The sequence below is a fragment of the Manis pentadactyla genome, chromosome 8 (genome assembly GCF_030020395.1).
Source record: "Manis pentadactyla isolate mManPen7 chromosome 8, mManPen7.hap1, whole genome shotgun sequence".
Taxonomy (NCBI): domain Eukaryota; kingdom Metazoa; phylum Chordata; class Mammalia; order Pholidota; family Manidae; genus Manis; species Manis pentadactyla.
This window is the reverse complement of record NC_080026.1, coordinates 42,048,110-42,120,198: the sequence shown is the minus strand read 5'-3', so window position 1 is coordinate 42,120,198 and position 72,089 is coordinate 42,048,110. Positions and strand designations below refer to the sequence as shown.

General features: G+C 37.6%; 1 protein-coding gene across 12 annotated transcripts; it reads right to left on the bottom strand.

The window, feature by feature from the left end:
* Window positions 1-30,494: 30,494 nt before the first annotated feature.
* Window positions 30,495-60,110, bottom strand: INSIG2 (insulin induced gene 2). 12 transcript variants are annotated; one of them, XM_057505680.1, is made up of 8 exons: window positions 59,897-60,022; window positions 57,588-57,875; window positions 56,279-56,361; window positions 53,330-53,724; window positions 47,135-47,259; window positions 45,112-45,278; window positions 44,835-44,934; window positions 31,133-37,855 (listed from the first exon to the last, which is right to left on the bottom strand). In XM_057505680.1, exons 4-8 carry the CDS (start codon window positions 53,571-53,573, stop codon window positions 37,751-37,753), a joined length of 741 nt encoding a protein of 246 aa, XP_057361663.1. In that variant the 5' UTR covers window positions 53,574-53,724; window positions 56,279-56,361; window positions 57,588-57,875; window positions 59,897-60,022; the 3' UTR covers window positions 31,133-37,750. The 12 variants fall into 12 exon arrangements, with proteins under 12 accessions (XP_057361669.1, XP_036742485.1, XP_057361666.1 ...); XM_057505679.1 differs by lacking the exon at window positions 59,897-60,022 and adding an exon at window positions 54,335-54,455 and having other exon boundaries at window positions 57,588-58,143; XM_057505686.1 differs by lacking the exons at window positions 31,133-37,855; window positions 59,897-60,022 and adding an exon at window positions 30,495-31,092 and having other exon boundaries at window positions 57,588-58,131.
* Window positions 60,111-72,089: the final 11,979 nt, after the last annotated feature.

Below are 72,089 nucleotides of genomic sequence, written 5' to 3'. Positions count from 1 at the left end.
TTAAGAAGAATTCACTGTTGACACTATCTGGGCTTGAAGTTTTCTTTGTGGAAAGATTTTTATTTGCCAGGAGAAAAAACAAGAGAAAGAAATAGACAACAGAAGGAAACTTTTGGTAATCCAGATATTAAAGTTATCTGAAATAGCTTTAACTGTAATTAATAATATATATGCATTAAAACATACAGGAGTATTTGGAATTTTTGGTGTTTTCTTTTTGGCAAATTGTGTTTTTCAAGAAATTTATCCATTCAAATTTTCAAATTTGTTATCATAATTTCTTTGTTTTATCAGTGCTTTTCAGTGTCTCTAGGATCCAAAGTGATTTATTCTTCCTTTCTTCATGTTAATACCATCTACATATTGGTGCTGTGTGGCTTTTTTCTTTATCATTTTTACCAGGATTTTATCAATTCTTTTAGTAAGTTCAAATAAGCAGTTTCCAGCATTACTGATTCTTTTCTATAATAAGCATGTGTCATTTCATTAATCTCACATCTTATTTTTATCATTGCCTTCTTTCTACTAATTTGGGCTGAATTTGCCGTCCCTTTTTAAACTTCTTACAATGGATACTAAGATAATGGATTTTAATCCTTTCTTACTTTTTAATACATACATTTTAAGGACCAATTGATCTCTAAGCATAGTTCTAGCTATATACCACAAGTTTTGATGCAATTTATCTTTTTCATTCACTTCAAAATTTTTTCTGATTTTTATTTTGATTTCTTCTTTGATTCATGGAGTTAATTTACTTATCATTAAATTTCACTGTGGTCAGAGACTCTATTCCATATATATCAATCCTTGGAAATTTGTTGAAATTTGCTTTATTGCTTAGTTTATAGTCTACTCTGGTAATTATTTTATAAGCACTTGAGAAGAAAATGTATTCTGCAGTGATAGGTTGCAGAGTTCTCTAGGTGCCATTTAGGAGGTTTGTTGATTGTGTTGTTCAAATTTTCTGTAATTCTCACATTTTATCTATTTACTTAAGCAGTTACTGAGAGAGCTGTATTAAAATCTCATACTTGTTAGTAGAATTTTCTATTTTTTTCCCTAAATTCTGTTTCTTTTTGCTATTTAAAATTTGTAATTGCTATATCTTCCTCATAGGTTGACCCTTCTAGCATTTTGAAATGTCCTGGTTTACTGCTAGAATTCCTTCTTCTTCTAAAATTTGATTTGTTTTGCATTAGAAAAGCTACACAAGTTATTTTGGTTAATGTTTCCTTGTATATCTTTTTTCAACATTCTATTTTCAGTATCTGTATCCTTATATTTAAGAATTGTCTTTTATAAGTAAAATTTACTTGAATTTTAACTTTTTAGCCATTTGGACAATCGTCATTTTTAACTGGAATATTTCACGTATTTATATTTAAAATAATTACTGATCTATTTGCTTTAAAAATCCTCCACCTAATTTATTATTGGTTTTCTAGTTGTCCCATTTCTTCACTCAGCCTTTTTTTCCCCTTCCTTGCTTTTGGACTAACAAAGTATTTCTGTTATTCTATTCTCCACTTATAATAGCATTAACTTGTTAGTTATAAATTATTTTATTATTCTTTCAGTATTTATTCTAAAGCAGTGGTTCTCAAACTTAGCATGCATCAGAAACACCTGGGAGACTTTCGAAAATGCAGGTTTCTGGGTTTTACCTCAGATTTTCTGTTTCAGCAGATCAAGCAGGAAACCCAAGAGATTTCATTTCTAGCAAATTGACAGGTGATGCCACTACTTGCCCAGGAGCCCTAATTCCAGAGCCAGTGCCTTGATGGCTACACTGCATATTTTTTATTTATTCAAGACTACTGTGGATTGATATTATCTCCCAATAATGCAACAATCTTAGAATTCTTTAATCCATTTACTCTTATTTTTTATTTTATGCAATAATTTTCATGCATTTTAATTCTATGTACTTTTAAACCTCAAAGACATGATCTTGTGGTTGTTGATACATACAATAAATATTCATTTAATTTATACATGCATTTACCTTTTGTTCTATTCTTCATCTCTTCTTGCATTTTTTCTCTTCCATCTGAGAAAATTTTTCATTTGTCTAAAAAACTCCTCTTAGTATTCATCTTAATATGTCAGATGGTAGCAAATTCTGTCAATTTTGACTACCTAAAAAAGCCTTTGTTCTGTCTTTATTTTCAAAGGATACTTGTGCTGGGTATAACATACAAAAATGGAAGATATTTTCTTTCAGCATTATAAATATGTTATTCCATTGTCATTTTTGCTTCCAGCATTTCTGTTGATGAGTCAATTTTAAGTCTTTTTGCTGCTCCTTTGAAGTTAAAGTATCTTTTTTAAATGGCCTGTTTTAAGATTTTCCTCTCTGTCTTTGATTTTAAGCAATTTGTGGGGTCCCCAGGTATGGTTTTCCTTGTATTTACTCTATTTCATGTTCATGTTTATTGAATCTGTCACTAGATAATTTTCCTCTATTATGGAAAATTCTCAAAGAGTATCTTTGAGATACTTTTATCCCATTTTTTTGAGAGCTTTTATCCCATTCTCTCTCTCTTCCTTTTCTGAATTGGTTGTTAGAACTTTTCACTATGTTCCACATTCTCTTATGTCATTTTTAATGCATTTTCCAACCTTTGTTTTCTTTGTAGTTCATTCTGATACTTACAACTAATCTACACTTAAGTTTTCTAATTATTTCTCTTGATATATCTATTGTTCTGTTGTTTATCTATTGTGTTGCTTATTTCAGGTATTGTATTTTTCAAATCAAGAAATCCCTTTTAATTATTATTTACAGATTCCAGCTCTCTGTTTAAATTTTTCTCTTTTCATTTTTTTTTGCACATATGATTGCAAAAAAACATATGACATGTTAAAGACAGTGTCAAATAAATTTAATATCTGGATTTCCTGTGGTTCTGCTTCTATTATTTGTTTCTCTTTCTTGTTTTCCTCCTGGTATGCTGAGTGATTTTTAATTGAATGCTGGATATTATGTATGATAAATTATAGAGGATATTTGGATGGCTTTAATTTTTCTGGCTGGCAGTTAAAGTAGAAAAGATCACCTTGTCTGAGTAATAATTGAGATAATTCAAAGCTTGATTTTTGTTTTCATAAGCACTGATATACCTAAGTTTGCTTTAAGTCTAATGGTATATCCTTTATAGGTCTTAATTTAAAACATCAACATATGTATGGCCCCCTTCTTTGTTGTGTTCTGAACTCCAATAATTGTCCCCTGCCCCAAGCACTGTGAGACTGCAGAAAGTTCTGCATTGCTTTATAGTTTTTTTATATTGGCCCATGCAACTTAGAAATTCGCAAATGCCTCAAGGTGAAAACAAGACAGAAAATGGGGCTCACTTCTCTGAGGTTCTCTTTTTTGTTGGATCTTGGTCTTCCAAGTCCCATCTGTCTTAGTAGTCCTAAGCTTCAATTTTTGTCTTGATAGCCTCATGAGACTACCCAAAGCCCTGATTCACTGCTTTCTGTACTGTCTTAGAGACGCTTTATGCTTATAAATCAGCAAACACTTTAAGAATAAAAGCCTTAGAAAATACTGAACTTGATTTTTCACCAGAATCTTGGCTCCATAGGCTTGGGTACTTTGGTTATTCTCCAATACCTTCAAGGAGGTATTTGCTTTTTCCTTTTATAGAACATTTGTGATTATCTTGACTAGAAAATATATTTTCATGCAAGGAATTCAATAATAGCTAGAAGTGAAAGTTGATTAGTTGTTTCTAAAGTCCCCCAGCTGGCTGTACTATGTGGTCATAGTTAAGAACCACTGCACTAACTTACCATACTCTCTCATGCACATGTAATTTTCTCTGCCAGGAACACCATTTCACATTTCTCTGCCTGGCTAACCTCTAGAAGAAACCTTACCTGAGGACAGAGTTAGTGGCCATTCTACATAAGCTTGTAAAACATTATATCTACTCTGTTTTATCACTTATTCCACTATGTTCTAATCTGTGTGCTTTTGAATTTATCTCCTCCATCAAACCGTGAATTCCTAGCAGGTCAGGGCCATCTTATATTTTGCTGCATCTGGTAAGTATTGGAATAAATGATTTTGAATTTCACAGTGCTCTTCAGTCTTCATTGTTCTCAAACAACAGTCTTCTTCCTCCATCTCCCTCCAATCCCCTGAATAGTTTTGTGATCCCTCCCAACATATCTGGCCTTTTGATCCTCTGAGGCCAATTTAACTCCTCATCTTCCTTGGTTTAATCATTGTGAAGTGTTTCTAAGCCTCCTACCAACCTTGAATAACCTTCATGCAAAGCATTATTTTCCTGCTAAATATATATGTGTATATCAAGTTTGAGTGCATTATTGCAATCAGTCAATAACAATGTATTGAGCTACTAATAATGCACTGGATGGGATGGAATGTGTGGCAGATTTCATTATTCAAAGCTCAGCTCAAAGGTCACTATCTTTGATAAATCTCTTTCTTTCTAGGTATGTATGTTATTTGGGGGAATGGCAGTGCTTCTCTATCCAGAGTTCACAGCCTAGTTGGAAAAGGGACATGCTGCCACCCTCTACTTGGAAAGGGATAGCTAATTCTTCCTCTATTACACTAACTATTTAGCTAACTACTGAAATAGTGATATCACATTGGAAGTTTTCTAGATATATGCTGAGAGAATGGAGGGGGGGAATCAAAACTTGCTGACAGCCCAAAGAAAAATACTTCCCCACCAGTACAGCTGTTGCTAAGTTTAGTTAATGTGTGTCCTGTCAGTGAGCAAATAGGAGCCTTCCTTAAAATGTCTTTTTTTTGCTTGATTGCTTGCCTATTCCAGCACTGATTAGCTTGTTTTACAAATGCAGAGTTTGCAAGGTATGTGTGTGCTGAGGTGGGTGGAGGAAGGAAAAATGTCTTTCTCATAGTTGTGACTCCAGCTAGGTTCTTTTAGCATCCTTAGTACATTGTCTCAAAAGGTGTTAGAATAGTGCTGTGGACTGTAATGAAATGAGTTACAGGGAGCACATAGCCTCTTGCTCTTCCTATCTTTTGAGTAGCAGGTGTCTTTTTGTATGTGATCCCCTAGGCAAGAAAATGTGGATCCTGAGACCATTCTATGATAGTCTTTCAAAGGTTAAATTTAGATTCAGTAAAGAAATCTTGGTAGAAAGAGATATATGACTTCAAAATGAAGGATCCAAGTAAGAAGCTGTATTTCTGTTTCCAGAAAACAGGAAACACAATTTATTTTCCTTTGTATTTCCCATGGTACCCATTGCAGTGATTTCCACTAAAAACCATTTGGAAAAAAAATCCAAATAAAGATAGAATAAGACAGATTGTCATTTATCTAAAGTGGATGAAGTTTGACCCTGGCCAAAAGTAAGGGAAAGTATAATATAAATTCTCTGGATTCCTTTCAGTTCTAAGTGTGAATAAACCAAATTCTCTTTCAGAACTCACCTATCTTTTCCCGACTAATTCTCTCTATTTCCAGTTTTTTATAGATTGACTCCAAAAAACATATTCCAGACTAATGGTTACCAATGATTGCAAGTATAAGACACCTTTTTAATATAACATTTTTAAAATCCCCCTTACACTTCATGTGAGAAGCTATACTTTTAGAATCTGCCAGTTGAGAAAATATATGACAAAATCAACTATTAAGTTCAGTATCTTTTTAGAAAGATATTTAAATCAGTATAACATCTGTGCATATTTCAAAATCAACATAAATGTTTATATGACATTATACATTAAGCATAAAGATAATATTTAATATACTTATGGGTTTACAGACCCTTTGAAATAACTTCCATCCTTTGTTCCCTAACTTCCTCCATCCCCTCTACTAACACTGCCTTCATCCTATGGCCCTCTTCCTCAAGGGTCTCACCTCCCTGTCTTTTCTCTTGACACCCCTCCCTCCTTTTTCTGGCTTGCCTTGACTGCTCCTTTCCAATAGCCCTTGCTTAGCTATTGCTTCCTTTGAAGTCAAATGATTTCCTGTACTGTTTGGTGACCTCACAAACTTCATTGGCCTCATGAAACTTGGCCCTACTCCTGGCCATCAGAATCTTCTACTCACCTTGAAGCCACCAACCATAATGAAAGATCTCCCTCAACTGTCTTCCTTGTTTGATTATTTGCCTGTTCTGGCCTCACTGGGTTTTGTTTAATATGTATCATTTTTTTGAAAATTCATCAGTAGCTATGTCCGTCCTTTGTGAAAAACTCAGGTGTGGGCCCTTTAGCTTGGAGGAGTCCATGAATATTTGTTAGGAAGGATGACATTATGAAGTAGGTGCCATTTTTATTCCCAGGTGTTCCAATTTACAGAATTAAACTAATTTATGCAAATTAGATGAGAACATTTTGCGAACTTTGAGGGAAGACTACCTGATTATCTAGACCAACACCAGGATAAGCCAAAAGGAAGAGCGATACAACAAAGGGCTGAACTTTGCCATGGTGCAGTCTTCATTCCTACAGTTTTATTCTGCCTCATGGATCCCACAGAACATGTCTGCTCCCCTTTCAGAAGTCAGCCCCCCATAAATTGAATGGCAAGTTTTCTGTTTCCTCTTTGTCTTCAAAGCCTTGTAATTGAACAATCCCAGTTCCTCTTGCTGTTCCCCTTACTGGTCTGACTGTTGACCTGGTCACTTCCCTCTAACATACCTTCATTCATTCTCATCCTTCTTAAAGTGTAGTGCCCAAAATGGAGCATCTTGTTCAAGATGCAAAGAGGCAAAGAAGAGTATGAGGAACTACTGGGTTCACTGTTCTAATTACAGGTCATTAGACTATGACCTGTATCCACACTTCAGCTTAGATACGCAATGTTGATACAAAGTGCCATGAGACCTGTCATTTATAATCACCTATTAGTTGTATACCTTTGAAGAGAAAGTGTAGCTTCTCTGAGCTACAGGGTTCCAATCAAAAGATGTGTCCAACTTCATTTATCAACTGGAAAATGAAAATTTATATCCACAGTGCAGTATACTAGGCTCAATGGAAAGGTTAAAATGGCACAGACAATACCAAGTAATGTGGAAGATGTGGAGAAACCAGAATTTTCATGTATTAGTGGAGAGAGTAAACTGGTACAACCACTTTAGAAAACTGACAGTACCTATTATAGCTTACCCAGTAATTCCATCATTAGGGGTATACTCAAGAGAAATGAGTGCACAGGTCCACAAAAGACATGTCCAAGAATATTCATAGAAATGTTATTTGTCTTGTACCTAAATTGGAAGCATCCCAAATACTCGCCAACAATAGAACATTTACAGGAGAGTGCTCGAGTTGTGAAATTTATTGAGTTGTCTGCTTATGCTTACACTTTTCTATAAGTATGCCATACCTTAACAAAAGTTAAATAAGATACAGCATAATAACAACAACAGTAACAAAACCAGGGCAGCTAAAACTCCAAAACTACTCGTAATTGTTGGGGGGAAACAGCTAGTGCAAGTCCACTCAGTTTTTTGCTGTAAGAGTGTGGGCCTTCTCAGGGCTAGTTCCAAATGGACCATCTCTTCTTCACATGTTCCACTACCAGTCTGGTCCACTTTTGCGCCTGCTCTGCGGGTTCAGGTGCTCTCAGACTCATGTCTTCTCTGCCTTTGACGGGGCACATTAGAAACTAGAAAGCATAATCACTACACCATACTAAACATTTACTGTGTATCAGACAAGAGACTTAAAGTATTACATTTTATTTTTTCATATCTACCCAATGACTCTGCAAAAAATATGCTTAATCTCTACTTTACAGATGGGGAAGTGATATACTGAAAGACTAAGCCATTTTTCCAAAGGATTCATACCTGAATTAGAGATAAGACTGACCCACATGCTCTGAATCACTAGACTTTCTGTCTCTGAATCAGGTCACAATAGTGTTCAGACTGATGTTATGTGACCCTCACATCCTTCCAGGACTTCTGAACTTTGGCTTGCTTTTTGCCTACATGTCTGCCTGACCCTACATATGTGTGCTGCCTACCTGGTCATTGATATCCTGTCTGTTCCTGACCTCTAGCAACAGCAAAACTCCAGACTACTGGCCAGACCCCCAGGATGGCTGTGTGTTTCTAGACTATATGTCAGGGTATTTTGATCCTGACATTCATTTGGTTACTTCTGTTCATGGATTAGGCATTGACAAGATCCAAGATGCCAAGGAAGAAACCAGGGAAAAAGAGAAGGTGGTACCCTAAAAAAAGGTCTATGGTTCCTACAGGAAGCTCCAAGTTTAAATCTGCAAATCTCTGTAGGGTTTTCATCCTTCATGGCCGAGTCCAGAGAAGAAAGTTGACTGAGAGTTGGAGACCACCCCTTGACAAAATTTTTTGTTTAAAAAAGCAAGTTCTCAAGTGTTCCTGTTTTTGGCTTTCAGAGATTTCTTGTTCTTAAAATCTGTTAGCAATCCCCAAACCTACAAACAGGCTTTAGAATATGGGGGTGGGAGAGATTGGAAAGATTGTTTCAGGAGCAATCCCTCTGTGAGGAAAAGCTGAAACTTAAATTGGATACAGCTGAAAATATCTCAATCCTGCAAGATTAGTCTTGACACAAGCCCTGCAGCAGAAGCATTCTCTGTGTTAAAGGAATTACTCCTAAGGTTTTTCTTTTCTTATTGCCCACTTATTTTTCTGAAAAGCTGTCTTCTGAAACCTTGTGTTTTACACAAATGCAAAGCCTTTTGGGTTATCATCCTAAATGGACTCCAACAGGAGTCATTTTGCTGGGGGCCTGTTTAGGCTCCCTGGAATTTAGGCTGACCTGAGCCAGAGAGAAACAGGAAGACCCAGCCCCACGCTAAGGAGGTCTGAGTGACTGCAGCAAAACAAAAACAATCACCAATGTTACAATTGAACAGAACCAATCAAATCATTGTTTTGTCCTCCAGGGAAAAGTCCTGAGTTCCTGTTTCATTTCTTTGGGCTTATAATGATCTGATACCCAACCACTTCCTCTTTGAGGTTTTTCCATGTTTCAGGGTTTTGCAGACAGGGATGATGTTTGCTGGCTCTGGATCCAAGTCAATGGAAAAATCCATCCATTCTCACTCTCAAGAATCTCCATTCTCATCTTTGTTTGGATGCCAGTTTTTCAGATTTATAAAATGACAGAAAGCTAAAATGGGTTTGAATGCAAAATGAGCAAATTGGCACTTCAGTTGACCAGGATATTTGCTCTTATTTCAAAGAACTTCTGAGTTATACTGGATGCCGTCAAACCAAGTGGACCACAACACATCAGCAAATGATGGGACAGTGTCTGGGGACCCAGTCAAACTCAGTCCCTTTCCCAGGGCTTAGTCTTCCAAAATGCTGGCTTACGTCTTCCATACACACACACACACACACACACACACACACACACACACACACACACACACACACACACACAAATGTGCAAAGCCAGCCAGGTCTAATATAAACTCTCCTATTTATTCCAGCTATCTACAGTTATGGCACTCTGCTAAGGGGACTCTTCCTCAGGCACACACTTCAGGAGAGTCATAATCTATTGGCATAATGTTCCTTTCTCAAGAGAAGTTATTTCATTTTAATAAAAATGTGTACCACCATATTTAATCAATCAGGCTGATTGACAACAGCAATAGTTGGGTCTTGCAGCAGATGCTGCCACTACCTCATTCTTATTCCAGTTTCATTTCTCAATCAAATCCATGTGTAAAAAACATAATGTGCTGCCAACGCAATGTAATAAAACCTCAACTGAAATCCACACCAGCACGACAGAAACTGATAACTCAGAGTATGGGAAAAGTTAACTTCAGAAAAATCACTTCTGACACCAGAATATTCAAGTTTTATGGACAAGAGATGCCTCGTCTCACTATAGCTAACATGAATAGGCCAAATTCATGGATTTGTCCTGAAACAGAAAATAATAATCTCTATCTAAAGTAACATTTTCCCAAAGCTGGCAGAAGAATCCTTTTTAAGCCGCCCAGAAATCATCCTTAAAATTGGCTGAGTTTGTGTGAGATGCACCATTTGTGTCATGGAGCAATAAATTAGTACTTTAGCAGCATTTTTTTTTATGGTGATGCAGACTGGATAAAGATAATCTATCACTGGTTGCTACAGACTGGACCAGCAGTTTTCAAAATTAACGATTTATAAAGGAATAAAGGTAACCTAATTATAGCAGTACCAGGCACAGAACCCAGTCACTATACTCAAATTCTGAACTCCAATTGTATGTACTTTTGCAGGATGTTATTCTTGCAAAATCCCCAAGTTAGGGAGCACAGATAGGAGGAGTGCCTGGAAAAGGACTATGGATCCATAGTCCAAGGATCTGTAAATGTACTGGGTTAACTAGCATCCCCCCGCAAGTTCATGTCCGTCTAGAACCTCAACATGTGACCTTATTTGGAAATAGCATCTTTGCAGATGTAATTCATTAAAATGAGGTCAGATTGGATTAAGGTAGGCCCTACATCCAATGACTGGTGCCCTTATAAGAAGACCATGTGAAGACAGGAATACAGACACATACAAAGAGAAGACAGACATGTGAAGACAGGCAGAAATTAGAGTGATTCAGCTCCAAGCCAAGGAATTCCAAGAATTTCCAGCAACCACTAGAAGCTAGGAAGAGGCTAAGAACATATTACACAATGCAATAATGCCAACATTTGAACAATAATGTGGAAATAATTTCAACCAAGGCATTCATTTATGACTGGGCACAAAATGCTAAGTCCAAATAGTCCAATCACAAAAGGATTTGGCACCAAAGAATGGCTGTAGCCACAGGTCACATTAAGCAATGAAATACAGAAGTCCCCAGAAAACAAAAAGAAAAATTTTTTTTCCAGTAATGGTGGAAGATTGTTGGTGGTGCTCAACACAAAAGTTGTTCCTGTCAAAAGTTAAGGAAGTTTATACAATCTTCCTGCAGCAGGCCCTGCACAGCTCAACTCTACACAGCTGCAGCAGGCAACTGCAATTACAGAAGTTGCTCCCTCCGCCCAGACTAATTGGAGCAATCACAGCTACAGTTCTGGATCACAGCTGGCCATGGTACAGTCTCAGTACTGATCTCAACCAGGGTGAGAACCCTGTGCAGTTCGTATGTTCATTTCTATAGAAGGATGTTACCAGCCCATTGTGAACTGACCTGGATCCATGTGGGATGTAGGAGAAAATTCCATAAAGGCACACTAAGCATTCTGCAGGATCTAGTGAGGCACACAGGCACTTACCCTGCCCCTTCTGCAGTTACATGTGCCTCTGGTTACTGCACACATACTCATCTCAGACTCATTGTTAGCGAACTATCCAAGTTTCCTCTTGGATAGTTTAGTTCATTTGGATAGTTTGGATATGGGTTTGGTTCATTTCAGCCCAATAATTCTCTTGTGTTTATAAAGTACCCAGAGAAAAGGGCCTTTTGGATGTAGTGAGAGAGAAACATCTGGCCACAGTCCAAATGATAACCACACTCAAGATACCCACAGCTCAAGTAAGCAGACCTTTTATGGAAGAACACAGCCTAAATGAGATCTTCTGCTGAGTTAGGGAGCAGGAATGTTATTCCCTGGGGAAAAAAAAATAGATTCATAGCCCAGTAGGGAAATCTACAAAGCTATAACTTATCCATAGTCCCTTTAGGTACTTTCTGACCACAGGAAACCATAGATATATTTTAATATTTATATAGATTTACATTCCCCCACCTCCAAAAGAGATATGTATTCAACTTTTACTGAATGCTTAGTTGGGCACTGAATAGGTAGTTTGAACTTTCTTGGACATTTGACAGGGCTAATTGGCTTAACCCCTTTCTGGGCCATCACTATCCTCAGTGTCCAGAATAAGTATGTAGTCATACAAAGATTGCCTCAACTCTCTTCTGGAACCAATGGGAAGCAAACAGGTCAGTTTATGAAGAGCTTGAGTTCACAAGCAGGGTTTTGAAGTACATGTTCCAATGCCCAAGGGCTGAGGTGCCAGAAAATTCTGCAGTAATGTCAGGTGGTAGCCATGCCCTCCAGCTTCCAGTTTCCTGGGTCTCACAGGGCACTGGATGTAGGAAAGACTGACTGAACACAACCAGGAGTCTGGTTAGCATTTATTTGCTGGTCTCAGTCCTCAAGTTCTCTAATTTACAGCCATCAGCATACCCACTCCATCCACACCCCAACCCATACACTGTGTTCAGAAATGTCTGGGACCATTTTGCTGACCTCTTATTCCGCTCCTTGATCAAATTTGTCCTTAGGTATAATCATGTGCCTTACCTTTCAGAAGCTAGACTGGTTTAACCAAACTTTGATGGTCAATGCATAGCTGATGGGAGAAGATTCTGCTTCCATATCCCACTTGTCTAAAGTTTTAACAACACCAAAGGGATGCCCAAATCCCCAGAAAGAGGAAAAGCCCAAGAGAATTTGTCCCAGCTGGGCCTCAGTTGGAAGGCAGGTCTAATTCAGAAGACAAAGAAATTAAAACTAGAGTCAGGGCTTAATAAATAGCTGTTTAGAACAGGATTGTAACCACAGAGAGAGGCCAGACTACTAGACAGCTAGCCACCTTCTGAACAAACACAGCCCTGGCACTCCCTACCTCTCACCTTCCTGCAAAAGGCTGGCATGTATGGCAATACGGTGTAGGATGTAGGCACACTGAAGACTCACTCTGAACCCCCATTCAGGAGCATGCATGGGAGCTGTGCCTTGCCACACAGACATTGGCTGGGGAGACCACCTTTGGCCTTAGAAGTATTTTGCCAAACAAAGGTAAGGAGGAGAGAGCTATGGAGAGACTGCTGGGAAGGATCCAGGACCTGAATCTCCTGCTCCATCACCCTGGCCAACTGGCTTAATTTCCTTATACATGCAAGAAAGAAATACTTGTCCAGCTAGGATGGTGTGCTGAAAAAACTCAGCACTGAGGTTGACTGACCTGAAATTGCACTTTAGTTTCTGCTATTTCCCAGCCGAATATCTTGGACATTTTATTTAATTTCAGAGTTGTAATTTCCTCATCTGTAAGAATAGGCAATACATTGAATCACATGTATGAAGTTCTGGCTTTACATAGCAGGCACCTGTGTAATAACATTAATAACATATTAATAACAGCTACCATCATAAACAGCAAAGAAGACAATGATTATGAGGCAGTGAGTCCATTTTGTACATTGACATGTCATCTCCTTTATAGTTGACACCTTGGGAAAAGGCACACTTCTTCAGAATCTCCTTCTACTATTGCTCACAAAATAAACAAACATAAAAGGGCCTCTTCCTTTGGGGTTTTGTTTATAATCAGCTCACAATACCATTTGAGATATGCCTTATCACATGGTTTTGAACACAAAAATAATGTATCATTCATTCTCACCTAAATATATTAAGGTTAGTATATCGCTGTTTTAAAAAATAAAATAAGCACTCAAAGACTAAAGTCTCATCCCTACTGAAGAAACAAATAAAGAAAAAAGTGCCTAAGTTCAAAGGGAAGTTTCAGAGCTTTCAAAAACGTTCATCAGTACCCTCAGAAAAAGTGTATAACTAGCAAGAAAACTTTTAAAAGTCAACATTATTGAAATGTGTACATTCACTTCCATTCATTAAAAAAGTCAACCTATTCGCATTACTATCTACACCTCTAAGAGAAATGTATCAAAAATAGAACATACAAATGTATGAAACCATTCCATTTATTCTTTGAGCATGTATATGATCCACTTTCTTATACTTCTTTTTTAACTAGTGGGTTATTAGTCATCATTTGTTTATTCATTCACTCATGTATTTGTTCAACAGATGTTTATTGAAGACCTACTGTGTCACCTGCAATACAACCCTGCAAAGCAAAAGCTCAGATAAACAACTGGTTGTTTCGTCTGCAGATAACAAAACTTCCATCTGGGAAGATGTCTTCAACATTTTTTCTTTTCATAAAATACTGAGGTTTTTTTTTTTAATAAAGTGATTCTAAGGGAAGTTTTAAAGACACCACAGTCCAAGCCTTAAGGTAACACTCTCAGAGGGCAGACCGTGGATTGCCCAATTGATACTTCAGAGGCTTCTATTTCAAAATGGTGAACCAAGTCCGAGAATTTGCTTTTCCTCTATTCCAAGAACCTTTTGAAAGGATTTTTACTAATGATAAAACCAATAATAGCTAAGAGAATAGGAGCAGAGCCATTTCTGAAGAAGAAAATTTGACAGATTTCAAGAAGACAAGACATATGGCAGAATGCCAGTGCATCAGCAGATAAACCTGAGGGGAGGTACCCATAGCCTGAAGTATGTGAGGTGGGTGACTGTCAGGACAATGTAGGAAGGGTGTCTTCTAGGCAGGACTCCAGGCTTAACCCCAGCCCCCAAGAAAGCACATTTTCCCTCTGAAGAAATTATTTTGCTTGGGGAGGACCAGGACAGTTGATGTGGGTATTGACACCCCAAAATAAGGCCTTCTTGTTCAAGAATACCCTAGAGTTTCCAAGTTGATATGACCTGCTTCCATACAGAGGGACCAACAGCATTTCTATTCCTCATTCTTAAAACTGAGTTGACCCATAAATATGAAAAAATATTTGAAGGGAAGGATAGACAAGCATGCTATTAAACAGCGCATCTATTTATTCATCCTTAAAAATGAATGGGCAACTAAGGATGAACAGATATTCAGGAAAAAAGAAAACACACCACAAAAAAGAGAGAATTCAAGGAAACAGAGACTTGAGAAGATATTGATCCAGAAGGTAAAATCTGGACTTTTTTTTCAATGACAATGGGAGCAGTGTAAATATTTCTGGGAAGTCATCAAATTTTTAAAAAATAATAACTAAAAAAATTAATAGAAAGATTAGAAAATATAAGTGAGGAAATTTTCTAACAGTGAGCAAAACAACAAACGAAGGATAATAAGAGCAAAAAGGAGGCATGGAGGATAAACCCAGGAGTTTTAATAGCCAACTTAGACAAGTCCAGACAGCAATAGGAGAGACATTAAGAATGAAAATTATCAAAGAAACAATAAAATATAATGCCAAAGAATTATTAAACAGAAACATACAAATATTGATCAGAATTAATTAAAATAATACCAAGCCCTTGTTGACATACATAGTGAAACATCTAGTCACCCAGGATAGCATACCTGAGATTGCACGGGGAAAAAAATATAAGGGGGTTTAAAACAAAATGGGTCAGACTTCTCATCAGCGATGAAGAATACTAGAGGACATGAGAATACTGTAAAGTATCAAGGGTACAATTATTGTGGACTTAAAGTTCTATGTCTAGCTTAAGAATGAGAAAAAGAGAATATCATTTTCAGACATTCAAGCGCTCAGAATATTTTGCCTCCCTCATACATTCTCTAAAGGTTTTACCTTCAAAAAAGAGAGTGGAGAGCGGGGAGCGGGCAAAACTAAGTGTAGGGAAAACGGCAGAATGTCCCCAATCTCCCGCCTGGCCTGAGTCTACATCCTCATGGTTGTTTCAGAGCCTCGGGTCCATCCGGGGAAAGGGGTGGGGATAAAATGGCCATTGTCGCCTCCCCTCTGTTCCTCCTACATAACTGGTGTGGCGTCTACCAGTCACCAAGGACCCGCCCGTGAAGTTCCTCCCAGAAGGGGCGGGAGTGCGCTGTGGCTGCGGAGGAACGGAGCTTGGAGCTGGTTTTGCTGGCAGGACCGGGGAGAAAGGACTTGGGGAGCACGCCCACCACGGCCGGACGGAACGGATGGCGAGTTTGAGCAAGATGTGAGCAAAAAACAGTTTCTCCCAACCTGCCGTTTTCCTTTACTTATTTTGGTTTCAGCGGATTCATATTAGAATTTGTTCCGGGAGGAGAACTCCCTTACTCTCAGAGCTACACCAAGAAAAGCAGAACTACAGAATATAGAAAATTGTAGAGCTAACCAAGATTCTAATGAAAATAAGACCCTGGGTAGTAAGTCAGCTACAAATTTGACAGCAATTCGAAGAAGTCTTTGCATTCCATGAAGGTTGTCTTAAAGAATAATGAAAAGGAGTCTAAGAAATTAATAAAATGACTACAGAAATGGATGATATTTGGAATATAGTAAGAATATGTGTGCTTTTTCTCCCTATAGGGAAAAATAATCAAAACTTGAGGAAATAAAATTTTTACAAAATAGTCATGGCCTAAATAGAAAACAATGCAAATGTAGTATGAAAATAAAGGAAGATTCACTGAAAATGGAGTTGGGAAGTCCTGAAGGGAATGCTGTCAGGCAGTACCACTGTCAGACTGCTTCAGGGGCAGGAAGAAGGAAGATAATTAAAATGAAGCCTCCATAAAACCCAACAGGATGGGTGAACTAGTGGAGGTGTGGAAAGAGTGGCACCCTTGGAGAGAGTATGGGAACTCTGGACCCTTCCCCATACTTTGCCCTTCCATATGCTGCTCCTGAGCTATGACCTTTTGTAATAAACTGATCATCTAGTAAGTAAAATGTTTCTCTGAGTTCTATGAGCCACTCTACCAAATTATCAAGCAAAGGAAGCGGTTGTTGGAACCTCTGATCTATAGCCAGTGTGTCAGAAGCAGAAGTGACAAGTTGCATTTTCAGTTAGCATCTGAAGTGGGGGTGTGGGGGCAGTCTCCTAAGACTTAACTTGTAGGATCTGATACTGTCTCCAGTTAGTCAGAATTCAGTTGAATTGTAGAATGATTCAGCTGGCTGTTGGGAGAACAACTTGGTGTGGAGAAAAACTCCGCACATTGGAGTTGGTGTCAGAATCTAGGACTACCTGATAAGAGCGGGGGCCTTTGGTGGAAAATACAGCCAATACATGATGACCACACAAGGACAGGGCCAAGGAAATCAGTAACTCTATATTCTTCCTGCTGGTGCTGCCACTGGTCAAACCCAGTCAGGAGCTAGAGCTGTACTGCCTAGCACAAGAGACACTAGGCATATGTAGCTATTTAAATTAATAAAAATGGAAAAGTCAGGACCTTAGTCATACTAGTCACACTTTGAGTGCTCATTAGCCACACGTGCCTAGTGGCTCCCATACTGGATGGCACAGAGAGACAATATGTCTGCTATCCCAAAGTTCTACTTGGACAAAGTTGATAAAGGGCAAGGAGGCCATGGTCCATGCAGGTCAGCCTCTTGGGCACAGAGCAATGTGGAGAAAGATGGGGAGTGGATTTGGAGGAACACACAGGAGATACACAGTATATTCAGCATTTCTAAAAGCATATTTCATAAGATAACTCTGTAAAAAACATAATAAAATGTGGGGGTGGAGGAGCAGTAGATGGCCAAAACATCTGACAAACTCTACATACTGTTTCATTCCCTTGAAGACTCAAGATATATATCAGCCTAGTAATAGCTGTGAAAAATCCTGGAAATTAGTTTAACTTTGTTCCAGAACAGGTGTTTTCCAAACTCTTTTGGCTAAGAAATTTTTTTTATATATTGGGAAGAGTTAAAACTCTTTACACCAAGTTCTTTTTTTTTTAGTAGATATGTATCATTTGGGGACTTCCAAGATCCAATCACCCTCCTTATTTGGGGAGGGGATCCCAGAGTAGATAAGAAGTTTGGATCCTTCTGCCCAACACAGAAAGCTGAACGGTGGCTGAGAGACCTACCAGATCCCCCAACCAATGAGGTGGATGTAAAAAGCCCCATGCTCTTTGGGGAGCAGAGTTGACTGGCAGCTCCAGCTGCTCTCATTCTGACCTACCCTTGTGTTCATACCACACTTCCCCTGGACTGTTCCCCACCAAAGACTGACTGTGGCAGTAGTTATAAATGCAGGCCCATTCCTGCAGACGTAAGACTCCTTTAAAATCGTTTTTGATATGAAGATTCTTCATTGGCCTGAGAATTTCTTAGAACTTCTCTATAGCCTGACATTTTGCTACCCACTCTCCCTGCCTTATTTCAAAGGTGTGAGACTTGGACCTCAGTTTGAAGACTCTGCCTGCCTCTTCGATTCCTGCCCCTTTTCCTTTACAGGCATTTCCCCCAATAAATCTCTTTTGTGCATGTCTAATACTATCTTGAGATTTGAATCTTGAGTAGTGTCTCAAAGATGTGGGAACATGTAGAAATAATTCAAGACAGAGTCCAACAATGTGGAGAACTCTCGGACACATTTTGTCTGACACACCCAGTGTTTTGTTTGAACTCAATTTGAGTGCCTTTAAATGTGGTGTGGGTTCTATCCCAACCCCTCCATTGCCTGTTATCTTATACCCATATCTTAGTTGTTCTATGACCTACCTGGCAAATGCAGAAGTATGACCTTGGAATCTCTAACTTACTGCATGTATTTGCTTAGGCAGCAAGATATCTTGCAGATCACTGACAGCTTTTCTGAATCCTAGTCCAAAGGGCTGGTGGACTCCTACCTTTTGCCTCACTTATTCTATCTTAATTTACAGGCCATTATGACCTAAGCAACTTACTAGCACATTTCCCTCTGCTTTCTTTACTAGACCTAGCTTTCAACTCTTTTGCCATATTAGAGATTCTTTTTTGAGATGCCTCTAAGTGCCTCCTGCCCTTATCAAGTTATGTTCCTCAGGACCTAATTCCCCAGTGGAGACTTTCCAATCTCCAAGCTCTAGACATGTCATTCCTGAGCATCTCTCCTCTCCTTTTCCCATCACATCCCATCCATGTTGCCTGCCTTAAGTTGGCTCCGTGGTCCACCCCTTCAGGAAGCACTTGCCAATTAACCTTATCTCACCATAGGCATCATGGAAAATATTAAAGAACATTGAATCATATAGTGAGAAAACAATTCCTTTTTCAGTTCTGATTAAGCCAAAGATAAAGTCTTAGTCTGGTGTTAGTTTGATGGTCAGAATACCACTCTATTTCTAATTACCCTTTTCAATAAGGAACAAGTTGGCTTTAGACTCAGAGCCTTCAGTGAACAACACTGGTCAGAATTTAATAATTTTCATTATGCTTTTTATTTTTGGCATTATCTCCTTAATGCAAAGAACACTAGTTTTCTTTTACTTAAAATTTCCTCTCTTTTTTTGATCTTGCTATTTTGCTAAGTTTATTTATTAGTAACAGTTATTTTGGTGGAATCTTTAGGGTTTTCTTCACATAAGATCATATTATCTGTGAACAGAGAGATAATTTTACTTAATCCTTTCCAATTTGGTTGCATTTTATTACTTTTTCTTGCCTAATTGCTCTAACTAGAACTAGTTCTGTGTTAGAAGGGGCACAAGCAGGCATCTTTGCCTTATTTGTGATCTTACAGGAAAAGTTCTCTCTCACCAATGAGCATTATGCTCATTTTGGGTTTTTCATATATGGCTTTTACAATGTGGAGGTAGTTTACTTCTATTCCTATTCTATTGAGTATTTTTTTATCTGAAAAGGATGTTGAATTTTGCCAAGTGCTTTTTCAGTATCAATTAAGATTATCATGTGTTTTTCTTTCTTATTTTTTGTTGATATGACATATTACATTGATTGATGTATTACATTTTTTGTTTGTTGAACCATCTTTGCGTTGCAGGAATAAATCACACTTGGTCATGGTATGTAATCTTTTCAATACGCTGCTGAATTTGATTTACAGGTATTTTGTTGAGGATTTTTGTACCAATGTTCGTAATGGATATTGGTCCCCAATTTTCTTTTCTTTCAGTGTTTTTGTCTGACTTTGGTGTTAAGGTTATGCTGACTTCATAGAATGAGTTAGGGAATATTGCCTCCTCTTCAACTTTGGAAAAGTTTGAGAAAAATTAATATTAATTCTTCCTTAAATGTTTGGTAGAATTCACCAGTGAAACCATGAGGTCCAGGACTTTCATTCGTTGGAAGATTTTTTATTATTGATTCAATCTTCTTGCTGGTTATAGATCTATTCAAATTTCCCTTCCTTTGTGATTTAGCCTTTGTAGATTTTGTGTTTCTAGGAATTTGTCCATTTCATCTAGATTTTTCCAATTTGTTGGAGTAGTATTATTCATAGTGCCCTCTTGTAATCCTTTTTACTTCTAAAGAATGAGTTTTAATATCTCCACTTCCATTTCTGATATTAGTAAATTGAGTCTTCTCTCTTTTTTTTCTTAGTCTATCTAGCTGCAAGTTTATGAACTTTCTGGGTCTTTCCAAAGAACCAATTTTTGGCTTTGCTGGTTTCCTCTATTATTTTTTGATTCTCTATTCATCTCTGCTCAAATTTTTATTATTTCCTTCATTCTGTTAGCTTTGAATTTAGTTTGTTATTTTGCTAGTTCTTTACGTTGTAAAGTTAGGTCATTGATTTGATATATTTCTTGTTTCTAATGTAACTATTTATGTATATAAATTTCCCTCTTAGCAGTGCTTTTGTGGTGTCCCATAAGCTTTAGCGTGTTGTATTTTCATTTTCATTCATCTCTAAGTATTTTCTAATTTTCCTTGTGATTTCTTCTCATTGTTGTTTAAGAGTGTGTTGCTTAATTTGTATAATTCTGTGAATTTTTCAGGTTTTTTTTAATGTTACTGCATTCTAACTTCATCCCACTGTGATTAGAGAAGATGCTTTGTATGATATCTTTCTAATCTATAAAGACTGAATTTGCTACCTATCATATAATGTCCTTGGAAAATGTCTCATGTGCACTTCAGAAGAATATGTATACTATTGTTATTGGGTAGAGTGTTCTGCATGTCTGTTATATATACTTGGTTTATTGTGTTAATTCTTCTGTTTTCTTAATTATCTTCTGTTTGGTTGTTCTATCCAATGTTGGCAGTGGGGTATTCAAGTCTTCAACTATTAATGTAGAACTGCCTATTTCTTCCTTTAACTCTAAGCTTTTGCTTCATATATTCTGATGGTGGTTATTAGGCACATAAATGTTTATTATTATGTCTTCCTTCTTTATTGAACCTTTTATTAATACATAATGTCCTTTGTTTCTTGTAATCTTTTTTGATTTAAAATCAATCTTTTCTGATATTAGTATAGCTACTGCTGTTCTCTTTCAGTTACTATTTGATTGAAATATCATTTTCCATCATTTAACTTTCAACCTATTTGTGTCTTTAGATCCAAAATAATAAGTTTGTAGAGAGTACAGAATTGGATCATGTGCTTTTATCTATTCTGTTAATTTCTGTCTTTTGACAGAGTTTGAACCATATACATTTAATGTAATTGCTGATAAGGAAGAACCTGTGTAATTTTTCTATATGCTTTACTGCTTTTTTATCCCTTATTTCCTTTATTACTCGCTTCTTTAGTTTAGTTTAGTTTATAGTGAAATGTTTAAATTCCTTTCACCTTTTCCTTTTCTGTATATTCTGTAGATATTGTTTGTTTTTATTGTTACCACAGGGATATCCCTTAAAATCCTAGTTATAACACCTTAATTTGAATTTTATCAGTTCAAGTTCAACATACTCTACTCCTTTACAGCTCTGTCCCCAACCCTCTCAGTTGTTGATTTCACAAAATTATATCCTTATGCATTGTGTGCCCCAAAACATAAACTAATAATTCTTCTAAATGCATTAGAATGTTAAATTATGTAGAAAACAAAATATGGAGGTAAAGGCCAAAGTTATAATAATACTAGCTTTCAGACTAGTAATTGTTTAAATGTAAATAGCCTCTTATATCATGTAGAAAACAAAAGGTGAAATTGTAAGCTATTGTTTCAATAATACTAGGTTTTATAATTACCCATGTGTTTACCTCTATTGAGATTTTTTTTTCTACATATAGCTTCAAGTTAATTTCTGGTGTCCTTGCATTTTCACACAGCAGGATTTCCTTGAGCATTTCTTGAAGGGAAGTTCCAGTGGTAAGAAAATTTCTTTAGCTTTTTTTAACCGGAAATTTCTGAATTCTTCCTCATTTTTGAAGGGTAATTTTGCTGGTTATGATAGGATTCTTGTTGCCAAGAATTTCAGCACTTTTGAATATATTGGCCCATTGCCTTCTGGCATCCAAAGTTTCTAATGAAAAACCTAGTAATCCTATCAGGATCCCTTGCATGTGATGAGTCACTTCTCTCTTGCTGCTTTCAAGATTCTCTTGTCTTTGTTTTTAGAAAGTTTGCTTAAAATGTGTCTCCTTAAGTTCATTTTACTTAGAGTGTGTTGAGCTTCTTAAATATTTATATTCATTTCTTCCATCAAATTTGGAGAGTTTCTAGCCAATTTTATTCAAATATTCTTCCTCCCTCCCTCCTTTCCTTCCTTCCTTCCTTCCTTTCCTTCTTTTCTTTTCTCTCTCTCTCTCTCTCTCTCTTTCTTCTCCTTCTGGGACTCCCACAATGTGTATGTTTGTCATCTTAATGGTATCCCATATGTCCTTTAGGCTCTATTTACTTTTCTTCAATATTCTTTCATTCTCTTCCTCATACTAAAAAATTTCCATTGGAAATTTCCAATGGGAATGAGGAAACTAATATTTCTTTGGTGTGACTATGTTCCAGCACAGATGTTTTACATCTGTTTTAATAGTTAATACAACAGTCTTATCGGTTTAATACTTCTTACTCCCATTGATTATTAGGTAACAGAAGTTCACAGAGTTTAGGCATTTTAATTAAGGTCACTCAGCAACTAGCCAGGCCAGGCTAATAATATCCAAGTTAACTGAAGGCCAAACTCGTGGAGTTAGGGAGCTAGTAGTGAAATAGAAAGAGAACAATAATATGAGCGTGGCTTACAAACTAAGCCCTATGAAGAGCATTACAGAGGAATGCATAAACAAAGAGAGAACTATGTAAACAAAGACTGAGACATATCACAATTCCACTCAGAATATTTCATAAAACTTCAAAGAAAAACAGTAACTAATTGAACCAGAAATTTCATATGCTTTTAACTTTTAACTTTACAATAATTTCTCCTGAATGAAAAGTGAGATACAATATGTGTATATTTTGGATAAGAGAATTATTCAATCTCAAATTGGTGTAACAAAGTTAACACCAATGTTTAATACTGACTGTATGATAGTCCTCCACATGCAAATAACAAAGGATAGGGAAGGAAAGAACAGAGACAAGAAAAGTCCTGACTGGTTGTATCAAGGCAGGAGGTAATTTGTTGAGATAAACAAGGGACTCTTTATGTATGTACTCCCTTTCTACTGCCATTTATCACCTAAGAAAACCTCTCCAGTCATAAAGCTTATCTGAAGCTATATACAGGCAAGATCTCAAGGGGAGCCAAACCTAGAAACATAGTTGTGAGATACTCTTCATGGCCTTCTGGGTCTTCTGGTCCACTCATGCCTCAACCAGTCTGTGGGTTCTCATTATAATGATCATAATCCTTCCAAGGATAAAACACATGATATCAGGTATCACACAGCTATTGTTGTATAACAAAAAACACAAAACCTTAGAAGCCAGAAAATAAACACTTATTTTCCACATGTCTTTTGGGCCTAGCAATGATCCAGACTTGTATTGGCCAGACAGCTTTTTTTCTCTCAGCTGGGACCTCAGCTGGTCTAGTTGTTGGCTAATGTAGGCTAGCCTCGCTGAAGTGATTCAGCTCTTTTCCATGGGCTTCTTATCCTCCTCTGGAATCAGTGGCTTAGGTCAGGCATGCCCTCTTAACAATGGAAGCAGTACAAGAGGAAAAATGGAAGGAATATGTAAGAACTCTTCAAGTCTAGTCTCAGAACTAGTACACTACCTTTTCTGCCTTATTCTATTGGTCAAAATAAGTCACAAAGTTGAGTCCAGAGTTGGAGTGGGAAAGCACTGCACACATGCATGACAAAAGGCATGTATTTAGTGAGAGGAAAGCATTGGATCATTAATGTAATCTACCGTAGACCCCAATCATACCTGAACAGCCAAAGACTTAGCTCCTGGATTTGGCTGAAAAGAGATTTCTTGAGGGCAATAACCATATCCATGTATCATTTTATTTCTACAATTACTCTGCAAATATTAACAGACTCTTCATGTTATAGATGAAGATATCAAAGCTCAAAAAAGTTAGTGAACAGATCTCCAAAACTGCTTAAAATGATCTGTTCTTCCACATTGGATAGCCCTGGAAACTGAATTCTTAACACCAGTATCAGTTGCTAACATGCTCTAACCATAGCAGGAAAGGACTGATGCCTTGTTAGTGGTCCAATCCTCACCATACTCATCCTCATGATTGTATGGGGTGAGCAGCTCCTGGTTTAGGTCACCGAGACTCATATTCCATGGAGAACCAGACTTTGAGGAGAATAAATCAATATTTTGAATATAAGGCATTGTTTTTGCCTAACAGCAACAGATATCATAGAGTTTTGGAGCATACACTTAACCATGAAGTCTCAAAGAGGGGTTGGAAGACTTTAAGAAGGACAAGGTTTCTTTTTTTTTTTTTGGAAAGCTGGGGATGGCGAAGTTACACTGTACACCAGCAGCTGCTCTAGGCTCTCTACAGTGAAACTACCCCAGACTCTGAGGATCTTTGTACTTTGTATGGAGGTTGAGGTCAGGATGGGTTCTAGAAAATGGGATTGAGGAGCTGTGCCTAGCTTTCCAACAGAGGTGCAGCTGAGGCCTCACAATGGAGAAGGGTTCAGGAATTATGGAAAGAGTTGAGGAATAATGCCCAGGAACCTCAGTGGTGGAGCCAGGTGGGAGGGAGGAGGCCTGGCCTTCCCCCAGCTCCTCATACAGTGCACCTCTGCCTACAGTCCACATGATATGGCACTTTGTGAATATCACATGTTGAAGGAAACAAATCTTAGCTTCGGTCCTACAGCTCCACCTGCCAGCTCCGTGTCAGATACCGAGATGAACCATAAATGGTCCTCGCCAAGAGCTCACAGAGTAGTGGAGACATCAGAAAACGGGAGAAAGACAGAAAGGTCACTTAGTGGCACAGATCACACAGTCGAGGCAGCATGTAAGTATCAGTGACCTGGGAGCAGTGCCTTTGAAGTGGGGAGTTGAAGTACAAGTGGGAACTTGCCAGACAAAATCTGGAAAACACACTTCCAGGGAAAGAAGATTCTTAGCAAATCTCAATGATTAAAATCCTCAGATTCCAAAAACATACGTAGTGAAGTCAGAATGACTAGTCTAAATACATCTCAAATGTTTCCTTCTCCAACAAATTGGGCAAGTCCAGTGTTGTCTGAACCTTAGTATCTTTACCTGTGAAATGGGGATAATCAGAGGTATCTGAAAACAGTGAACTGAGGAGGAAATGAGAGTGAAACAGCATATGAAAACATTTTATAGGCTATATAAAGTGCTACCTATGAGACATGCACTGTTCTTATCATCATCACGGTTAGTGCTATTATTGTTAGTCATTGATTCAGTGCTCAGGCTAAGCTAGAAATGAGGATTCAGAGACAAATAAAACAGAGTGTGCCATCAAAGTGATCACAGTCTAATAATAGCAATTCACACTCATGCAGGGCTTGTTATGTGCCATTCTCTGCCCCCAGCACTCTACATGTATTAGCTCATTTCATCCTCACAATGACCTGAGAAGCAGGTGTCATGATTATCCTCACTCTGAGATGGGGAAACCCAAGCACAGAGGGGTTAAGCTGTGAGGGGCCCCACAGCTGATGGGGGGTAGCACCTCAATGTGAACCCCGATAAGCTGGCTCCAGAGTACCCACACTGCACCACTACCCCATACAGTGTGGTGGGAAGTTAAGAGGTAACCATAATATAAGGCTGTAAATACTGTGAACAAAAGTTGAGTGAGGGACAGGGGTAGTTGTCAGCAAAGGCTTCTTAGAGGAGATGGCTCCTGAGCTGAGTAGCTAAGAGGTGGGAAAGTTGTGCCCAGCAAGCAGGGCATATAAACAAAACCCCTGAGGGGTGTGAGCAGAGCTTCTGTCCTTCAGTGAGAGAGTCAGAGAGAAATGGGAGGGAGCAGATCTGGTTGGAGAGGTAGGAGGGCAGAAGGTAGGTCCCAAAACGCCTTGGGGGGCATGCTAAGGAGCCCAACTGTCTTTCAAGGGCAGTAGAGATCTGCTCCAAAAGGCTCACTGATCACAGTTTGACAGACAAATTGGGAGAGAAGACATGGCCATAGCTCAGAGCAACAGTTGGGGGCCACCACAGAAATCCAGCTGCTATTACTGGTGTCTGAAAGTAGAGTATGCCAGTTGGGATGAAAAGTTTGAGAACTGTTAAGATACAGCAATTGATGAAAGTGAAAGAGGAAGAGGAATCAAGGGAGACTGCTGGGCCATGGCCCAGATGGTTAGGTGGGTCAGGGTGACATTCACCAGGTCCTGAAGAGGAAAGCTGTAAAGCACCCACATTTAAGAAAGGGCGTAGGAAGCAGAGCCAAGAGAAACTGACCTAGTAAGACAAACGCGTGGTAGTCCAAGAGCCCAAGGAAGTTGAAGGGTGAAGGATTTGGGTTAGGCCCTATGAGTTTATTTCCAAAAGAGTTCTGGGTACTTCAACCCAGGTTTAGACACCTAAAAGATGCTTTTCCTTGTGATTCAAAAAGTCCTTGTTTTCAGCATTGTTTTTCCCCAGTCTTGATTCCCCAAGATTTCACATTTCACTGCTCCCCTCATTTCATACTATTTAATTACTCAGTATATTTGTCTACTCATTACTGCTCCCATAGATACAAGAGGATAGAGGAGGAGGGTCTACCCATTAGAATTGGTAATGTGCTGAGATTGATAAATGAACCCATAGACACTCCATTGCCATCACCAATAACAAGAGCACCCGGCTCAGCTCCCATTTATTGAGTATCTGTTAGGTACCAGGTGTGCTGTAAAGGAGTCTTATAAATATGGCCAATAAACATAGTAAAATGACATTTCTTTTCTTCAGAGAGAAAAACTAAGGCTTTGAGAAGTTAAGTGAGCATCTGAAGATCACACAGTAAATAAAAACAATGGGAAGTATGTGTACTACCTACCAAGGTAGAGGCTTTAGATAATTCTTTAAAATGTCTTTCTATCTAAGGAACTTCCTTGATATCCGTGCTAAGATTTGTGAGGGAGGAGTGTCTGTGTGTGGGAAGCAGAGGGTGGAGAGGTGGCAGAGCAAGTACACAGGACTAATTGGACTCAGGTCAGGGAGTTACCATTCCCAGGACCAGTCTGGTGAACTGGTAGCCAGGCCCATCCTTATGCAATGCCAATAAGCTCTTTCTGAAAAGAATATACACCTGGATGGTTTTCCATATTGGCCATAGAGATGTATCCAAATAAAGGGAACATGATGCAAAAATTCCTGGCCAGCTTCCTTCAGGATCACAACTTATAAATCATTTGTCCATCTGGCAAATGTTTACTGAGCACCGAGCACTGGGCTAGGCCCTACGTATAGGGCAAACATGACCAACCATGCTGCAAAACAAGTGAGATGGAAGGAGCTCATTCTTGAATTGTCTCTAAGAGGGGACTTGAAATATGAGATTTGGTGAAGAGCCTTTGGGAAGAGGAGCTGGGCAGCTGAGTAAAGGCCTCTTGCCTTCACACTGTCACCTTGTAATCTCTTTGTCTTGCAGATGCCAACTCTTCTCTGAAAACTTGGGAAAACTTTCTTGGCCTGAGCTTGGGAGAATACACAGTTTATGGGGTCCATGAGTAGGGCTGTTCGTGCTACAGCAAATCCAAGATTAGCCTATACCCTACAGTCAAGATGGAGCAAAGAGAGGTCTTCTAGAAGGGATGTAACGAGCACATTTGGTCTTTATTTTAAGTCATTCTGACCTATAATTCTGTAACACGTGTTGGATTTTGTCTGTGATTCTTGTCTTGAAGCTTAATCTGTCAACAAGAACATAGATCAACATTCCTGGCATAGTGTACAATGGTAGCTCAATCATGTTAGCATTTATGGAGGATGTTAATTATTGAACAGGTAAAATTACATGGCTCAAAATGAAAATGATATAAAAAGATATACACTGAGAACCTTGTCCCACCCATGCTAGTATCTACCCCATTTCATAGCCCTGCTTTCTGCCCCCATGATTCACCACTTTCATTAGTATCTTATCTTCCCTTCCAGTGCTTCCTTATGTAAATGCAAGTATGTGCAGAATTTTGTAAAATGCACCTTCAGTATCTATAGAGATGATCTCATTTTTCTCCTGAGACCTACTTTGATGAACTGTCTTTTTATTTCTAGAAAAAGCTGCACTTGGTCCTGAAGTATCATTCTTTTAGTATGCTGCAGCATTTTGACTGCTAATATTTTATGTAAGATTTATGCATCAATATTCATATGTGAGATTCATTTATCATTTCTTTTTTTGTACATACTTTGTTATCAATGTTATCCTTGCTGGATAAAAAGAATTTGGAAGTTGTCCTCTGTGTATACTCTGGAACAGTTTAAATAGTGTTGGAATCACCCATCCTTTAAAGGTTTTGTTAAATTTGCCTGGAAAACTTCTAGCACGGGTGCTTTTTAAAAATTAACTCCTTTATCATTTTGTCTAATTTCTGCTATGAAAACTGGTCTATTTAGACATTCTAGAATTTGGTTTCCATAAATTATATTCTCCTGGAGAAGTATCCTTTTCTTTCCAATTTGCAAATTTGTATGCATAAAGTTGTGCCAAAATGTTTTTAAAATATCCTTGTTCTCTGTGTTATTTTTTTATCATTGGTTATTTTTTGCATTTTTCTTTCTTCCTTGATATCCAAGAAAACTTATCTGTTTTACTCATTTTGCCCCAAGGATCCAGGTATTCACTTATTTACTTTGCTTTCTCCCTTTATCTAACTCATTAAAAGTGTTTTTATTTTTATCTTACTTCTTATGCTTTTCTTTGGTATATTTTGTTCTTTTTTCTAACTTTATGAGTTAATTTTTATTCCTTCTATTGCATCCTTTTGGTATTTTTATAAACATTCTATTGATATTTTAGGCTATGGCACACTTCCTGTGAGTACTGCTTTCATTCCATCTTCTAGATTCCGACCCTAAATGTAGTATTTTCATTGTCATTGGTTTTTATAAATTCTGTGGTTTGGACTTACACTTGTCCTTTAACCCAAAAGTTGTTTAAGTGACAACTTTTTTTAAATTCTAATTTTTTTATTAATTTTTAATTTTACTGCATTTTGAACAGAAAGTGAGGTCTACATTATCTCTGCCTTCTGAAATTTATTGTGCTTCCCTTTGTCAATGATATGTTCAATTACTGTGGCTCCTCATGGGCACTCAAAGTAAAAATATATTCTCTCCCTTCAGGGCACATAGTTTGATTATACTCATCACATCTTCCTTTAAGATTATGTTGCTTAGGTCTTCTGTATCCTTATTCATTTTTGGTCCAGTTCATCTGCTGTTTACCGAGATGTGGAAAGGCTTAGAGGACCCAGTTCTGGGGCGGGGAAGTGGGGTGTGGAGAAATCATAAGATCTGTTGGAGATGCCTGTTAGAGCACCTCCAATCAAAAATCACTCTTGCCATAAATAAAAGAGTCCCAAAAATTCATCAAGGCCTTTATTTTCTAATATTTATTGGTGTTAGTTGAAAGGAGGAAAAATCAATCTTTCATTTAATCAGGTAATTTTGCATTGTCTTCTGATTTTTTCATACTTAGATTTTGGTTCACAGATCAGGTTGGAAGATCCATTCTTGTTTTATATCTCCATAGCATGTAGGACAAGGTCCTATTTGTGGCTTGGAGGGATTTTAGATGGTGATGTTGCAAATAACTACATTTGAGCATTTACTATGAGCCAAGTGCTCTTCTAGGCTCTCTGTATGACTTAGGTTATTTAATGCTCACCCAAACTCACAATATTCCTATTTTCTGCATTAAAAAAACAAGGCAAGCAGAGGTAAAATACCTTCCCAAATATAAACTGCTAGTGATGGCAGACATGCAGGGCCCCAACCTTAGATAATATGCTCCGTTGCCTCTTTTACAGACCAGCTCTTCCAGTGGCTTCATTTTATAGGGGAAGAAACAGAGACTTGAAGTTGTTGAATCAGCCAGCCAGCTACTAGCAGATCCCAAACTAGCTCCCTGATATATGGCTCTTCCTCCAGAGCCTTTCCACCACAAGCCACTGCTCCTTATATGCATAAAAGCAGCATTTAGTGATATTGAAAGAGGTTGTAATTTGCTGGGTGATAAGAGCTAATCCATTTAATAGCAACCCTTGCCTGTCTCACCTCACAGGGCTGCAGGGCTAACCCCATAGTAGATGCAAAAATGTTTTACTCTAATGCAACCTCAACAACGTTTACTTTTTGATTCCTGAATGAATCACTCAGCTATGGAATAAATTCACTTTTAATATGATTAATATATATAAAATAACAGAAACCTAAAATTTGACAAGGGATAAATCCTTCTAGATGTCACAGCTTGTATTTTTAATAGGCATCTCCTGTCCTCTCTAATTCCCATGCACATGACCTTTTCATTCTTTATGGATTGTGAGTGTCAGGCTTGGAAATAGTCACTTTCCCAGGACAAGTAAGAACTAACGATAGCCAATGAAAAAGAATACTAATCAACCCTCAGGGAAAAGGATCATTATTAAAAAGCAGCCATAAAGGGGTGAATTTCTTGTATTTATCTCCAAGTCCAGCTTTCAGAGCTTTCCTCTGTTGCCAAGAGTGATCTAACACCTCCCTACAAAGCTTGGCTTCAGATGGCATTTTTTTTCCATCTTATTCCAAACTTACTCCAGTAATTATGAAAAGAGAAAGGAGTTTATGACATGTGGGGGGAGACTGACCCAGTGTATCAACTTTACTAAGAAAGGACATAATGGTTTTGGAAAGATAGGAGAATCTCATTCTGAAATTGTAAAGACATCCCATCCCAATGGAATTATTTGGCTTGCCAAAAATCAAAGTTGTTTAGCTAGCTATGGCAGGGACCTAAGCCAAATGACTGGAGGTATTACTCCATACACAGAGCTTTCACAGACACAGGTTGGGAAACTTGATTCCAATACTGGAGCTCCTGGTATTCCACTTGGATTCGTCTGTGTTGAGAGTAAGGTGGATCAACAAGCCCAGGAAACCTGTCCTCTAATTGTACAGAATCTCTGTGAAGTAGGAGAACAGGAAAGGTGGTCCTTCTCTCAAACCATGATGTCGTGAGATGTCTCCAAAGGTAATCCCACAAGCTGCCTACTTAAAGACCTGAAGCAGAAACTAAAATATAACCCTATCATCTTAAAGAGCACATTGATCTCATAACCCTTCTAATCTAGTATCTGGTAAATGCCAAATGAAGATGAGAACACCTAAAACTCTAGGATGGGTTTCTCAGACAGGTTCTAGGCTCTCCTTTCCCAGTTTTCTTTTCAAATAAGAGAGTGAAATGGTTTAGTTCAGATTCTAGAGAACTGCTTCAATGGTGTTGCCAGTCATTGACCTGAATGCTCTTATTTGCAAAAGATCACCCTGTTTAAAGGTGAGTGTGACCAATTCATGCTTTACCACATAGGTTATCAGGAGCCTCCTCTGTTACACCAAGGGAGAAGGTTCAACAGGGAACTTTACTTGTTTCAAGTTTAAGTTATAAATTAACACATACCAGATAAAAGTAGGGAAAGGGTTGAGAAAAGGTGAGTTTTGCATGAAACTGCGTAGAGTGGTTTTTGAGAAGCAGACAACCTTAGACCTTCAGGGTTCATGGAGGCCTCCAAGATCATTTAGTTCAAACCATAAATCTAATTGCTCCAAATAATCTTTGGATGATCTGTTTGGTGGCCAGTCTTCTCTTCCCATTGAGGGACATGAGTTATTTGTAGGTTGTCTATACTGTACCTTACATATTACCTAGAATCATCTTAATGGGTAAAGGGAACACTAGCAAACTGTCATAGTCATGGTCATTTAGTTACACAGAACAGAAAACCATTTAATTTAAATCCTTTTTAAAGAGTTTCTTGGAAGGGAATGTTTCATGGGAAGTAGGAAGACCGGATGGTTTTCATTTCCCTTTCCTCATTGTCAATTGTCCATTTCTCTTGATTTTGCAGCTTCCACATTATGACTTTACGGCTTTGATATAGGACAGCTGTTTTTTACATTTCCCCTTATTTTGTCATCAGATCCCATTTTCTCTGTGGAAGCCAGCCATGGGACTGGTTTGGCAACAGCCACCTGGCCTGACCTGAGCCAGTGTGATGAGTCCTCCTAGGTTCCTGAGAAGCAGGATGTGAATGGGAGAGGAAAGGAGGCTGGGACTGCCAGTTGCCTCTGTGAAGCCCAGGACTAATGGCAACACAGCAGAAAGGGTCGAGGGATGGAAAGAAGCTAAGTACGGATGACACTTTTTGAAAGCTGAATCCCAGCATATGTGAAACCAATCCTGCTTTTCCGTTTCATGAACCAATAACTTTCTTTCCTATTGAAGTCATTTTGAATCAGGTGTTCTTTCATGCATAACCCCAAAGTCCCAGATGATTTAGGGATCAGCCATGGAATCCCACTGAGCCAACCCCACTCCTTCCATGACCTTGCAGCTCTAGTTTCCTGACTGGTCTGGTTAGGAGGGAGTGTTCAGGAAGGAGTGGTATCTCATGTGGCACGTAGGACTAGCCTTTTCAGAGCTAAAGGTGGGGCAAAGGGAGAGAAAATATGAACCTCTTGCATTTATATGCATTAATTAGAGTCCTGATCTGACAATTAGCCTAATTGTATTTTTTCTGTCCTGTCTTCATTAAGGTCATGAAAGTCAAAATATAAGGGCTTATGCAGAAATCACTTTGAACTTCATAATGCTTGTGATGTTTTTTCCTATACAAGTCCAGTGGAAACTTAGAAAATGATGGGTCCATTTTGTTATTATTCTTTTGTGGACAGACCAACAATATTTAACACTTGTCTTTTTTGGTGTGCCAACTTTAATTTTAAAATTGCAAACCGAGTGGCTTGGAGATTCATATTTAAGTCATAAATGAAAAACATACCTGCTAAGAAGTGTTTTACATCCTATTTCTTTATATGAAAATATTTAACACAATTCTTTGATTTAAAAATGTCTCCACTTTATAAGTTATGATGCAAATAATCTTTCCCCACAACTCTTCTTTCAAGACATACAACTTCATCACAAAATGATAAATCTCAGGCTCAGAACTCATTTCTTAGCCAAGAATTGTCCAGTGAAGTTGTTTATTGTTCCAATTAAAAATTAAATTTGTTTAGGAAAGGGCAAGGGCATGCATGATTTTTACACATATGCTTAAGTTCTACATTTAACATTTCATAGGAGTAAACCAAATCCCACCAAACCTACTCCTGTGTTGACATCACAGAGAGATGCATCCTGGGAAGAATGAGGACTTGGGCTCCATCCCCAGCTGCAGAGTCCACTTGTGCCATGTTGGCAGGGTATGTATGGCCTCTGTAAGCCACTATTTCTACACATATAAAGGACTAACCTTGTTTCTTCATAGATAATAATCTTTAACTCACTACATTAATGGGGTAATTGAGGTGGTATATGTAAAGCATATAATTGATAGTGTTATTTACCAGCTATTACTTAAGGTACATAATTGCCCTGCATAATAAAAACATTCATAATTCATGAATGCCCATTTCCTACCAGTTGTCAACATTGCTATAAATCTACTATGGTTACAAAATTAAATCTACATTTTTCATGAATTAAAATGTTACGCCCTCTTAAAGCTACTAGAATGTTTCATGCTGCCACTAATTGGCTGTATGACCTGGAACAAGCCCTGATTCAATGAGTTTTGCTTTGTATTTGTGAAATGAGAAGATTGAACTGTCCTACATGAATTTTAGGGTCCCTTCACTCTCCTCTGTGAATCTTATAACTCACTTAAGTGGCTATGTGATATATATGAATCATCATGGGATAATTACATGTTGATTTTAAATAAATCCAAATTCTTCATAGAAGAAAAACTGCTGCCATCTAAAACTAGTCTCTCAAACAAAAATTAGCCTCAAAGTGAAGGAGAGAGTGAGAGGTGACAGTACAATAATTTGCATGCTAAGATTTTGTAATTTTAGAAACCTCTAATAATTATTTCTCAAAATTTGAGGATGAATTTTGAGACAGAAGGGTAGTCAAAGAAAAGGATGTTGCAGGGTCTGATAGAACAGATGTTAGGTTTACAGTCTACTGCTCAATGTACAGTGCTCCAAAGCCAAGTTGTCTTAATTATTGGAAATCCTAATGACTGGTAAACTTCTATTTTTCTGAAAGCACAACACAAAATTGTCTAATTAACTATCCCTTTGGTACTGATTTTGAAACCAACTGCACATTTCTTGGCCTCTTCATGTACAATTGATGCCAACTCCTACACCATTCCATAGAATTCTTGCTCTGCCCAATTTTTTTCTTACTCTCCCCTCTATTACCTCATAAACAGTGAACATTTCAGAAATTACGATCCTATTAGAAGGTCTCTACATGTTTATCTATAAAAAACTGGAGGAAAAATTCAGAAGAAGTGGGAAAAATGATCATAAATTAAATTCTTATGGACATAGCAAGAGAAGAAAGTGCTACATGTGAAGAGCCCAGATTCTCTTGGACAGATGGCACACACAGTGCACACTGTTAGCTGGGCGGTGACGGGGGACTTTCTGCACTGCAAATACAGCAACAGTAAAACTGCTTGTTGATTTTAAAGAGATCTGTAATTAAGTAAGACATTCTAACAGATAAAGATTTACCAAGGCAGAACAGCCAGGATTTAAGGGGTCCTAAAAAGGGATACTATTTAATTGGTTCAAATGGTATTCTTAGAATGGCAAAGTGTCAGACTCCAGCTTGTTTGTGTGTCTGCATTTATGTCTGTGAATGCATAACTGAGTACAATTAGACCTAAAGTTTTAAGTGGTGCCTGCCCATTTGAAATTTTCTTGAGCTTAGAAAAGCAAAGGTCGGAACCCTTATATCCAGTTGCCCTGGGCAAGTAAGAAAAATATGTCAAGACATAGGTCTCACAGTTAAGGCTGGAGTTGAGAAATGCCCTCCAAATGCCTTCAAGTCAACATTAGGTATGACAGAAGCAAGACTATTATTTAACAGCAGCAGCAAATGTCAAAAACAAACTGTGCCTGGCATTTTGACAGGACACTGTTGAAAGAGAACCACTTTTTCAGCACTTGTGTAACCATGGGGGAGAACTCGACAATTAATATCCTGAGGTCTGGTGAGAGGATTTCTAGGCTGTTTGGTGGTTCCCTTCTGATACGCATGAAAAGAAGCAGGCAAGCGGCAGACCTGGGCAAAAGCAATCTGAAATGATGAGGCCTGGAGAAAGGACTGCTACATAAGAAACCAGTTCCTTATGGCTAATTAAAATGTAACTTCTTCTTTGGGAAACTACAGTCTCACTGAGGTGACACTGTAAAGTACGAGGAGAGAGCCATTATCCCTAGGCAAAAATGAAATGCTGACAAAACCTATCTCCTACTTCCCACCCCCTTCCTTCCTCTGGTGTCCTCACACCATCTGTGGTACCTCGTCTGAGCTTCCCTCCCTGGATAACACGCCAGCCTAACCTGACCCAACTTCTAGCCCAACAGTCCTCAGTACAGTAACAACTAGCTAGTTTTCTGTTCTACTTCCTTAGGAAATCTGGTCCCTGTAACTAACCTGATGAGTGAAGCTGGGGTAGGGGGTCAGTGGGCATAGCGGATTCGGGCATATGCTTCCCTTCACTTTGACAGTAACCTAGGGAAGTAGCCTAATGAAAAGGAAATCCTGTGTGCTGGCTTAGGACCCATATGTTGAAGTGACTAAACAAGAGCAGAAAGGAAAGGCATTAAGGTTTATTTGGACACCTGCTTACCTAATACTGCATTTAATGTTCACAGTCCTGAAAGGAAGGTGGTCGTGTATCTGAGTTTACAGATGAGAAAACTGAAGTTTAAAAGCCTGGGGGACTTGCCCAGAGTCCTGGCCTGTAACTCCCCCTTGCTCAAGCTGGATTTTCTGATTCCCAAGGCTGACTCTTCCCTGAAGCTTGCCAGACCTCATGGCCACACCTTGATCACCTCAGAACATTCTTTTTCAAGAAAAGTCTGATAGCAATGTTTGATTGATTAATAATGGGAATGCTATCAACTGTGGTAGAGGGGGGCCAGTCTCAACTTGTATGCCTCCTAAAAGCAACCCCTTGGGCAACTGTGGACCCTGCCTAACAGAAGCACGCTCTGCTTGTCCGCTTTACAGGAGTCGCTTAAATCCCAAAGGGAAGCCAATCACTGTATTTTAAGTCCTACGTTCCACTACTTCTTCCATCTGCAATCTTCACTATTTCCAGACTGGACTTCGGATTCAGAGTACTTCAGAGACTATCCCATCTGCCTATATTGTTTTACTGTCCATCCCACACCAAGGAAAAATGCCCTCCCGCCTCAAGCTGAGTTGGACCCTTCCTCTAAACTCATCAGTACCTGTGTCCCCACCTCTCAGAGGCCTTTCCTGACCAGCATGTTAACATGCTGTTCTCTTACAGAACTTACCATCTACATAGGCCGTTTGCATGGATCCTACAAGGCCAGGACTTACATAATACAGGGCCCATCCAAAACTATACCACCCAGAACAAAAACTCACAGACTTCTCTAAGACTGGACTTTTCAAAAAGTTATTAGTCAAAACCTGCTTTAAAAAATGTTATCTCCTTTCTATTCTGTCAGATTCTCATATGGGACTGTGGAGGTTGCAATAGACAATCTATTATCAAGAGACTCATGTGGTCCAAGTCTACGCCTTCACCAAAGGCTGAGGTCACTGGACTTTCTAAGATTGCTTATTATGTTAACTCTCTACAGGACCCAAACTCCAGAGTGGAGGAACATAATGAACAGAACATATGTCTGAAATCAAGGTTGCGTTCACATCAACAATTCGTATGGTGCCGAGTAACATACTCTAAGTGGTAGTCTCAGCAATCTGCTGGAAATGCATGTGCAAAACCACTTGCAGAGACTTACAGAGACAGTACTGTGGTGACAAGGAGAATCCTTGGTCACTGGAGTGAAGTTAGACCAGAGTTTGAAACCCGGTTCTGCCTTTCAGAAAAATGTGGCTGTTAGCAGTTATAATGGGGTCAATATTTGGAGAGCTGTGGTGGGGATGTTTACAGGAGGCATAAAGGCAACACTTGATTAACTCCCTCCCCCTCACTACTTATTTTACATGAGAGGAAAAGACAAAAGTGAACTCTTTCCTTCTTTCCCACCATTCCAGGACTTAGATACAAAGTTTATGTATGTTTTAAAGACTATAATTTTAATTTTGCCAGCAAAAAACGTTTTTTTTTTTTTTTTTTAAGTTGTGTTCACTATGAATCACTTAGGAAGGAAAATATTCTAATGGGAAGGGAACACTACAAAATGCTTTATACCAACTAGAGTGGACATTGCCTATATTTGGTTCTCTTATCCCTCAGGGGTGGATTACACATCCCAACTCCCTTGCAATTAGTTGGGACCAAAGGACCAGAACTAATCCCCTTAAACATTTAAAGATCACTAACTTAATTTTTCTAGAAAAAGAGCTGAACCTGACTCACCTTTACTATGAATTTTACATATATTCTAGAAATATCTGCTTCAACATACACTGACCTGCTTTCTCTTGGAAGGGCACAGACTGACACACACTAGGTTTGAGGCATAGAAAATTCGAGATCTGTCTTTACAAACATCTTTAAGCTTCATCTTCAATTTGTCAGTCTGCAGGCTTCCCAAGCCACGTGTGTAGACACTAAGCACAGCAGCTGCATCCAGCTGAGCCTAAGATGATGGGGTAGCACTTTGTCTTTCTGTAATGTCTTGCTGGAAAATCTCAAGCTTTTGTAGAAGCAGAAAGAATTGTTTCAAAACAGAACTGCCACTCTTGTACTGTGGTTAAGTAGACATTCCCAGAAGATCTAGGAATGACATGTGATGACTATAAAGGGAAGAGAAATGAATTTCATTCAATGGCAGAATTTCCCAGGGAATGCATTTTAGAAACTTGTTTTCTAAAACAGATTCAGCACTTGGGTTTTCTTTCCTTTGTCTACTCACTCACTCATCACAATGAATTGGTCATGATCACATTCTGTACAATTTTCCTCAAAAAGTATTTCTAAAAAGAAACAAATACTAGCAAATGGAACAATCTTAGAAACACAGTGGTGTGGAGTGAACTTACTGTTTTTAATGGCAATTAAAACAAGGATTATTTTAACAAAAAGGATTATTTTTAATGGCAATCTGCTCCCTAAGTGCTCATTACTTTTAAAGCCCACCTCTAGGGAAGCCACAAATGACTAGCAGCTAAATATCCTGAGGTGAAGAAGCAAAATAGGCCTCAGTTGCACCAGTGCACAATTTTAATTTGGAATCAAAACTGCCCCATTCACAAAAATCCTCACAGAGGCAGCAATAGTGAAAGGGAAAAATTGCCCGTATATGGCAATCCATTTTGACAAGAGGCTCATCAATAGCCCATTCTTTCCCAGGCACATCATTTTCTATCTGATCTGCCAAATCTCATACTTAACAACATTGTCTTCAGAACAGTTGACATACCCTGGAAAAGAGTGTCTTGTAAATCTCAGAGAAAGATGACAGGTTTCATAGATTTCATTGGTGATAAAAGAAGGGAGGCATAAAGGAACAAATAGTTGTATACTTACACTTCCTGGCACAATGAACTCAATGAACTAAATGTATTTTGAGGGGAAAAAAAGTCTCCAAAGCCCAGTTTTATTGAGACCAAGTTAAGAAAACACTGACTTCACCTATTTATCTCAGATCCCAACTAAATTGAGTTTTTGAAATGTAAACACAAACGATCAGACTGATGGCATGATTTTATAGTACAAATAAGTAGTGGAGAAGGTTGAATCATGACAGCAGTCTAATTGAGCTTTAGCTTCTTGGTCCTATCCCAAATTCATAAAAATAACAACAAAAAGATATATTTTTTTAAGTCAAGGAATCCACAACTTTACTGTCAAATAAGAAGTATCCTCCATGGACCATAAAACAAGGAATCCCTCAAAACAAGAAAAAAATTGAGAGAAGACAGATGAAGAGACACGAAAGCTCAAAGCATTAAGAAAGAGGACTTAGAGGTGGCTGATACTTGGACATGAAACTACCAAGGGCAACTGACCTGATGCAAGCAGGCTATAGTGGAGGCAGTCATCTGGGCGAGTCCTCCACACTTCTACTAGCCCACCTTGGACTGGGCAGAGACAACATAGTATCTGCCCCCAGATGCAAGCAGTAAGAGTGAGGACCAAGTTTAGAGAGGCATGGCCACACACCCAAGGCAAACCAGGGAGTATTCACATTCAGACACAGGCTGCTACAGGCTTACCTTGCCCTTTCCTGCAATGGCTCTTTAGAAGAGTTTAGGACTTCAGACAAGTAATTAATATCCTCAGAATATACAAGAATGACAACACACTTCTATATACACAAAGAGATCTTGGAAATTAAAACTGTGATTGCTGAAACTAAAAATGCAAGGGCTCAATGGGCTGAACCCTGAATTGATGCAGATGAAGAGCAACTCATAGAGCTGGAAGATCCAGGTAATTCTTCTAGAATGTAGCACAACAGATAAAAGCTACGGGATATACACACAACAGAAAGAAAAGGTCAAAGATCTCTTAAATAGGAATTTTAGAAAAAAAGAATAAAGTGTACAAAGGAATAATAAGAGCAAAAACAGAAAAATATTGTCCCAAATTAGAGATGGTGTCTGAACTGGATTAATAGAAAAAGGATCATTTCTATGAAATTTCAGTAGACCTAGGACAATGAAAAAAACCCACAAACAAATTTTTAAAAGGGGGAAATGGAACTCTAATTAAAATCCCAATACAGTCAAGGCATTTGGATAAGCATTTCACTCAAATGGTCACGAGGACTACAGATAAGACCCTTCCTTTTCACCTGACCTCTGAGATTGGTCCGGGTAACAGCTGGTAACCCAAGCCTTGAATCTCCACTCCATTGCAGTTCTTTTCCACCTACTTTGGTGAACAATGTAAACACAGTTCTTCAGACCAAACCCTGGACCTCAAGATATGGAAATACTCTACTAAATTCCTCTCCGACTACAAACTCCAAGCCTATTAAAAAGGATTTTTAACCTCCTGACGATATGCAGGCCTTTTACCTCACCGTATTCTCTCATGCTGTCAGGTCAGTCTGCTGGTTCAACTTCTTCCCCAATTTGCTCGGATCCCATGGTAAACCTCATCTTTCAGGAGCCTCTATGAACTTTTCCAAGTATAGCAATTAATTTCCAACTAGAGTCAATCTACTCCATCACAGTTGGCCTGAACTTCTGAGCTACTGAGCCCACAGACATGGCACAATCATTTCAGTTGGCTCCACTGTAAATATCTAGTCTCTAGCTTCACCAGGGTCCTTGATGATCTCAAAACTGTCTGGAAATCCTTTCTTCATCCCTAGTCAGTTCATGTTCTTCACAGATATTGTCCACATCTTCACATTTTTTCAAAGTTCTTTAGCTGCTTCCTGCTCCTACTCAAATGACTTAGTTCAGGCTTTTCTCAAATATATTTTGTCAACTATTAGTATATATTGGAATACTTTTAACAAGAAGATAAAGTAGGTTAGAAATAGCATTTTTCAACATAAAACAATCAGTTAGCATCTCCTTTGTCTCCAAAGTTAATTATTCCTACTTCATATTACCAGTTACCCTCTGCCTGAAACTCCCTGCCTTAGCTTCCTCCACATCACTCTTTTGTTTTCCCTCCTACTTTTGAGCATACCCTGTCTACCTCCTTTCCCTCCTTCACCAGCATCTCTGCCAATATGCCAGTATGGCTCAAATGCCTTTTTCACTATAACCTGCTCCCCAGGTGCTCTCACCCACTTCCACACTTCATTTATTGCTGCTATATGCTGATGATTCCCCCATTTGCATCCAATAATCCAGACTCAAATATCCAACTGCTTATGACTCATCTCTACCAGATGTCCCTCACCCTAGGGAACTTACAAAAACCCTAATGCTCAGGGCACACCCCAGACCAATGATATTAGTCTCTGGGGGTCAGAGCCAGGTATCTGCATACTTGTGCAAGTCCCCATATGATTTCAATATGCAGCCAGATTTAAAATATTTCCAGAATTGAAGACATGAACTCACAAACTGAAAGTGAATACCAAGCAAGAAAAATAAAAACAAATCTAACACTAAACACATCAAAGTGAAACCAAATAACTTTAAGGATAAAGAGAAAATCATGTAAAAGTTCCGGGAGAGAAAAGACAGTCTGCAAAGGAAATTACATGAATAGCAGACTTGTCCTCTTCAAGATTAGGTGACAGAAAACAATGAGTTAAAAATCTTCAAAGTGATGGCAGTAGGGGGAAACTGAATCTAGAATTTTTAAGGTTCAGTTTCAAAAATGAAACAGACTTTCTCAGACACACAAAGCCAGGACTCTACTATTCACATTAATTTACCTTACAAAGAATAGACTTCATTTGTAGGTAAGTAAGCTACAAAGATTAGAGAGGTATTTAATGATATTGACCAAGTCTGGATTCCATCTTGAAAATATAAGATATATAAATGCATGTACCACTGAGAGGTTCCAGTGACCTTAATGAAGGTAAAATAGTTCAGTGCCAACAAATACACTTTCCAACAGATGTGTTCACAGGGTTCTGCCCAGTTAAAATTTTGTTTTCTTGTGCTTTGTAGAATTTAGTCTCAGTTTTCAACTGTTCAATTTCTGTAACTTTAAATAGTAAATGCAAAGAAACACTGACAATACAGCTATGTTAAAAGATGTTTATCACTTCCTTTCATTGCAAACAGACAGAATAACTTTACACAACTTATTAAAAAATCAGAAGTTCTACATTTTGCCATAAATACCTTTTTTTGTTTCCTACATGATCCAAAAACAATTTAAGAACTCCAAAATGACAATCATTCAATACCTGTTTACTAAACTTAGTTTCCTTTCATTATTTCTTAATGAATTCAACCATACATATTAACTTTTAAAAATTAATCCTCAGTACTTTCATCTAAGATTTACCACAAGGAAGAGAAAAGACTCATAACCAAGATGATAATTGTATATTTAATACATCTTGCTTTTAACAGCTATTTTCAAGTAAACATATCATATACTTTTTAACTTACCAAAGATTTACAGTGCCTACAAATTTGGTTCTAAAAATATACCCTATTTGTCCTAAATGAATAACAATATCTGGAAGATAGAATAATAAATTATGGTAGTATGTTTACCACCATTATAGTTGATTGTGTACATATATTCAATATGAAATCCTCTTAGGATTTTCACACTTTTGGCCTTAAAATGTAAAAGAAGATTGAAGTTTGGCATACAAGATCTCAGTCTGACAGCAGTGGCTTTAAAACCAAAAATTTTTTTAAATATCTAGTTGATGTATTAAGAAAGCACGGGCACATACATATACATATACACATATACATTCTTTCACACAATTCAACACACATGCACACCAACTCACACATACCCAAAGTCAGCAGATTCACTCTTATGTGTTAGACAACTGCCATCAATTTCAAAAATAAAAATTAAGAAAAAATAGTTACCTAAGAATATGCTTAAATGATACTTAAATAGCTCTAGTTGTTGGAAAGATATGCACAAAGTACATGTTGGAAAGAAAGTACATGCTTAAACAGGATTATGTAGCAATCCATTCCCCAGATGGTGCTCCACTGACAGTCATGTGACCCAGCTCAGCTAAACAAGGTTTGCCTTGTGGAACCCAATAGCTTATAGAACCTCAGAGAATTAGAAACTTAATTTTGATCTGTTTGGGGTTTCTTATGTGTTCCATGTACAAAAGCAGTGAGATACTGTACTGCAAATGATAGTTAATCTCTTAACACTTAGTGGCACTGAAGTCATATTGTATTTCTATAACATATTTATTCACTTGAATTCCCTAATGGTCCTGACTTACAATTACAGATAGTCTTACAGATTTAGACTCAAAACAATTTAACACTGATAACCTCTTCTACCTATCACTTTACCTCAAGTACAGTCTGTCAAAACAGAAAATTACTGTTTGGACTCTCTCCAGGAATGCAGGTTTAAAAATGTTCTATGGAAATTCATTGTCTTCATAAATTAAAACATCCAAAGCTTTCGCTCAGACAACATTAAAACAGAAACTAACCACATAGTAGGGCATCCATAATTCATACTGCTATGATTAGAAAACAAACAGGCACAACAGCAAGCAAAAGAGAATATACTAGCTTTCCATTTACTTTTTTTTTTTTTGGCTTTCCTCTTACTTTATTTCACCAAGTTCATAAACAAACTGTTCAAAGCATTCTTATACTCTGCATGAGAATAACAGAATATTTTGGCACATCAACATTGTAGTACTGTATATGGTATGTTTAAAAATTAATTTTAAAATTGCATCTATTAATCAATGTTTTTTAATGCAGTGCATATATATTTTACAGTTAAGTCAAATACATAAAGGTTTATAACTGATTTACAGATGAAGCAATCACAGATTGCAGTAATGTGTGTGTTTATGGTTATGTATATGCATATATATATATGTGGATATATATGTATATGCATATACATATGTATATGCATGTATATATATATATACACACCAAGCAAGGGGAAAACTGCATCCTGGCAATTTTATAGTCTGAAATTTTGTTGATCTATCTATCATTTACATGCCCTTTTCATCTTGTTTTTCTGTACAAAAGATATATTTTTGCCATCTTCATTCCTGATGAGATTTTTCTGCAATAACTTTACATTCATACTGTAAAAATTAAAAGGTTAAAAGGTTAGCAAATTAATTTTGCATAATAATTTCTATATAAATTAAAAAGCTATTAACATTAATATTTTATTAATATATGCCCACTTATTCCTCAGAGAACCTGAGAGCTAGTTAGGATGAAATGACACAATGATAGAGAAGAAGAAAATTCAGATTCTAAAAGTAAAAGACCTAAAATCAAGAAAAAGATGAAGTTTTTGCATTAAGCAAATGATAACAGTATAACAGTAAAAAGCAATCCTAGACTATGAAAGGAAGCAAAATGGGTTTCTTTGAGTGCTCAATGAGGCAAATCAAGAAAGGACAGGTCATGAACTTAAGGACAGGATTGATCTAGTGAATTCAGATAACTTTTAAAAAAATCACTTTACAATTGAGAGGAAAAAAAATTATTGTGTTAGCAAAAGCTTTCTGGTCAAAACAATATTTTAAAAGGATATCTATAAAATGTATACCCACAATTCAAAATAAAGGAAACCAAAGGCTTAGGATAATTGGGTGACTAGATTATCAAAATGATAGCAGCATAAACCATTCGATTTTCCTAGCTGGCTAAGATGGTAAAAGTGACAACACTTACTCATAAACCTGCTGTGGCCCCTGAATGTCACCCCCTGATCCCTGCCATCTACCCATCTGTGACTGGAATTATCAACCATGTCTTTTTCCTTCTTAATTAAAATGATCAAACATCTTGACTTGCCAGAGATAGTCCTAATTTATATATATTGTAGCAAAGTAGTTATTAGTAATGCTTCTTTTCACTTTTAAAATTATCCCTCTTTGATAGAGTAGAATCCTACAGATCAGTAAAAGAAAAACTGGAGGATAAATCACATTGCCCTATTCATAGCACATTTTAGCTTTTCTATCCTGTGGTTCCTTCAACTTGTAATACACTTGTGATTAAATTCTTCCAAATGATTTAATTCAATGGAATTGCAAAAGAGAAATCAAAGAATATTATCTTCACAAATTGTTTTCCCTTAAAGGATTGTCATTTGGAGAAAACTGGTCCTTACATCTCACAATAGATTAAATAAGCATTAGCTTACCATTGCCAGTTGTCGGCCAATGTTTCCCATTGTTATGCCTCCAGCAAAAAATATACATGGTAACCAAGAACGAACATAGAGAAAATCTGGAGATGTATACCTAGAATAACAAAAACGTTTTAAAAAACCCAGAGTAAGCACAATGATACTTATTAAGATAATTATAATGGAAATAAATGACTGTAGATTAAAGTGGCTAATCCAATTTACAAATGTCAATTCACAATTCAGTTATTCCTTACTTATTTTAGCAAACAAGTACAAAAAGAATACTTACTGATAAACACCATTATAGACTAGCAGTTGAGTGACCAAGGTTGCCAAGAAAGCAATTCCTACGCCAAGGCCAAAACCACTTCTAGATCTATCAAAGGTCCACCACAGTCCAATGGATAGTGCAGCCAGTGTGAGAGACAACTGTATGTTGTTATCAAAATCCACTTTCTGATATCAGTGTTAAAGAGTCATCTTAAAACATGTATAACAATATCACCTGTTCAGTTTTCTAAAACAAGAGACATCACTGTTGAGAGGGAAATGATGGTTTATTCTAGGGTGCAGTCTTTTAGTATGACGTATGAGACTCAGTAGAATTAAAAACTGTCTCTGATATTTACTAAAGTTAAGAGAGGGCATGATACATCATTAATACATCCTACCAACCTATTACTTAAAAAAAAAATTAGTACTGCTATACATTCCCAATTATAAGATCAGACTCATTATTTGAGAAATGCTTTTTTTGCTAAAAATATAACCAGAAGCCTCAGAATACAGGTATTGCTAAAGGAACACACTTTTGGTAAAAAAGCAAACTAATATTACTTCTCAAACAGGGTCAGAATTACTTGAGAATCATACAGGAACTTGAAAATAGAGGAGTTGACAGCTATTTAACAGAACACTACATTCTCTATATGATTTACTGACAGACATATTTTATAATAATGCAGTTCAGAAACAAGAGTACCAAGGACACAGTATCCCTTTCTATTATGTCAACTGTTCTAGTTTTAATTTGTTGAGGATAAAGCCTTGAAGTGAACATTATCTTGCAACCTGCCAAGTTATTTTGGTGCCTGAGACTTTCTGGTATAGGACACTTTGCTCAAGTGATATTTTATTTCTGTCACCTACTTAAGCATCTATTCACAAATGTACAGCCCTTTTCTACTTCAAAATCTCTAGGCAAAACGAAGCTTTACAAATTCAATCTTCTCATTTCTTTGCTAGAGGATTACACTAAAGGAATTAATTTCAAGTATCATTAAAAGGGCATTATCTATGTCCCAAAGGCCACATCTTGGCTCTATATCCAGCTCCCCAGGGGAGACTACATAGCTCACCAAACTAAGTGGCCATGCTGCCAACCACAGAGAAGAGAGAAATTCAGTAAATGCATACAAAATCATCTCCAGCTCCTTGAGCACCCAGTTTATCCCCCTCCCCTATGCTAGCTAACCTCTCAGTCTGAGGGCTATTGTGGGCCACTCCTTCAAGGTCAGCCCTTGTTTAGGCCTGACTTAGCAAAAACCTATAGTTCATGGGTAAGCTTTCTGGAAATGCTTTTCTTACTTTTTAGCAGACATGATACCTGGAACTCTAAAGAAAAAGTTATGAGCTCTGATTTTTCTAAGCAATAAACATTCCTGTGTAGACTGGAATTTGATATTAACTGAGTTCTATCTTTACTAGATAAATTAACTTCATCAAGAGTCAATGTAAAATAAGATGTGTAAGGGTAAACAGGTACAACATCAGCTGCCCTAGGAAAGTAAGTTCTTCATGACCAAGGTCTAAGATATTTCTACTTACATTGCCTTTAAGAACATTTACGTGGTTTGCTGGTGTTGACTAAAACCAGTAAAACTGCTTTTAAAAAAAATTATAGGTTCTTTAAATTAAAAACAAAAGAAAAAACCAGCATCTGAAGCCACCACATGTCCTTATTGGCAATTAAATGAAGAAAGAAATCCTTTGAAAATGTACCTGTTTCAATCCCAGAGATAGGGAAACTATATGGAAGTAATTAAGTAAACCAATTAAGAAAAACATAAATTCTTTAAACATGCAAAGTTTCTAAGTGATATCAAAAAATAGGGATTTAAATGAAAGGCTGCACCCCACACTGTAATTGCATAGTTGCTACTGTGATGATTTAACAATACGGCACAAATTCTTTTTATGCCTAAGTGGGCATATCACAATTTGACAAGAGTGAAGTTGCAAGGGACTGTTTAACCTTTGGTTCGTTGGAAGCTGCTTTGTTATTACGCATTTCATTACAGCAGAAAGGATACAGCACTGGCATGATTTATACCAACAAAGACGGCTACGCACCGCATTACACTGGACCACTCTCTTTTAAATTTATGTGGTTCTCCTAGATGCCTGTCAATGCAGGGGTATAATAACCCAATCACCGCTGTGGGGGAAAAGAAAGAAAAAAATGAAGTCATCTCCAGTGCTATACTAGCAAAACTTAACCTGAAAGAGTCACTACACCATAATCATTTGAAAGATTCTTTAAAAAAGTTCAAGTTACTTAATATCAGTTGCTGGTATTTTAAACTTACCACCCCAAACTCAAAAAAAAGTGAGGATAATACCACTGAAGAAAGCACTGTAAATGAATATACCAGCATTCTAAATGATAACAAACGAGATACTACTTCAGTGTATTAGTCACAATTTAGCAGACAGGGCTGGATAAATTATGCTTCTTTTATACTACTCGTGTCTCTGAGACTTGAAAACCATCAAACCAGTTGGCAGTTAGGCAATGCGCTCTCTAAGCGTATAACGATAAACATGCTATTAAATACTGCAAATCTACAGAAAAGACAGAAGCATAAACCATATACAACAAGCTCATCCTACACATGTTCAGATGGCCATGGCTGTCCTGTCATATAGATTACCCTCGTCCCTCTAGCTTGTCTTAGACTCCTGCCTCTAGTGCCCTGTCCTGACCCTCCCACTCTGGCCTTCTCATGAGACTCCAGCCCATATTGTCAAAACAGGGAAACTTGCAGCCCAAATCTACATGTAAGACTCATTCCACAAATAGGAAAAAAGGAAAGAAACAGTCTGTAAGGACTGTCAATTTTCAGTTAAAATTTAAATTCACTGTTAAAAGATAAGAAATAATTTTAGTACATTTCTTAGTATTGAAAAGAACATTTTTAATGCTAACTATGTAATCAGTTATGAATAACTGTATGTAAAATTTCTCTGATTGAGACTCAAAATATTCAGTTTTTAACTTAAATAACTTGTCCAACCTCAACATTTTGTTCATTTAGTGGGAGAGGATTTTAAATGCTGCTGGTCATTTAAAAAAGACCACTTAATGAATGAAAACATTCTTCAAAAGGATATAAAGAAAATGTACTTTCTTTATAGGTTAAATTTAACAGGAAATAGCTAGGCAGCTTTGATTTGCTAATCTTTTTAAAAACATAATTGTTATGCTGCCATTTAGTATAAAGACACTACCGTCACATCAGTTGAGAAGCATGTTTCAAATGTCCAGTACTACCTCTGATGTATCATGAAATGATTGTACCAAATCTAAGTGCCTGGGGATCAGAAACCCTGCTTTGCCTGGTATTGGCTAGCTATATCGCACAAATGATGCATTCAATCTTCAAGGAAAAAGAGAAATTAATTAATATCAAAACTCACAGCCTAGCAGATCAATGGAGCAGCATTAAAAGGAGGCAACTCTTCCAGCCGGAGGTGAGCTGCTGCAATCACGTACACATTTTCTAATCCAAATCTGAAAGCACTCTTTAGAATCAGGCTTTTGCTAAGTATAGACGGCTCACATACCATCAAGAGATTAACAATAAATTTCAACAATGCAGAGCTCCAACAACTATTAGTAAATTTAAAAGTGTCACATGATATTCCTATTTAAAAGACTCTGCCCTAAAATCCTATGAGATTAACTGACAGCATTTCCAGATCTCCACAAAATTAAAACAGCAGCTAGCATGTCTAACACTTGAAATATATCTATACGAGTATTACCTCTTTTTTTTGTTCTTAAGGGGTCAGAACCTAACAGCTCACATGTCACTCCTCACTCTTGCTCACTTGCTCTCCTCTCCCTTTGCCTGTGGCTGAGTAAAATGAACTAAGATCAGGCATTCCAAGTCAATTTTCCTCAGCACTGATGCCATAGGTGAAAAGTTATCACACAGAGAATACTGACATGTGTGTGGCAAAGATATAAATAAGTAAAATTGACTATATTTTTATGCATATGATGGCAACTTCACAAAGAAGAGACAACTGAAGAAAGCAAAACACAAAAAGGAATTTAAACTGCCATGCTGCCAACCTTGGGATTTGCCAATAAAAATCAAATCCACTGAGTATGCATGGTTCTCTGTTGCTCACCAAGAGGGGGAATTCGAGGAAGCTTGTCACTTCCTATTAAATGTCTTCTTTCTCTCCTTTAAATAAAGGCATGGCAGAGTCTGATAGTAGTATCTACAGCATGGGGAGACTACACTCTGAGAGCTCAGCAGAAGTATGTTGAGCTTCTTTCCTCTTTCTCCACTTTCTTATTTTAACAAGAGATTCTTAAAATCATGCCTGTGTAAAAATCCTTTGCAAACACACACCTGCATAATCAGATGGTTCTCTAATGTAAAATCACATTTCTTGAGATAGATTTAAGCAATTTCCCAGTGACTAGCTATAGCCAACCAAGCCAAAAACAAAAGAAATTTGTAAAACATCAATATTAAGTCATCACTTTTCTGTGGTAGTGTGTTTAATGTAGTGAGGCACTAAAAGGAGCAGTTAAGCTAAACATTTTGCAAGGAAAAGGGACTGAGAAAACAAAACCATTGAATGAGATACACTTTCATGAAAACTACTACAGGATAGGCAATGTTTCATTCAACAAATACTTCAGCACCCAATGTGTCTAGTTCTTGACATTTACTAGAAATTCAAAAAGAAAAAAGAGTAAGACATGATCTCAGTCCCACAGTGACCACAGAAACAATTAAATACAGTGAGAAGTCAGAGATAGCACTGCCAGGGCCCAGTGGGGACCCAGTCTTATTCTGGCACTGCTGAGGGAAGCAGGATGCTTTTCCCACATGAGGAAAACTTCACAGAAGAGGTGCCCCTTGAGACAGGAGTGTTGAGCAGGTAAGTCATGTGGAAATAGCCTTCTAATCAAAGGGAAGGTCTTGAGAAAAAAGCATGGACAATGGAAAATACCTTGTATTTCCTAGAAGCTGTAAACTTTATAGACCAAAAGAGAGCAGCAGGATCCAGAAAGACTGAATAAAATGAAAGTGGGCAAGGACCATATCACAGACTTTATTTACCCTGTAGACACAGAGGTATCAGGGGAATGATGCCATTGTGTTTGTACCAAAGACAGAAGCAATGAGTCTTACAGCAGTGAGTGTATAACACATGACAGGGGAGACAGGCTAGAATGGCTACAGTGGGAGTTGGTACAAAATCAGAGGCAGGAAAAGAAAAGACTGAAAACTGCAAGCAGAATGGTTGAGGGCCTGGACCAAGAAAGAGACAGAAGAAAGATTTAAACTTGGAAACCGGATGAGGGAGGTGAGAGAGGAAGGAATCTTGCAAGGCTCTCCAGGAATTGTCTAACTGACTGCATGGCTAAACAGGAAAGATTTGTTTGTTCTCTTTAAATTAGACATTAATTTCTTAGGTATGGACATAATCTGGTTAGTTGTGATTTTTGAGTCAACTTCTCTAGTTATTTTACCCACACAATGATAGTTGTCTTTTTTCTCCTATTTATTCTTTAGAAAGATTCCTTTGTGGCTCTCAATAACATTCAAGGAGTTTCTGACTCCAATTGTAATGCACTGAACACATAAAGAAGCTAATCAGCTTGAAACACCAGCCATTAATTAAACTAAAAATAGGGAACTAAGAAAAGGAAAATTAAATCAAAAGAAATTTACCAGAGTTCTCTACTAAGTTGCCCCTCCAGAAGCACCACTAGCAAATTTTCCAGCACTGTGTGTCACAGAGAGGGTAGCAAATAACCAAGGGCCGCTCTGTTTACATGCAGAAAGTGGTGATTCTAGAGACCTTCTGAGGGTAGCTGCTCAATCTATGAATATTAGTCAGACAGGATAATCAAAGGACAATTATCAGTTTTTCTGACTTAAGATGGTTAAGAGCCTAACGCACTTTGAAAATGTATACCAACATACATAAATAAAAACATACATTCTACCCTACATGCAAAGCTGTGCACTCCAAGTGTCTTGTAACATTTACTTTGTCTTGTCCTTGACATTTTCCTTGAAACTGGGGGAAGGGAGGGGTGCACTGCAGCAATTACACAAGAATCCATTTTTCACCTTTGGCAACTTTCACAAATCTGGTATCTTCACCTTCAAGTACTAAACACAGTGACCTACCCAACAATATCAGTAGCAGAGTTAACTGGAATCTAGATTTCCTTATGCCTCGACTTTCGCTTGCCCTGTACCTCATGGAAAGCATTGCTTTTGGAAGAAACACTTAAGAAATGTAAATACAACTCCCCCAAATGAAAAGGTTTAAGATTAAATTTGTGACGGTGACAAATCTAGTGGTTGAGGTAAGGAAAGTAAGCAGGGACAAAGTGACAGAGATACAGTATTAACATCTGGACTTTTCCTTCCTAAATAGGAGTTTGTGGCAGAAGTGCCCACATGAGAGACAGATGCAGCCAGTTCATCTCCAAAATGGAGGTAACAATGAAACCTCAGTTAAGTTCTCCTGCCTCAGTCCAGAAAGTGCAACACACACCAGTGTATCCACCTAAGCCTGACACTTAGTCTTCAGGTTTCAAAAGAGGCAGCCTGAGTAGAGGACCGTGTGAGCAGCTCCTCTTCCCTCTTCCCCAGCATGTGATACTGGACCTACCTGCACCCTCACTGGCTCTGGGACTCTGGATCTTCATCTCAGTTTTCTAATCCCCACAAAAGAGGCACAATGCCAAACATCTCACTCCTAAATTTGTCCTAGATCCCTGGGGTTAAGGAATGTGTCTAGACATTCAATAAGTAATAGCTCCCTCCCCTGGCCTTCCTTGTGTCTATCCTGCAAAGACATGTTCTCCGGACCCCCAAAAAGCTCAATTAGTAGCCATGTAGCAGCTATACCATAGGAAAAACTAAACAAAGAACTAGAGAAAGATGTCAGGAAAACTCTATTTTTCTCTTTTGAATTTAAATGAAGGAAAGGAAAATACATGAGGACTAATAGATACAACAGAGAATGATAAAAAGTAATTTATGTTTTCTTCTCTTTGTACCACTTCACCTGTGCTCTTTTTCTTTCAGTGAGAATACTGTAATAGAGACAACAATATATAAACCACACCAAAACCTTACAACATGCCCTTTCATTCATGCAATGGGATGATGTAATTGTCCAGTAGGTGTCACAAGGTCATTCCAAAACATCTCACAATTCCTCACCCTTCAACCTCCAACTCTAGGATGTAAGTTAAGAAGGATCTACATTATATTATATGAGACACCAAATGGACATTCTGAAAAGCGATTTTCTCCCTCAGTCAGAATTGTTTTTTGCTACATAATTATGGCTTCCTTCTATTACTTTATTGTATCTATTGGTCTCAATGATTAGAAAAAGTTAAAGAGCTATCCATCATGGAAGCTCAGCATCAATGAGGCATTCTGAAATGCTCCACTTGATCCATTACACACTGTTCACCAAAAAAGATCTAAAGTAGCTAACAGGATAATGATTTTAAGCAAAGAGAATTTACTTTATTCATCTGTTTCTGTATTTATCATTCCTAAGGTTCACCTAAAAACAAGATACCAAGGAAAAAAGCATGTACAAAAAAATTTTAAAAATAAAATGAAGCTTTTTAAACTTGAATAAAACTATTCTATCCTTCAACTTTAATTTACTTCAAAAATAAGACTATAACACATATCAAACCCTTAAAGTCAAACAATGATGATGATCATCATCAAAATAACTTAAAATCAGACTTATATGAAATGGGTTGAAGAAAGGACAAACTTAAGAGGTTGTAAGCCTCATCCCTAAGGGACTTAGGGTTGCTATTAAAGGATTAAATTTTTAAAGTTCATAGGCCAGATAGAAATCAGATACAAAAGAGCAGCTACTCTATACTTCCACTTATATTGTAATCTAGAACAGGCAAAAATAATGTAATGACAGAAAGATCAGTGGTGGCCTGAGGCTGAGGGTGGGGAGCGGGCTGCAGAAGAACAGAGGAGAACTGCAGGTGAAGGGCAAGTGCCACCACTGGACGGTGCAGTGGACCGTATGCATTTGTCTAAACACACTGAACTGTTCATTGAAAACAAGTCCATTGTATTATATTTAAATTATACCTCAATATAGCTGGGCTTTTTTAAAGTACTATTCAGACAACATCCACACTCATTTACAGTATTTCCTTCTTAAGCATTACAGAAAGAACCTACACGTACCTGAAGCGGTGCCACAGCATGGGGGGACCCACCATGCTGAAGAGAAAATGCTGGCGATCACATCTGGTGGGAAGAGGGTCACATTTCTCTGAATCTGAAGTAAATTTAACACTAATGCAAGAAATACTCCAATAAAAAACAGCACTACTCCTCGAATCATCAAGTTCACACTCTGGCTAGTGACAGATGAAATATAGGGGCCATGCTTTTTGGGCCCAGGTGACTCTGTCTCTCCTTCTGCCATGGTTTCATAAGTTCAGTAAGCTGGCAAATAAAAAAGAAAAGAAAGAAGAAAAAAAGGCTTCCCAGCTGAAAAGCCAACTATCTGTGAATCAAAGCAGACTGGCATTTCAACAGTACCACATCTCATCCTAAAATAGGATCTACCAGAAATCCTGCAAGAGATAGGAAAAAAGAAATCAATGTTTAGCTAATAAATACATAATTTTTCTGATTTCAATTCAAATTAATTTAAAAGGACAAAAATTAAATGACAAGCTTATATATTTATTTAAATCAGTTATTTACTGAATAAGTAACTTAAAAGGCATTTTTACATGCCTAATGTATTGAAAAATAAAATATACTACTCTTAAATATCTGCCAGGACAGAATAAGGGACTAAAAGACAAAAGGTTAGAATAATCATAAAAACAGCTTGCTCCACCTCAGAGAAAAGCCGAACAGGTTATCTGAGACACCTGCACTGAATCTGAAAGATCAAAATTCAGGTTTCGCTCTCTACCTAAATCTCCAAGTCCATGAGTTACAACAGGTGCACAAGGAGATTTGGCAGAAATCTTCATACTTTACAGAATAAGTAACTTACACTTGGCAGAAAATCAACATATTCTGACTGAAATGTACTCTTCACAATAAAACATGACTTGCTCATGAGGACGACCTCCGTAGGGGAACAAAATGACCTGCTTTAATGTTTAATGCTTATATATTTGAATTACTGCACAAAAGCGTCTTACAAAAAACAGGCCACCAGCCACTCACCTACATATACACCAAGTACAGAAAGCAGACCGGACCTGCTCTCACCAGAACCAGCCCTGTGTCCCACCCCTCCTGGACCCAGTCTGCCATTGTTGCAATCATGGGAACCATTGTGAGAAAGCTACAGTAGGAAGCAGAAGACAGGCAGTCAAGAAAATGAAGATAACCTAATGGCTAGATTCTAAGGAGTTTTATCTGCAGGTTTCTGACTCCTACAACCTAGAAATGTGCTGGTATAGTCAGTCTTGGTATTTGTTCACTCCTCTAACCAAAGAGATCTTTCTTTTCCGTGTGTCTAAGACCAATAACATTTAAGTATTTTTATGAGCTGCTATAGCCATCCAATGTATGGGAACACATGTAATTACCACAATAAACCTAAAAGTAAGTGTGGTTATGTCTATTTCATAGGTGAGGCAAAAAGCAAAGAAATGTTAAGTAGCTTAACAAAGTTTACACCTCTAGTAAGAGGCCAAGCTGGGTCAAATCTATGCAGTCTGGCTCCAAGTCCTTATTCTCACCATAATGTTCAGCCTCCCAAACTGTTACATGTTTTCTAAAAATTTTTTAAATAGGAAAATACTATACAGGTATTTTTATAACTTACTTTTATCTCACTCAGCAATAATATATCTTGAGCATCATCATGTGTCAGTACATAAATGGTATTTCCTTTGAATCTCAAAGTAGTTTATTTTAAACTTCATAAAAATTTAAATATAATTCATATTTGGACTATATATAAACTTTTTATATAGGTCTTATTCACTACCAAGTCTACACTGTGCATACCCAGAAAGGTGCTTCCCTAGCCTACAGTGGGCACTTTACATATTCATATTTCTTTAATTAAATTGGGTTAACATTTTGAATCAAACTATACAAGGTTAAGCAGGCCTTTTGAAAGGCAAACCTAGCACTTGATCATCATTAAAAATAGATTTCCTCTGAGTTTCTAAGTTTCAAACTACCTTACAAATTAATATTTGGAACTAAATTCATGTATAAATGGGGGTATATGTGAGCTAATGTTAGAAATAATCAATATGAAAATGAGAATATTTCAAAGTACTTGTAACCTTCACAGCCTATCAGTTTCATGTGACAGACAACATATTTTTTCACTGAGCCTCTGCCACACCCAAAGCTCTGTGCCCAACACAGAGGGGTAATTCTGTCTTCAAGTTAGTCCTTACAACCTACTTAGTCAACTGTACAATTGAGCTCTACAGCTTAAGAGAACTAGAGAAAATAGTACACATTACAGGGGGTTCTTACAAAAATATATTCTGAATAGCATCTGAAAATGCCTTAGAAAACACTCCTCCGGACCTAGTCTTGTAAACTATTCCTTACTGCGGTATCCAGCACATTAGCATATCATGTGTTCTGGCCACTTTTAACAAGGTGTTCAGTAGTTACAGAATTGTTATCATCATCATCATCATGACTATTGATATAGTACCCACTTAGGGAGCGACTACTCCAAGCCAAAGAGTAGCTCTAATCTTCAAAATAATCCTAAAGGTAAGTGTTATCATTCTCATTTTAAAAATGAAGCTACTAAGTCAAAGAGATTTAGCAAACTGCTTGAGGTCACATGACATGCAGTATTAGAACTGGCATTTTACCTTAGCTCTGACTGATTCCAACACCCATGGTCATCCCTCTACACCTTCAGCCCCATTCAGCCCAACTCCTCAGGCTTCCTTTTTGGCACATGGGAGTGCCGAAGGGTATTTGGTTATGGATAAGATGGGTAGACTTGGAGAAGAATCTCAACTGAATATTCTCAAGGTACTAATGTCAATATAAGTAGGCAACTATACAATAGCGCAAAGGCCATGAGAATAAATATACAAACACCTGGAAATTTTCTCTAGAAGTCCTAGAACAAGGTATAAAAAGATGTTTTTTTAAAAAAGGATCATTTGGCCAACTTACATACTGTATGTGGTCAGCTGTTGACTCTTCACTTCCCAAATTTCCAGTAGACACAGCAGCCACCCCCCCTTCTGTTAAAACAGCTATTAGAGGACAGAGAGTATATATACATTTAAGTAACCCAAATTGTTCCAGCACATCATTTGTTTGTTTCAATTTTTTCTAAAAGGAAATTAATGGCAAAGGGTATTTCATGCTGAATGTTTTCAAAATGCAAAATAACTTCAGTTTTAAAAAGCTGTTTCAGTGTGCTAGGCCCCATCTCACACTCACTCACCAGTGTTTGTCAAGAGGGTGCTGGCACTTTAGGCAGGGCAATCTGTGTGGCGTGGAACTTCCCTAAGCACTGCAAAACATTTAGCACTTCTGGCTTGTGCCCACTAAATGCCAGCACATACCCCTTCCCCATTTGAGACCACCAAAAATATCCCTCCATATTCCAATGCCCTCAGAGAGGCAATGCCCTCCCAAAGAAAGCCACTGATAGCTACAGACACTTATTCATTCTATTTCAAGGCTGTTAGACACTTTCTAAACTGTTTAGTTATGTTACTCAGCCACAGCTGTTTATTCAACCTTTCCTGGAAGTGCATGTTTATAGTTTCCTACTTCACCCCAGAAGTTTTCTTTAAAAATAATACAACACTCATTTGATGTTTACTTCAATGAGACTTTTTTAAAAACAGTATTTTAAAATTACAAAAAACTAATTTTGTTACTATAAAATAATACAATAGTATATAATTACTGGAGAAAAAAATACAAGTTAAAATGGTTTAGAATCAGAGTATCCTAAAACTTAAGAAAATAAAGGGAATTGGGAAATCAACTGTTCCAGGGGGTATGTGAATCTGATGCTAAACAAGATCAAAGAAGTTGTACATATGTGTATTTTTCTGGAAACAGAGTTCCACAGTTTACATCAAGGACTCAAAAAGCCCATGATTCAAAACAAGTTAAGAATCAGCAATCTAACAATTCTCTTATTTTAATGGCAAAGTGAATGAGACCTAAAGTGGTCAAGTGAAGCAACGAGATATTGTATACTATAAGATCTCCTACCACAAAGGTTAACCGAACTCCTGAAAATGAGCAGACTCATCCCAAGGGGTAGAAATTCCACAAGACCATTCACTCCCTACCATGTAATGATTAAGTTCCTAAAAAATCATGTTTATATTAGTCACACATTAGGGGAGTGAGTTATTTTAAAGTAAAAGCTCCTGGAATAAGCATTCCTAATTTATTTTAAAGTTGAGTGTTCTTATTATGTATTGATATTATTTTCTAAAACAAAGTGTACTCATACCTTTAGTTAGGACTCTTACATCTGTGATAACTTTGATTCTTCAAAATTTTTTAAAATCTCTTTGAAAAATTTAGATTACTGGAGAAATAATTTGCTGATCAGGGAAGAAGTCTCCATTATGAAGATACCATTTAAAGGAAAGTATCTCAATAGATCCTCAATAATAATCCTGGTGAGTAGGCAGGTGTTTTGGTTCCCATTTTATATAATGAAATAGGTTAAGTAATCTTCTGTGATCATAGCATTGTTACAACATATGGTTCTTTCCCTTTCACCACGTTGCTCCATCTACAAGCACCATACAAAAAAAATTTAAGTGCCATACAAGAAACAGTTTTTAAAGTCATGTTGATACCATTGGTACTTTTAAGACCAAAATAATGTTTTTTAAAAACTGGTAAAGAAAAAACTTCCAGTCAATGAAAATTTCTTCCTTGAGCTCTGACCTATAAATATGTTACAGAACAAAAAGAAAAAATCATTCAAATAATTTGGATAGATCAATAACAAATGTTCAAAACTGGAAAAACATTATTCCTGGCATCTGACTGCCTGTTAGTGGGATGCTATTATTACTTTTAGATTAATAAGTGATTCTGGGCTTTGTGTCTGCCACTAAAAACAACTTTCAGGCAATAGGCATTTGAAAACAACAAAAAAATCTCCTAGAACCTTAAGAACCAGTTGTATTTTAACAAATGCAACACCCTCTAAAAACAAACAAGATCATTCATCTTCCAGTGATTAGCAGTCACAGAAGTATTTTGCTCCCTCAGATTACCCTGTCTTTTCAGGCACTTAGATCAGATAGGCTACTAAATATTAATAAAATTAAATTACTACCTGACATATTTTTTGTCATATGCTCTCTTAATTAGAGTGGCATTCTCAAAATAGAATAAGCATTAATCTTAGGAAAAACACATTTAAATCAATGCCGAAGTTTAACTCTCCTTAAATAAAAGCACATAAATTTGAAACACAGGCTATGAACACTAAAGACTTCTTGAAAGAAAAACATATTTGCCTTGAATATACTACAACTCATCTCTCCTCTCAACATAAAAACCCAAACACAGAAACCATTAAGCAAGCAGCATTTATTTACCTCCTGTTACTAGTTTTAAATGCAAATCTCAGTCTCAAAAGGTTACTCTATCACTTGGGAATAATTTTCTGATCAACTAAACTGCATTTCACCCTTTACTTTTCAGTTGACCAGACCATAATAAATGCAACAGCTGTCAGTTTTAAAAGAATCCATCTTTTTCCCAAATGTACATGATTCACTGCTTGGCCACTTTAGAGCATATATGTACTGAGAACTATGGCAAAAACATACCACTCAACACAATGTCCAAATAAAGAATGAAAGGGGGAAAATAGGAAGAGCACACGGATCATTTTTTTCTTTGAAGCCCTAGGAGTGAGGTATCCCTTCATTCATTTTCACTCAGTCGTTCACTATCAGGACCAAACCCAAAGTTGAAAAACACACTTTAGCCACTGCTTGGCTGCCTTCAGTCTCCCTGCACCCAGGACTGGGGCATGTCTTCCCCAGCAATCCTCAGCTCCAGTGCAGTACTGATCCAGGCCAGTTTCAGTGGCCCAGCTGCCAAGTTTACCATTCCTTCTTAAAGCATCTCCTCAGCAATCTTACAAAATAGAGAGCTCTTCGTGGTATATTTTCCTAGACTATCTAGCTAACACCATACTTTAATAACTTTTTTTCCCAACACTAACTAAACATGGGTCATTATCACTTAAGTTTAGCACCCTTCAGCCTGCCGCATCCACACTGCTTTCTTTTTCCAGATTACCAACTCTCACTGACCCTAAAAACCCAGGAACTATCTATCACCAACCGACTTCTGGTCCTGGCTAGAGTTCTCTTTAACTTTATCCACACATCTAAGGCTTCCAATTCCAATCCAATATGCCGAAAGTACCACTCCTCACCTAATGTCAACATACCTTTGTGAGGATTCTAAACTTATTACAATAACTACCTTTTTGAATCCATCTCCCTCCCAAACCTGAGTCTCTCCAGCTACAAACATCTCAAGTCCTGACAGCTCTATGCTTGACAGCCCGCCAACCTCCAGCCCCATCAGATCTCGGGGGTCACCCCTCCCGCAGTCCTCCAGCCTTCTCTCGGCTCGGACACTCTTCCACGGGCCGGATAGCCTCGGCCACTCCTACGACCTCTCCCGAACCCTGATGTCCCCTTCAGGACCTCGTTGACCCTTCCTAGCAAAGGGGAGCGCCCTCGCCCTTCAGGCCCCATCTATAGTCCTGGCTACCCGCACCTGCGAACAGGATTCCCAAGCCGCAAAACACAAGCAGTTCCTCTTCCCGAGGGCAATCTCCTCGTCAGGCCGCTTCCCTCTGCACCAAGTCACCCGTGCTTTGCCGAGGGAACCCCCAACTCACCCCCACCTCCGCCATCTTCTGGGACCGGCCCCCGCCTCCCGCCTCCCGCCTCCCGCCTCTTCCTCCTCCCCTTCCACAGCTCCTCCCAAGCTCCACTGCGCCTGCGCTGCCGACGCGAACGCGCTCCGGCGATCGGGGCAGAGAAGCTTCCGGTTCCCACCGGCACTAGTTGTTAGGCGCACGAGACGGGGCAAAAGGACTTCCGGTCTCCGTGGCCTTAGATGCTGACTGTAGGCGCGGAGTGTCGAGGTAGTAGGAGGTGGCCAGATCAGCTGTTGTTTGCTGACCAGGCACTCGTGGGTTGTGACGAGTGCCCAGACCCTGCAAGCGGTGTAGGGGAACCGTGCGCTGACTCACGCACACTCTGGGAGGCGCGGCGCTCGTTGTGTCCGTCTGCGCAGGGGCGCGTTGAAGGCTCCAGGGCGCAGGCCACTTATTTATCCCGCCAAGGACCCCTGGCTGTCAGTACTGTGCTTTTGCCTGACTACTTTTTTACCTTTTCCTTCCTTACTGAATTATGAGAGCGTAATTTATATTTCTGTCTTCTCCATCCCACAGCATTTTATGAACTTTTCATCAGTAAACGTTACGCGAGTTAACCAACTAACAATTTGGAGACAGTTGTTTTCTTAGGAAGAGCTTGAGAGGTTTAGAGCAAAGTAGAAACAAGAGCCTAATAATCCCTTATTGGTCCAGAGGTAGTTCTATAATATGAATGTGGCCTGACGAGGAGATTGCCCTCGGGAAGAGGAACTTTTTGATGTATTTTGAATTTTGTTTGCTAATATTTTGTTGAATATTTTTGCATCTATGTTCATTAGTGTTATTGGTTTGTAATTTTCTTTTTTTTGTGGTAGAAAATGTGAGAAGAATTTTAGATTAAGTTTAGGCCAAGAGTAATTGCTTAAGAACTTTGTAGAGGAGTGGCAGTGAAACTACTTTTTTTTTTTTTTTTACGAAAAAACTTCTAACTGGTAAACAATGAGATGGATTTTTTTGTTTTCTGCTAAGAGCTTTTATTGTTTTTGAATTCCCTCATGGACCTCATCAGATTATTAACATTGCTTTTTTTTTGGTATCATTAATATACAATCACATGAACAACATTGTGGTTACTAGATTCCCCCATTATCAAGTCCCCATCACATACCCCATTACAGTCACTGTCCACCAGCATAGTAAGATGCTATAGAATCACTACTTGTCTTCTCTGTGCTATACTGCCTTTCCTGTACCCCCCATCCCACGTTATTTGTGCTAATCGTAACGTCCCTTATTCCCCTTATCCCTCCCCTCCCACACACCCTCCCCAGTCCCTTTCCCTTTGGCAACTGTTAGTTCATTCTTGGGTTCTGTGAGTCTGCTGCTGTTTTGTTCCTTCAGTTTTTGCTTCGTTCTTATGCTCCACAGATGAGTGAAATCATTTGGTACTTGTCTTTCTCTGCCTGGCTTATTTCACAGCATAATACCCTCTAGCTCCATCCGTGTTATTGTGAATGGTAGGATTTGTTTTCTTCTTATGGCTGAATAATATTCCATTGAATATATGTACCACCTCTTCTTTATCCATTCATCTACTGCCAGACACTTAGGTTGCTTCCATTTCTTGGCTATTGTAAATAGTGCTGCGATAAACATAGGGGTGCATATGTCTTTTTGAAACTGGGATCCTGTTTTCTTAGGGTAAATTTCTAGAAGTGGAATTCCTGGGTCAAATGGTATTTCTATTTTTAGTTTTTTGAGGAACCTCCATACTGCTTTCCACAATGGTTGAACAAGTTTACATTCCCACCAACAGTGTAGGAGGGTTCCCCTTTTTCTGCATCCTTGCCAGCATTTGTTGTTCCTACTCTTTTCTATGTTGGCCATCCTAACTGGTGTGAGGTGATATCTCATTGTGCTTTCAATATGCATTTCCCTGATAATTAGTGATGTGGAGTGGAGCATCTTTTCATGTGCCTGTTGGCCATCTGAATTTCTCTTTGGATAAGTGTCTGTTCATATCCTCTGCCCATTTTTTAATAGGGTTATTTGCTTTTTGGGTATTGAGGCATGTGAGTTCTTTATATATTTTGGATGTTAACCTCTTGTCAGATATGTCATTTACAAATACATTCTCCCATTCTCCCATAGTGTAGGATGCCTTTTTGTTCTGTTGATGGTGTCCTTTGCTGTACAGAAGCTTTTTAGCATGATCTAGTCCCATTTGTTCATTTTTATTGTGTTTCCTTTGCCCGAGGAGATGCGTACAGGAAAAAATTGCTCATGTTTATATTCAACAGATTTTTGCCTATATTTTCTGCTAAGAGTTTTATGGTTTCATGACTTACATTCAGGTCTTTGATTCATTTTGAATTTACTTTTGTGTATGGGGTTAGACAATAATCCAGTTTCATTCCCTTGCATGTAGCTGTCCAGTTTTGCCAGCACTAGTTGTTGAAGAGGCTGTTATTTCCCCACTGTATATCCATGTCTCCTTTAGGATATATTAATTGACCATATATGGTTGGGTTTATATCTGGACTCTCTTGTCTGTTCCATTGGTCTGTGGGTCTGTTCTTATGCCAGGACCAAATTGCCTTGATTAGTGGCTTTGTAGTAGAGTTTGAAGTTGGGGAGCGTAATCCCCCCAGCTTTATTCTTCTTTCTGAGGATTGCTTTGGCTATTTGGGGTATTTTTAGGTTCCATAAGAATTTTAGAACTATTTGCTCTAGTTTATTGAAGAATACCATTGGTATTTTGATAGGGATTGCTTTAGGCAGGATGGCCATTTTGACAATATTAATTCTTCCTATCCATGAGCACAGGATGTGTTTGCATTTATCTGTATCTTCTTTAATTTCCCTCATGAATGTCTTGTAGTTTTCAGAGTATAGGTCTTTCACTTCCTTGGTTAGGTTTATTTCTAGCTACTTTATTCTTTTTTGATGCAATTGTGAATGCAATTGTTTTCCTGATTTCTCTTTCTGCTAGTTCATCATTAGTATATAGGAATGCCACAGATTTCTGTGTATTTCTGCAACTTTGCTGAATTCAGATATTAGATCTAGTAGTTTTGGAGTGGATTCTTTAGGGTTTTTTATGTACAATATCATGTCATCTGCAAACAGGGACAGTTTAACTTCTTCCTTGCCAATCTGGATGCCTTTTATTTCTTTGTGTTTTCTGATAGCCATGGCTAGAACCTCCAGAACTATGTTGAATAAAAGTGGGGAGAGTGGGCATCCTTGTCTTGTTTCCGATCTTAAAGGAAAAGCTTTCAGCTTCTCACTGCTAAGTATAATGTTGGCTGTGGGTTTGTCATATATGGCCATTATTATGTTGACATACTTGCCCTCTATACCCATTTTGTTGAGAGTTTTTATCATGAATGGATGTTGAATTTCATTGAATGCTTTTTCAGCATCTATGGAGATGGTCATGTGGTTTTTGTCCTTCTTTTTGTTGAAGTGGTGGATGATGTTGATGGATTTTCAAATGTTGTACCATCCTTGCATCCCTGGAATAAATCCTGCTTGATCATGATGGATGATCTTTTTGATGTATTTTGAATTTTGTTTGCTAATATTTTGTTGAGTATTTTTGCATCTATGTTCATTAGTGTTATTGGTTTGTAATTTTCTTTTTTTTGTGGTATTTTTGCCTGATTTGATATTAGAGTGATGCTGGCTTTGTAGAATGAGTTTGGGAGTATTCCCTCCTCTTCTACTTTTTGGAAAACTAAGGAGGATGGGTATTAGGTCTTCACTAAATGTTTACAATGAGATGGATTTTTGTGTTTCTGACTTTTTATTGGTGCATTTATTTCCAAAATTGAAACAGAAATTTAATTTGCAAAAAATATGTTTCTGGACAAGTATTTATATAACTTTTCTTGTTTCTCTAATGTCTCCTATAGCTCTTAAGTTTCTCTCCTGTAGATTTTTACACTATCGATAAAAAAAAATCTGGGAAGATTATACCAAACGGATGTGGAATTAAGAAAACAGTGAAGAGTAGAGAAGAGGTACTCTTTTCTAGGCAGAAGGGACAGTAACTTCAAAATGTCATGACATTAAGGCTGTCTGTAAAGCAACATGAGTACTATTCACCTATCTCATGTCTCCCTGATCCAGCTTTTTGAGACACTTGGAAATTGCCTTTAAGAAAATCTTCATGGAACATTTTAGCCTAGAAAGGCATTTATTTTAGTTTAAATATTTATTGATTGTGAGAAGGGATAAGATCTTAAAAAGCAAGAACCATATGGAACCAGTTGGTAGGGTTTTTATATCCAAAGCAGTCATTCCTCCTTCAGTACCAGGCAGAATACAAAATCCTTAGGAGAAATACAAAGAGCCATTGCCCTCTTATAATTAGGTTTGAGGACAATTTTCATGGAGGATGTAGTCTTAGTCTTTTTAGTAGGCATTGAAGATAAGTAGGCAGGTATGATTAAGCTGTGCATCTGGTGGCAGCTCAGAGTAAGAAAACATAAAACAGTTTGTAGAGCCTGGAGTGTGGAAGAATATATGGTGAGACATATGAGATATGAATGTCAAGCTCATGACTTTAAATTTTTGTTTATGTCACAGAAACATTAAAATCTCAAATTAATTGATGCCAGAATATAAATTGATTGAGAACTTTGAGAAATCAGAATAACTTGGGTTACTTTGAAGTTGATGTAATATTTAGATTATTTCTAAAATCCTTCTCATAAGCAAAAATATTGATGATTTGCTAAATCTATGACTTCAGAGAAAAGTTTTTCCCATTAACCTTACATGTTTGGTCTCCCAACTGAATGAGGCAAAAGGTAAACTAGAAAACAACTCTTTACTTACCTAATACAAACACAAAAGTTACTTGCCTTGTTGAAATGAGATATTGTTAGACTAACAGTTATTGTCCAAGTGTTGATGACCAAACCTTCAGTAAACCTTTAAGAACCTTGGATTTGGAAGCTTAACCTAAATTTAAAACATCTGGAAAAAAATGTATTATAATTTATTTTCCTAATTAGTAGCTGGAACTTAAGACAATCCTAATTTTTCAGGTTTTATTTTGTTTTTTTGTTGTGGTATTTTGACATGGCAAAATAAATATATTTGAAAGACATGGAAAATCTAGAAGTTTACCTTTTTGAGATTACAGGACATCCTATAATCCATTAATTATCAGTTCTATTCATGCCGTCAACAACTATCATCTGAACATCTAGCACATCCAAGGCTCTTAGCCCTGGACTTCAGGAAAAAGCAAAGACAACCTCCTCTTCTGAAGCTTTGGTCTAGTTGAGGGAACACAGAGTAGATAGTTAAATTAATATATAATTCCAGATTGAGACAAGTGCTACAAAGAAAATGAACATCTCTATACTGTGATGGAGAATAAAGAGGAATACCTGGGACTATGTGTGACCAGTGATTTGAAGATTGAGAGGGATTAGCTAAGAGCAAGGTGAAGAGCATGTGTGAAGGCAACAAAGCTAGAAAATCTTGAAGGAGGGCAGAGTAGTTGGGGACACCACCCTCTGAGAAGGAAGAAGGTTGAAAATTGAGTTTATGTATTAACCTCATGATGGAGTACTTACTATGTGCCAAGCATTATGCTAAGTTTCATTTCATTTCACATGCTCAAGGCCCCTTTAAAATGATACTCTAGTAGATGAGGAATAAAGATTAAGAGGAGTGACTCTCAATTCTGCTTGAATATTAGGATCACCTGGGGATCTATTAAAATTTCTTGTATTTGAGCCCACCCTCCATGTATTCTGATTTAACTGGGCTGAAGAGAGGATCTTGACCTTTTTAATGAGTTCCTTGCATAATCCTAATGTGTGGCCAATGGTAAGAATACTGTCTTGAAGTTAACTTATCCAGGTTCACTTAGCAACTAAGTAAATGTCAGAGAAGGCAGAAATGAAACCTAGATATGTTCAATTCCAAAATCTGTGCTCTTAGCCATTCACTGGTACCTTGTCAACATTCGACAACATGTAGCACATGCTGGTTGTGTGCTAAGAATTTTGTTAAACACTGAGACACGAAGGTAAACAAGACAGAGCCATTGCCTTCAATAAGCCTGGTAAAAAGCAGAAGTTTCAGTAAATGAAGCTAGGCCAGCTCATGTAAGCAGAAACAAGTCAACTGAAAACTCTGTTATGTTCTTCCTATTTCAAGCTAGCTTGGCATGGAAGGTAACTGGAAACAGGAATTTTGGGTAGGCAGCTATTGCAATCATCAGCTGAAAGATTGTGTAAGTCAGTGGCAAGGGTACAAAGAATCAGCAGGAATTGGTGAACACTGATGAGAGGGTGAGGAAAAGAAAGCAGAAGATGACTTCATAGTTTTGAGTTTGAGAAACTGAGTTGAAATAACAGCATTGATCTAGAGCAAGAATACAAGAACTGAATTTAGGGTTGAATGAGCTTGAAGTATTTGTTGAGCATGCAGGTAGAAATGTCTAGAAAAGCACAGGAAACATGCATCTGGAATTGAAGTAAGCAATTGGGTCTAGAAATTAAGATCTGGAATCACTGACTTATTATTAGTAGTTGAAAGCATACATTGCATGTGTATGAAAGTTTTTAAAAGACAATAGAGACCATGAGAAAAAAAATCCTCCAAACCCAACATTGCCATATTTGAAAATTTCAATAGTTATTTTTATCTGCAGTGATATTAAATACAGTCAACTCATGATCATCTGTGATGAGTCTTTAATACTTTCCAGACTTTCCCTGGCCACACAGCAAATTTAACAGATGATGCATAGCCAAGGAATGCAAGCCAATTTTAAATATTGGCTAAATATTTAAGAATGCTATTTAATGCATTCAGAAATGTAATAGAAATATCCTACAACAGTTTTTCCACACATAAATAATTTTTATGTACCCCTATTTTTTACTTCAGTTATTTTGATCATAATATTACTGAAACCTACCAAAATTACAGTGTTCAAACATCAAACTAGATAGAAAATTATTACTTAAGCTCTTACACATCTGTAATCCAAAACATTTGCAAAAATAGATATGAACAAAAGCATATAAATAAGTAAGCTTCAAACTGGTGATGTGAAAAGTATTTTTGTGAAATTGAAAAATTTCAATATGTTTTGAAATAATTGCTACAGAATGGATTATTTTGAGATAAAATGTGTTTAATACTGTGTGCCATGTGACTGCTCAATTCTCTCACCATGTCTCATGTTAAACCTTTATTTCTACAGTGGGAATGTATTTTGGCTTTCATTTGGAGCAAATGATAATTTAAATCTACCTTTATTTTTGAATCAATGTAAAACAATTTCTCTTAAGAGAACTCATGTAGCAATACTCTGTTAGAATGTGTTTGTCAACATGATCCAGAGCATGCTTGTATCAATATCTGAAGGTTATCCTGTAATGAAAATCACAGCATTTTAAAGTTCTCCAGAGAAACTATACACTATCAAAAATATATTCATACTCCCTAAAGATTTGCAAAAGCCATTTCCAAAAAAACTATCTGGTATTTTTTATTATTTATGCCTTGTAAAATTTGTTAGCATAAATCTCCAGTTCCTACAATGTATTCCATTGAACTAATATTAATAGGTAGTTTCTGAGTGAAAAAAAAGCATGGTTCTGTGCTTGTATTTGATAAGAATTGGTTTAGAAAAAAATCAAACATATATTCATTATGGAATTCTGAAACCCATTAATATGCCAGGGCACAATTTACCCATAGAACATTTGGTTTTTGCCCCCTTCAGAGCATCTTACAGAGCTAATAATTGATTATGTTTACATATTGTCAAATAAACATTTCCTGTCTAATATACTTAGGGAATTTGAAGTTAGGAAGCTGTATTTTATAGTGAAAACTGTTTATAAAACTGTGATCTATCAATTATCATCTGCATCAGGCATATGGCACACTTTTCAGGGCCTATTGTGGTGCCTCTTTCATATAAACCCAATAAATACTTGTTGAGTTAATTCATATTTTGGTGTATTTGTTGTTTGTTTTATATCGATAATCGGTGCTGTTTTGTTTTTATGAATTACATATCCTCTGGAGAGAGCACCATGTTCACAAAAATATTCTTATGAAACCTGCTTATATTCCCAATGCTTACCTTAAAAACAAGCTATTTTTCTTTAATTTTATTTTTCTAGCATAATGGGTATATTCAGGAACCACAGAAAATTACAACTCAGTTGGAGAAAGCCACAGCAAAACCACAGGTAAGTGAGAGAGAACAAAGAAGAGGAGGCTCTTTTATAGAAGAAAGGGGGAAGAGTTGGAGTACTGTTCTAAGCAAAAAGTCCATTGGAAGAAAGTGGGAGTTCCATGTGTAGTGCTTGGTCATTGACTGAATTGTAACAGTCTCATTGGCTGGGTTGTAGATGTTGCTGAGGGCCACAGAAACTCTTCCTTCCCCCTTCTGGGTGTAAAGTAACCAGAATAACATGAGCTTAAGGTGTCTGTCTCTTCCTTCCTGTGGGGTCTGCAACTGATCAGGAGGGGTGGGTGTGAGAGCTCCCATTCAGGCCTTCCAATTTCATGTCAGTGAGACTTCCTGTTACCAATTTTCACACCAGTATTTATCCTAAACTATGATAAATTTGTTTTAGGCCCTGCTCTGTCCAGTATAGCAGATACCAGCCAAGTGCAGCTATTTAAATTGATTAAAATAAATAAAAAATTCAGTTTTTCAGTTACACTGGCCACATATCAAGTGTGCAATAGCCCCATGTGGACAGTGAAGATTACAGAACATCTTTATCATCAAATGAAATTTTACTGGAAAGCACTGTTAGATGATTAATATAAATTTTGCATTCTCAAAATGCTGACCAGGCAGGTAAAAAAAATCTGGAAATAAAGGTAAAATGAAATCATTACCTACCAGCAATTTGTCCACCTAAAATTTATAAGTTCTTTTACTATGTTAAAGACAGAGTTATGTAGTGCAAAGGAGCCCAGTGGTTTTAGTTTTACTTTAGGAAGACGTTTGAGTTATGGCATTCTAAACTTTCAGATCTGGCAGGAACCTCTCTCTTCCAGAGGAAACTGCCAATTTCAAAAGACAGTTTGGTTTCTCAGCAAGAATCATGAGTAGGTGGCCTATAGTAAGTCTCTAGCATGTGATGTGGGCCAGGTTATAAAGAAAAACCCCCCTGCTGAAATCAAACAAAAGTATTTGTTGGAATATATTTTAAGAATCATGAAAGAGCTGAGAAGATAAAGAGGGATTACCAGGCCAAAACTTAAGGGAAAGTAGGACCCTAAAGTGATAAGGAAAATATTCAACACAGCTGTCAAGGTTGCAAACTGCTTTTTTCCTCCAGTTGGCAAAGCCCTCCCAGCTCCCTCCTCCCCTCCTCCAGGCTCCTCTTTTGCGCTGTGCATGCTGAAATGCCACATATCAAAATAATATAAATTGCTCCTCTTGCTTGTTCTCAGGGCTCAGACCTTGGGAGATTACTCCCCTCTGAGCCTGCTGGTGTAAAAATAAAACCTCAACACTCCAAGACCTCTGAGTGCTGCTTGGTTCTTCCATCAGTGATCCAGTCCAGGTTTTCCAGTATTTTCCATAACAAAAGTAGTAAACAGAGCAAGAAAGCCACTCTTGCCCTGACATATTTTGCTGATTGGAAATAACTGAAATTATTTTTTGGCAGACTTTTCAAACAAGAGGACTTCAAATTTAAAAGGTAGGACACCCAAAGGATAGCATGTTTGACTTGAAGGTAACTAAGTAACTCCACTCCCCACCCACAGGGGTAATGAGCAGAGCAGAGGGAAATAAAATCATAAAAACTAAGTACTTGTGGATCTGTAGCTCCAAGCTGATCCTCAGGCAAATTTGCACTCCAAATTTCAAATTTGTTCCACCTCAGTAAATCCAAAACTTCATGTATTTAATTTTTTTTAAAATGCTCTTAGACTGATGGGGTCCAAAATGCCTGTGGACTATATACTTCTAAATGTTTTTCCAGTCTATTACACCTATCTAGCCCACATGTAATACCTCTGGAAGTTTCTTTAGTAACACTCACCTTAACCAAGTATCCACAGCTTTTAACTTATTTGTCATAGAAGAAATAAAGAAACCCTTTTCATGGTTTCGTTTCATCAATTTATGAATTTTATATTACATTATGTAATTATAAGGACACAACTGGCAATACAGTGGACTCCTGGCAGACACACAGCTTCATTGCTGAGGCTGGAAGTGAAAGGGGCAACCATGGCAGGAAAGGAGGCTTTCTCTCTTCTTTAAGTCCAGGATCTTAACATCCTTTCTCAGTGCTGTGAGGTAGAGCTCACAGAGAGGAAGGACTTGCCCAAGGTTTACTAGTAGGTGGGTCAAAGTAAAAATCAGAATTTCTGATTGCTAAGCCAGTGCTCTTTTTTAGATACAGAATTCATTGTGATCTAAGGACCATGCTTTTACTCTTGTAGATCATGTAAAAAGAAATTTTCTTCTACTCTATTAACTTAGACTCTGAGACTATCTATACTAGATCATTCTTTATATATTTATAGATTAAACTTTTATACATTTCCTTGATAATATGCCCAGAATATTCAATACAAGTTATTTATCATTTCATAGCTCTATCCTGAAAATACACTGAGATCACCTACTATCCAGTGGTAGTTACAAATGTGAGGTTATTTTGTAATAGGGATGCTTGTCTTCTTGAATATAAACTTATTAAATGGTTTCTGCAATTACTGACCTTAGCCTGATTTTATTTTTTAATTGGTGGCAAACTCTATAGCATGTTCAAACAGACTAAGAAAAAAAAAAGGATATGATGGAAGTGCTTATAAATCAATCTAGTTACAAGCAGGCAAACTAATCTGAATTCTTTTGGTTGCATTGCTTCAATCTGTGATTAGTAAGGTCAGTTCTGGCTGTGCAAAAACATGGCCAAAGTGGAGGGCGGGGAGGGGAGGGTAGTGAGCAGGGGCAGAGTGAAGGGCAATCACTTTTTAGTGGTGGCCTTGGTGTAACCCTTCTGGGTGCTTTTGTGGTCTGTTAAGAAGCACTGATGAATAAAGGCAATAAATTGGATGTATATAAAATCAAATGGTCCCTGGAAGTCTAGGTATGTATCATCAGGCAACAAATAAACTGAACAAAGCCCAAACAAGGTCACCATGGGTGAGTAAGCAAATGCAAAACACACCTCCAAGACAGAGTCACTGAGGTATAAAACATGAGGGTAAGAAGACAACTGGAAAGATTACAGACTGTAAACTATTTGTCAGAGAGGCAACGATAGAGACCAAGAATGGAGAGGAGACACTAGCTATTAATTATTACAAGGGTCCATTCAATTTGAGGTCCCAAAATGTAACAAGGTGTACTCTAAGAGATCTCTTGTTAATTCACCACTCCGTTGTTTCAGCTCTGCAACACTCCTTCATTCAAATTGAATTCACACACAAGGGGCTTATGTAGCATTTCAGTCTCTTCCCAAAGGCAATGTGTGTATTCTAATCTCAAATTGAACTTAAGCTAGACTCACAGTTGTCTAAAAGTATATACTGTATTGTTTTTATGAGACTGAGAAAAGGAGGAAAGAATTTCTTCTGATTTGCCAATTATATATATATATATCTGTATTCACAAAAGCAGAGGGTTTCATCTGATAACAAATGGAGGACACAAATGATTAAATAGTTTAAAATTTCCCAAAATAAATAAATATAAGGCTGGGTGATATAATAAACATAAAAATAAAACACAGTTATAGAAACTCAAGGGCTTCAATTTAGACTTCTTGTGGAACTCAGATTTGCCAAAAACAGAAACCATCAAAAGAATTTTCCATAGAAATAAAGAAATTATTTGAAATGATCTTACATTTAATTCCTTTGGGATTTGAGAAACATTGCTTCTTTAAGGACTAGGAATTAATGTTTAATAATTAGAAGACCTTAGACTTTTCAGATCTCAGATTTATAAAATTATTTTTCATACTGAAGTATGACAGAACCATCAGTAGGAAAGACATTCCAAATTGGAAAGTAATATGAGTAGCTCAGTGATGGCCTGGAGAGTTGGTGATGCTTAAG

What these genes read in the sequence shown, in the direction of transcription:
- INSIG2 (XM_036886589.2), bottom strand. Translation starts at nt 53,573, where the DNA reads ATGGCAGAAGGAGAGACAGAGTCACCTGGGCCCAAAAAGCATGGCCCC. An exon ending in ATGCTGTGGCACCGCTTCAG is followed by an intron (nt 47,260 to 53,329) that starts GTACGTGTAGGT and finishes TTTCCCCCACAG; the next exon opens with CGGTGATTGGGTTATTATAC. An exon ending in TTGGCCGACAACTGGCAATG is followed by an intron (nt 37,856 to 44,834) that starts GTAAGCTAATGC and finishes TTCCCTTTATAG; the next exon opens with TCATCACATGTCATTCCTAG.